The sequence below is a fragment of the Lissotriton vulgaris genome, chromosome 3_1 (assembly GCF_964263255.1).
Source record: "Lissotriton vulgaris chromosome 3_1, aLisVul1.2, whole genome shotgun sequence".
Lineage (NCBI taxonomy): Eukaryota > Metazoa > Chordata > Amphibia > Caudata > Salamandridae > Lissotriton > Lissotriton vulgaris.
This window is the reverse complement of record NC_141689.1, coordinates 1,376,398,309-1,376,470,397: the sequence shown is the minus strand read 5'-3', so window position 1 is coordinate 1,376,470,397 and position 72,089 is coordinate 1,376,398,309. Positions and strand designations below refer to the sequence as shown.

The window sequence follows — 72,089 nt, the reverse complement described above, 5'->3', positions numbered from 1 at the left end:
GTCTGACCCTGTGCCTCATGGGAACAGTCCAGCCCGAACTGCCAAGCCATGTCTTCCCTGGACCAGAAACAAGCTTCCGAGGACCGGTTTCTGGCATTCTAGCCGTCTTCAGCCTGGCTTGCTTGAATCCAGTGGCAAAGTGAGCAAGGGACTCACGTCTGAGCATCACCTGTCACACTTATGGCGGCCAAAAGCGGTATAAAAGGGGGTGGTGATGGACGGAGCATCTGAATCAATCAAACACTCACACCCAGTCAAAAGATCTGGGTTTAATCCATCACCGTTCTTTAGCCCACTCTGCCACCCCAGTTCAGACATGGCTATATGCAAATCAGTCTGACCCTGTGCCTCATGGGAACAGTCCAGCCCGAACTGCCAAGCCATGTCTTCCCTGGACCGGAAACAAGCTTCCGAGGACCGGTTTCTGGCATTCCAGCCGTCTTCAGCCCGGCTTGCTTGAATTGAGTGGCAAAATGAGCAAGGGACTCAAATCTGAGCATACCCTGCCACACTTATGGCGGCCAAAAGCGGTATAAAAGGGGGTGGTGAAGGACGGAGTATATGAATCAATCAAACACTCACACCCAGTCAAAAGATCTGGGTTTAATCCATCACCGTTCTTTAGCCCACTCTGCCACCCCAGTTCAGACAAGGCTATATGGAAATCAGTCTGACCCTGTGCCTCATGGGAACAGTCCAGCCCGAACTGCCAAGCCATGTCTTCCCTGGACTGGAAACAAGCTTCCGAGGACCGGTTTCTGGCCTTTCAGCTGTCTTCAGCCCGGCTTGCTTGAATCCAGTGGCAAAGTGAGCAAGGGACTCACGTCTGAGCATACCCTGCCACACTTATGGCGGCCAAAAGCGGTATAAAAGGGGGTGGTGATGGACGGAGCATCTGAATCAATAAAACACTCACACCCAGTCAAAAGATCTGGGTTTAATCCATCACCGTTCTTTAGCCCACTCTGCCATCCCAGTTCAGACATGGCTATATGCAAATCAGTCTGACCCTGTGCCTCATGGGAACAGTCCAGCCCGAACTGCCAAGCCATGTCTTTCCTGGACCGGAAACAAGCTTCAGAGGACCGGTTCTGGCATTCCAGTCATTCCAGTCGAGTGGAAGAACGGCAGTTTAACCCTGGGGTTTCCGTGTGGTGCCTAGATTACTTGGAGGTCTCTTGTGTGCTGTCTGGTAACCATGTCCCACATAGGCTTATCCAGATATTCCTGCCAGCAGTTGTGGGTACGTCAGCTGATTTCCACTGCTTACAGGCTCAGCCATCCTGCTCTACTCTTCTGCATCAGGAGGAAGGTTCATGGGTGTGCACTTCAGCGTTCTCCTGCCCACTTCGTTGTGCTGAAGGCACGTCTGTCCTGGTAAGATTTGCGGACGGTATTGTTGTCATGAGGATGATTAAGGGACGTGTACCTCAGCAGTAACCTGCCCTCTTTGTCCTGCTGACAGGCACAGCCATCCTGTCAGTATTTTTTAAGAGCCCGGATGGCAGTCCTTATGCACTTATATTTTTTCTTGGCTTGGTGTTGGCTGAAGGGTTTCTATTGCTTTTATTGCAATATATTAAGTATATTCTTCAGCCGTGCTGACAGGCACCGATGTTCCTGTCATCTCGTGGTAAGTGAAAGCGTGTTCTCTGTACGTCCTCTGTTGCATTTAATTGGACAATGAATTTCACTGACCAGCACAGCCCTAGTACTTGCCTGTCAGTTATGAATTACAAGAGAAACTCTATTACTTTGGACATCTCCTTTCTTAGCAGCCTGTCAAAATAAATGTTGCTGAAAGGCACAGCTACCTTTATCTGCCTACCAACTATAAACATATTTCCACTTTCATATTGCATGGCACAGCTGAAATCGGCCAAGTAATTACTGTTGTCTTAAATCTTCACACTGTCTTACACAGTGCATATATAAGAATTGCATTGTAGGATACCTATTTGCATTGTACTGTTAGGGGTGTTCCCTTTTCCATATTTGTGAAGAATATTCCTTCACATATGGGTTTGTGTTTTGCGTTCAGTTCCAGTAATCATAACATTTAGGAAGAATCTTACCATGGCTGTGGCTAATATACCACAACCACCTCCAATTTTAAATGATATGGGGGAACCTAACATCCCTTGGAAACAGTGGAAGGGTTTATTCAAATCATATCTTATACCTATTGGTGGAAAAATGTTCACCTACCTCCATAAACAGCATATTTTACTTCACAATCCTGGGATAGAAGGACGCAAAACATATGATTACATTACAGGGCCGCCCCAGGATGGTAGACATAAATTCTACACCAGAGTTCAAGGGAAAAGTGAAAAAGTCAAAATGTATATTGCTGTTTTGAAGGGTTTATCCAACACATGTGAATTTGAACAATAAATTGATTCGCTGATTAGGGATCAATTAGTAAGATGTACCAAAAATACTAAAATCTAAAAAACAGTATTGGCTCTTAATCCTGATCTGAAATAAGCTTGAAATTGTGGTGAATGTAAAACACACCACAGATTATATTAAAGAGATGAACTCAAGTGCTGACATTACATCAGAGGTAAATTTAATCAACTAACAAGGCACCACCAAAGAGACAAACAAACAAGATAAAGAAGGGAAACGCAAAAAACAGGCATCAAGCGGTAGTAAACGTAAGTGTTATAGATGTGAGTCCAGCGCATTTGCAAACAGTAGAATGCCACAAGTGTGGGAAGAAATTTGACTCGATTATGCTGAGACCTATGTACCAAACCAATGTAAGTTGTTGAACCGACCGCAACAGGCTGAATAACCTACGCATTTATGGTCCGGTTGAAGGTCTCGAAGGCTCTAAGCCAATATCCTTTTTTCAATTCTTTCTGCCAACTCTTCTTGGTCTTCCTGATACTCCACCATTGAATAGCCAACGTGCGCATCGCTTTGTGCAGTGCTCTTGTTCTTCATCTTCTTCAATGAAGCCTAGAGGAATTAGTTTGTATTTTGTGAAGTACATAGATTTGCTTTAGGTCCTCCACATGCCAAACAATGAGGAAAAATCTCTTGGAATGGATCTCACCTCTTTTTGCCCAAGACTATGATAAACTGACTGCTGACCGCCGGAAATAATTCTTGGATATGAGGCCCGCACTTCGCAGCCTGAATGCTCAATATAGCCTGTTTCCTCCTTGTCTCTTCAAGGTGGCTTATAATAACAAAACAACAAATTACGAAGATCCAGCGCTTCTCCAGCAATTTTTGAACGCCTGCAGAGAAGAAGCCATGGACATACCTAGGACATAAGCGACTTGATTATCTCAATATTGGTTGTTTGTTATTTGTTTGTTCTTATTTGTAATTCGCCTCATTCCTGTTGTATTTTGTTGGATTGTAATGTCCCTTATTAATATTCTCTTTTTCTTCCTTACCAGGTTGCGGTTTTGTGATCCCTTGCTTTTTGTTCCCTTAATTCTTGCTGGATGATGTTCCCCTTGCCGTTTTCATCCTGAGGTCTTCCGTTCGGCGTCCTACCGCCCCTATGTGGCTCCACCAATCCCTCTTTTATTGTCTTTTTGTGGTATGTCTTTTTGTTACCGTATTTTCTCCTCAAATGTTTTTATTTGTTTTGTTTTTCTGTGCTTTGTTGTGTTCATCCCTTTTTCCTTTGTCGCTCTAACTTCTTGTTTCACCTTAATCACTGGTCTTTCTTTTATCTTTTTTACTCATCTGATTTCTTTTCTAATTTTCACTCTTTTCCTACTCCACACTTTTCTGTTTCTATATTTACCATTTCTCTATGACAGTTCTTTAAACTTATAATTTGACATATGATGTCTTCATTTTCACATATATGTATAACTGTTCTTCTCAAATTTTCCGATTTAATATATATATATATTTCGATGTCATTAAATATCATACCTTCGAATGTTAAAGGTTTTGGTTCTCCCAATAAATGTCAGCAAGTTTTATCACATATTGCAAGTTTAAAAGGAGATATTGCTTTACTGCAAGGAATTCATGTAACAGATACTGAGATAACTAAATGACAACGTCACTAGGTAGGCCATATTTTTGCATCACCAGGTTCAGGGAAGCATAACGGTGTTGATATTCTCTGCCGTAAATATTTGGATGTCCAACTCATAAGTCAAGATAATGATTCTGAACGTAGATGGGTTGCAGTTTCTTTACTGATTAACTAGATTCTTTTAACCATTTTTAATATATACGCTCCCACTAACCAAGATAAATTGTTCTGGCCCCAAATCCTTTCCTCTTTGATGCAATATACTGATGAATATTTAATTTTGGGTGATGATTGTAACATGATGATGGATCCTTTTAAAGATAGAAGGTCTAACTCTAGATTCTCTCCATTCATACATACTCAATTTACCTCCACTATCTCTCAAAGGTCTTTTGTAGACTCCTGGAGACTTTGTCATCCTACGTTACAAGAATACACTTATTATTCACCTGCTCACTCCTCTCAAGTCCGGATAGATTATCTCTATATTTCCAAAGCCCTGACTCAACATATTTCCCATTCTGACATAGGTTCTATTTTAATCTCCGATCATGCCCCACTTTCTTTAAGTTTGAATTTGCTCCCTCCCATCAACGGCACTAGACGGTGCATATTCAATAATTCTCCTCTATTAGATTCTAAACTTACATCAGCCTTTCGTGATTTTGCAACCTTATTTTTTGCAGAAAATGAGTCTCCTCAGTTATCCCATCAACTTATCTGTGATTCCTTTAAAGCTGCCTCTAGAGACTTCATTATTTCATTTGTTGCCAAAAAACGATGAGCGGTATCTCAATCCATACAATTACTTAATACACAAATTAAAAAATTGGAACAGTCTTATTACTTAACTAAGAACCAATCTGACCTGAGTGAACTTATTAAAGCCAAACTCTCTTTTAATAAACTTTCTACAGAATCTGTTAATTTGTACTTAATTAAGTCTAGTGCTAAATATTACAGTGAGCAAAATAAATCTGGCTATCTTCTTGCCAATTATCTTAACATTAAAAAGGAACGAACTAAAATGTAATCTATTGTATCTGAATCTAATATTACAGTCCATAAAGATGAAGATATTCTATTAGAATTCACTAACTTCTATCAAAAACTTTATACACCTGAATTCCCCCTTCAACCAAATGACATTGCTCAATATCTATCCTCCATTCCTCCACCCTCCTCTCCGAAAGTAGATTTCTCCTCCTTAGAAGCTGATATACAAACTAAAGACATTCTTAAAGCCATTCAAGTACTTAAAAAAGGAAAAGCTCCTGGGCCCGATGGGTTTACCATAGAATTTTACACGCACTTTTCCAACCTACTCATTCCCAAATTACATCAGTTATTTTTATTCTTTATAGTATCCCAGGAAATCTGAAGGTTCATTTCAAGAAGCTTTGATCTGCTTTCTCCCCAAGGAAAATACAGATCACACATTGTGTAAGAATTATAGACCCATCTCATTAATTAACTTAGATTATAAGATATTTTCAAAAATTCTTGTGCTCCGTTTGGATAACATCTTACCAAAATTTATTGTCAAGGAACAATGCAGTTTCATTAAGGGCCATCACTTATCTGATAATACTCGTCTCTTTTTTAATGTTCTTAGTAAATCCCATTCTCATAGACAATCATGAGCAGCTGTTGCGCTAGATGCTGAAAGAGTAATTGACAGGGTTAATTGGCAGTTTATTTTTTCCAACACTTATTATTATTATTATTATTATATGAAATTTATAGCGCGCTCAGCTTACCCGGGGGCATCCCGGCGCGAACAGACCAAAAAGGAGAGGCACAATCAAATCACTACTGTGGGAACAAGTAGGTCTTGAGAAGTTTCCTAAACAGTAGGATCTTGGGCTCCGAGCGAATCTTAAGGGGCAAAGAGTTCCACAGAGACGCCACCTGCACAGAGAAACACCTGCCCCCAGAACGCGCTCTCCTTACTCTCGCTGACTGCAGAAGATGTTTTTGGTCCGAGCGCAGAAGACGTGGGGGCTTATAAGGACGGGCCATGTTAAAAAGGATGGGGGGGCCCTTGCCATGCAAAATTTTGTGGGCTGTGCATAGCGCTTTAAATTTCACCCGCTCCTTCACGGGGAGCCAGTGAAGCGTTTTGAGCGCCGGGGCGGCAGACTGCCTTCTGGGGACATCCATAAGGACTCTCACAGCTGCATTTTGCACCTGTTGGAGGGTTTTAAAGGTCACTTCGGGAGCACCAAAAAACAACGCGTTCCCGTAATCAAGCCTCGATAGGATTAAACCACGTATCAAAAGCTTCCTTGCTGAATCAGGAAGCAGTGGTAACACCTTACGGGCTGACCGCAGCAGACCAAAGCAAACCCCGCGGTCTTCCTGGCGTGGGTCCTGAAGGACAGATCTTCCTCCAACCACACTCCCAAGGACTTGATCTCCTTCTTGGGAGATGGTGGATCACCAAGAGACCGGGGCCAACAACTAGCAATAATGGAGGGGCTGGAATTACCCAAGAGCATCAGCTCGGTTTTTCCTCCATTAAGCTTTAAGGCAGAGTGAGACATCCAGCGAAAGACATTGGCAAGGCAGTCGTGTAAAACTTCAGGTTGTTCCGCCAACTGAGTGAGGCCCACCACCAGCTGAGTATCATCAGCGTAGCTGATGATCTTCACCCCTGAAGGGGCGACCACTCTTTCAAGTGGAGTCATGTATATGTTAAATAAGGTAGGGCTCAGCGATGAGCCCTGCGGGACTCCACATTGAAGAGGGAATAGGGTGGACTGCTCTGCCCCTTCCCAGACTTGGTAGGAACGGTTGGAGAGAAAAGATCCCAACCATTTCAGGGCCGTCCCTGAGACACCTACCTCTGACAGACGTTGGAGGAGCACCTGATGACTCACGGTGTCAAAGGCAGCACTCAAGTCCAGGAGGATCACTGCCACTGACCCTCCTGTATCAAGAGTGCTCCTTGCTTCCTCCACTACTGCCAATAGGGCTGTGTCCGTTCCCTGGCCGGGGCGGAAACCAGTCTGGGAGTCTCCCAGCAGGTGGTTGGACTCTAGATGATAAGAGAGCTGGCGGTTGACCAGCTTCTCTGCAACTTTTGAGAACCCAGGCAGAAGTGAAATTGGCCTGAGGTTGGTCAAGTTAGATGGATCCAATCCTGTTTTTTTCAATAAAGCTTTTACGACTGCCTTTTTCCATCTCTGGGGGACTGTGCCATGAGAAAGTGAAAGATTAATAAGGTCAGTCAGCGGGGTTGACAGAGTGTTTGCCACAAGCTTGAGGTATTTTATAGGCGCTGGATCACTCGGAGATCCACTCTTCATCTCTAACAGGACTTTTGTAACCTCCTCTTCCGAGAAAGGGCCAAAGGATGCTAGCTCAAACGGGCATCTTATTGGACTAACAGCCAACTCAGGGATTTGAGGAATAGATGGCAAGGAGGATAATATCTTCTCAATTTTAGAATGGAAGAAGCTAGCCAATTCTTCACATTTTTCTTTAGGATTATCGTGCACGACTGGCGGGACCGGGGCTTTTAAAAGTTCCTTAAAAATTTTGAACGATTCTCCTGGAGAGTTACTTGCCCTCTCAATACTATCGCTAAAGAAATTCCTTTTTGCATCCTTCAATGCACTTTTATATTTCCTCATCTCTCTTTTATAATTGGCCTGACTCTCTTCCGTCTGCTCTCTCCTCCAAGCACTTATCTGGTTTATTTATTTTTTTGAAAAATGTAATATAGCACTAGCTAGACCCAGCGGTATCAGAGCGCTTTACATGAGGATCAGCGAGTTACAGGTAACAAAATTAGATCAGTTACACTAGCCAAGTACTGACATAGGAGGAAAACATGAGATTACACAGAAATGTGAGTTAATAGCGCGTAGCATAGCCAAGACAAACATCTTGTGGGGAGTGACAGGTAGAGGGGGAATGTTAAACAGGGGTAAGAGATGCAGGTAGGAAACAAAATGGGGAGGCGGAGGAAAAGTAAAGGGGATTAGAAAGCATATCAGTTCTGGCAGACCTGCCATGGAGGAAAGTACTTCACGAGAAACCAAAAAGTCAAATAGGGGGATCAGGCTCATTGGTACAGGCCAGCTGTGTTGCAGCATTTTCATTCCTGCTTTTGTTGAGGGAAGAGGGGAGGTAGAGTGCATTCTTTCCACTTCAGCCGCTATCTTAGGGTCAGGCATTAGTGAACGACCACCGCAAGGTTTAAAGTAAACTGATCCTGTGAACAAAAGTTTTCTTGCCTTGTTGGGAGATAGGGCCAGTAAAAACCTTATAGGAAGGGCGCTCCAGCGTGGCAGTCCGGTTGATGACTCTGTACCTTCAGAGCAGGTTATAAAAGTTTCTCACCCTCCGCCATTTTGAGACTTCGCGTTTCTTTGTCCAGCGGGACATCTGCGGTGATTTTGCCCAAAATAGCGACATCCACCAAGCCACGAAAGACTACAATGGCAGTGCTCCATGCCCGGCGCCGCAGGGGATTTGGCCCCAGAGCTTCGGTGGCAGCTCGAGTGGCCCCACTAAGGGGGGACCCGGGCGTCACCACTTCAGAACCGCAAGGCGTATTCGCTGTGGAGGAGGGAGGCAGAGCGACCCTAAATTTCTTTCTTTTATCTCAGTACTCTAATCTTTTCCTAGGTCCTTTATTCTAGCTAATGGCCTTGTCTCTTCCTCGTTTCCTCTCTTCAGAGGTGTCCGACAAGGTTGTCCACTTTCTCCACTTGTATTTATTTTGACGTTAGAGCCCTTCCTAACAAAAAATCACTTGAATAAGGATATCACAGGTTTTCCATATGGCGATAAACATCTGAAACTTTCAGCATATGCAGATGACATTCTTTTATTTATTTCTAACCCTCAACCCTCTATACTGACTTTTCTATCAGAAGTCTCAGCTTTTGCTTTAGTTTCAGGATACAAACTCAATCTTGATCAATGTGAAATCCTCCCTTTAATAAAGCACTGTTTCCATGCAGATTTTTTGACTTCCTCTTTTCACTGGAGCCCAATGAAGATCAAATACTTAGGCTTATGGTTCACACCCTCTGTTAAAGATACTGTAACGCTAAATTTAAAAAATCTACAATTAAATGTAACTAATTGAACGACACGCTGGCACCCCTTATTTTTATTTTGGTGGGGTAGATTAGACTCTATAAAAATTATGTTAGTCCCAATAACTGTATTTTTCTTATCTAATCGCCCAATCAATATCCCTAAATCTTGTTACAAGAATATCTAATATTCTATAAAAAAAATTATGGCAAAACAAAAAAGCTAGGATGTCTTTTTCCATACTTAAACAACCTAAACATTTGGGTGGAGTCAATTCTCCTGATTTCTCTTGATATCATATTTCATTTTTTCTTAAACATTCTTCTTCTCTGTTATCTGAGAATATGACTGGTTCTATATCCCAACCTTTATGGGGAGAGATTGAAACCTCCTTCTTTTATCCCTTCACCTTTGAAGAATTTGTATCCATATCTCATACTCCCAAAATGTTTTATCTCCCCATTCTTAAAAATACCCGTAAAGTCTTCCATCCTCTCATATTGGATGGCCTAGATGACCGTACCTGATTTTTGAAATCCCCAATTTGGTATAATAAACATATCAAAATTAGAAAAAGGACTCTTTGTTGGAAAGATTGGATCGATCCCGGTCTTAAATGGACTCATCAACTTTTTCAAGATGAAACCTGTATCCCCTTCTCTGTAATTCAAGTCCGCTTTTCTCTACCTCCCTCCTATCACTCCAAATATATGTTATTGATCACAGCCGCTCAAAATTCTTATGATGTCTTCAAAACCTTCTCTATGCATACCAAATCTTCTCCTATCACACTCTCATTTTACGCTCTTCCTCTTCTGTATTTCAAATCTATAACAAATTAAGAGATACCGTTATTACTCGTGATGAATCTAAAGTAGAATGTAACTGGGAATCTGATTCAGATTAATCTTTACCTATTTCAACATGGGACAAAATGTGGACTAAAATAAGGAAGTCTTCTAGAGCGGCGAATACTACCCAAACTTTATTTTTCAAACATAATAGACTATTGATTACTCTGGCTAAATTGCATCATATTGATCCCACTACTGCCTCTACCTGTTGGTCTTGCCCAGCCCCTGTAGCAGACCTTAAGCATATGTTATTTACGTGTCTATCTATTAATGACTTTTGGATTAGAGTGTGGCAACAAATTAACAAAATTTTCCTTACCCATATTCCTTTTTCTTTTTCCCATATTTTTGAAGTTAGCATCTCAGAGGTATGGTCCTCCTCCTCTATTAACATCTCCATTGTTGATTAGCTTATAGCTGTTGCATTTCAACAAATCACTAAGCCATGGAAAAATGCTTCAAATGTTACTTTTCAAGCCTGGTGGTATGGAATTTCTTATAATCACAGATTAGATAGGGCTTATGTTCACCCAATTACACTTGTAATTAAACGAGATATATTGTGGTTACCTATTACTAATTTCCTGAACGAATCTGCTCAATCCTTACCTATACATACTCCTTGCAATGAAGAAGTATCTAAACCTCCTTGAAGTTAAGGGTAATTTTCTGTTATATAATCTGTTTTATATCTTGGTTATAACATAAGTTACTATTATAGGAATTCAACTGTCAGCTATATCATTGACATATACTTCTCCCCCACCTTCTACCCTCTCTCTCCTCTCTGTTTCTTTCTTCTATATGAAATATTTGCATTATATTTTAGTTATATATTGTATTTTATTACTGTTATGTCTTATATTCACATCCAATAAACTCTCTTTTAAAACTTAAAATAAGACACTCACTAGAGTAGATTTCAAAATCATTTGCACAATACAAACAAAAAGTGACACATGCTTATCTTGACCTCGCTGAATATGTAAACACAGAAAGGGCTCCTCCTTTAAAGTGGATGAGACGAAAGGTAATATACACTACTTATAAGCACTTTGAGATATCACAAAAAAATCCCTTTTAATTTCTTTCCCGTAACTCACCTTCCTAAGGGGGACTGTGGCAGGGTAAATCAGTGAAAGAAACAACCGGCCGAATGTCTTTCTTATGCAATAGTAAATCAATCTCCCTTCCTCACTTTGTCAAATTGTGTGGAATTAGTGTTGCTCTCTTGAACTATTGATTTGGAATACAGAGCAACGAATGTGGAACAATCTATACTACTATTATAAAGTAAGAACTGGGAACCTTTGAGGCGGGTAAACTCGGGAACCACAGCACCAATGCAAACACCCGATTCATCATTGTAATTATCAGGGTCAGCAGATGGACATAGGCTATATAAAATAAAATAAAATACGTTAATTAAAAAATGTAAGATAAAAAAAAGTAGTCCCTTGGAAGTAGCGCCGGCTGCGACCTGCGTGCTGACATCAGGAGCGCGGGGAGGAGCGACGTACATGAGGGCGAGGAGGAGCGGCGGACATCAGCGCAGGGAGGAGCGGCAGACAGGCGGGGAGGAGCGGTGAGGAGCAGCGGAGGACAGGCGGTGAGGAGCAGCGGACAGGCGGTGAGGAGCAGCGGACAGGTGGTGAGGAGTGGCGGACAGGCGGTGAGGAGCAGCGGACAGGCGGTGAGGAGCGGGGGACAGGAGCGGTGAACAGGAGCAGTGAGGAGCGGGGGACAGGAGCGGTGAGGAGCGGCCGACAGGAACGGTGAGGTGCGGCGGAGGACAGGCGGTGAGGAGCGGAGGACAGGCATTGAGGAGCAGCGGACAGGCGGGGAGGAGCGGTAAGAAGCAGCGGACAGGCAGGGAGGAACGGCGGCAGAGGTAGGTGAAGTAGCCGCAGTTGCGCTCCGGGGGGGGGCGGGGGCCCTGAAGCCTGATTTCTCCCGGACAAGGTCGGGACAGGCTGCTAGTTGGCTATAAAGGCAATGAATTAATGAATATAAGACTTAAAATGTCTGACAGCCACCCTAAGTAGGGAATCCCATGCATACAATGGGTAAAATGCATAATCAAATATCCAGAAGCTAGTCCTGTTGAAAAAAACATGTTTTCAATTTAAAAAAAAAAAAAAAACATTGAAGGAGCTAGATGCTGATCAATGGGAAGAAAGTTCAAATGTTTGGTAACATCGAAGGTGAAAGTGCACCAACCAATTCTGGCTCGGCAAACCCAGGGAAAAGTTAGCAGCCTAGTGCTGGTAAGCTGGTAATCATTAATGATCTGTAAGCTAAGACTATTGCTTTGAACAGCACCCTTTCAGGAATAGGGAGCAAATGCATGGCTTGCAAATGGAAGGAGATGGAATGTTGTCCAGGTACATTTAGTATGAGAAGAGCAGCTGTATTCAGTACAGTCAGCTGCAGCTGGATGGAATATTTGGGAAGGCCCAGGTACAGTGAATTGCCATAGTTACGTCTCGGCCTACTTGCATCATTAAACACAGTTTTCCAACTTGAAGAGAGTAGAAGTTCTAGATCTTTCTAGGTGACTTCAGCGAAGAAAAACAAGAGATCAAATTGAATCCCAAGATTTCTAGCTTTCATGGCGAGAGCAGGAATCTGACTCAATTCAGGTGGTCACCAAGTGGAAGACCAGATGATATTAGAGGAGCCATCAGCCAAAATCCTTGTTTTCTCTGAATTGATGTGAAGGCAGTTTTTTTGCATCCATTTGCCAACTACTGAGAGAGAGTCTTTAAGTAGCTCTTGAATGTAGGAGATTTGCTTAGAGATTGACTTGATCAGATATGTGCTGCCTGCGTAAGATACTATAGAGAATCCAAAAGGCTGCACTAGTCAGCCAGAAAAGCTAAATATGCATTGAAAAGCATAGGGTATAAAGACAATCACTGAGGTACTCCTTGTTTGAGCCAAGAGATAACCGATTTAAAGAGGCCCAACGCAAAATCCTCGGACCAATCTGATAGAAAGAAATGCATCCATTTGAATGGAGATGTGCATATTACCAAAAGAGAGAGGCATTCTTACAAGATGAAACGAAAAATGGTTTAACACTGAAGAGAGTTCCAATGGGATGAGTGATATAGGCCTATCATAGCGGGAATGGATTGACATGCAAACAGAAGACCCGGGTAGTAGAGCAGTAATTAGTTCCAATGAGGAAATATGAGTGAAGGTAGCCAAGAATTGGATAGATAAATCATGTTTAAAATCATGTGGTATAGGCAGACTGATCAATGTCATGTTGAAGGTCAAACCCTTTGCAAAAGCATCATTTTTTCCCAGAGAAATAGTCTGACAGATTATCACATAGTTCTAGAAAAGGCAAAACATCCTGCGGATAGCTGGAGGGATGAAGAAAGATGTTGACATGGAAAAAGTCCCTATAGAAGAGTTGGAGAATGACCCAGTTTGTGAGCATAGAAAGTGACATAAGTTTTTTTAAAGTTTATGGTATGCCTTGAGTGCCAATCTGTAAATGTCCTTACATGCATAATCGTACGTGGATCTCCACTTCCATTCCAGGACTTTGCATTTCATTATTTTCGCATGTAAAGCCTTAAAGAACCAGAACCATTTTCTACTACCGAGAGGCGCAATAGTTTCCATGCAGTAGAAATCCAGGAAATAAAGTTTAAAGTATCAATTCCCATATTTTCCAAGAGATATGGGAGGGCAGTAGCACGAGAGGCAACAAGATTTTCAGTCTTCAACTTAGACCATGTTCTGGAAGGTCCAGACAGGGTAACAGTAGGCAAGCAAGATTTAGAATGTTTCTTCTGATAGGGAATTGCAAAGTGAATAGATCAAGGAAGTAGAAAAAGAGAATTAATTTGAGAGATCACAACTATTCCTGAGGATAAGATACAATGTGTGTCCCACATTGTGTGAGTCATATCTAACTTTAAAGCGAGTAAAGTCTCCACATAGGAATTTGTAATATTGTCTGGTGTGTTTTGAAATCACCAAAAATAGGAAAGTTGGCGAATGTCAAAAATACTGGGAGCTACCCAAATGAATAGAGTAAATGAAAATTATTGTAAGGCTCAAGACTGAGGCCGATAACCAGGCCCCTAAAATCGAAAACATAGGACTAATATTTAATGAGAAAAAAAGGCCTTTGGTCTGCCCTAAATTATCGCCTTTAGTTATATTGCAGACATAATAGGAGTAAAAAATAAGTGTGAGCTCCTCCAACCCCCATTGTACTGGGGACGATACTGGTGTAAAAGGGAGTAGGAAATGGAATGTGAGACACAGAGGCATCTGAAATCTAAGTTTCAGTAAACAATTAAACATCTGGTTTAAACTTATCAATAAAATTATGTATCTGGAGGCTGCACCTAAGTAGAGAACACACCTAATTAGGGAGACTCATATATAACTGCATTCCACAGACTCCCCTAATGTTGGCAAACCATGTTGGTCATAGAAGGGCCACTCAGTGGTAACTTACAGGAGAAGCAGCTGGCAGACCCTTCAAGTAGGAGGACATGAGATATATCGTTGCAATTACCCCAAGAGTGCCAGGCTTTAATCTCTTGGGGGGAGTAGGAAATTCTGGCTCAGGTCTTGAATAATGAAGGGCCAGGGGACCTTGCGCTAGCCATAGGCCCAGCACAGATGGGTGCCAACTGACTTGCCTTTGGTGAGTCTTCATGGGCGCAGTGCTATTAAGTAAGTGCCGAAAAGAAAGCATGTCTTGAGTCAGAGATGAAAGCTCTATAGACAGCAGACCTCCTTACCCTTTCAAGATGGCACCTGCAATTGATATCAAAGAAATCTCTGCCTATAGTTACAGACTCAGGAAAAATATACCAGGCCGGTTGGTAGAAGACAAAGAAATATAATGTGGCGTGTAAAGGCAAATGAAGGTGTCAAATGTTAAAAGCACCGTTAATAAAGAGCAGCAAAACAAGTTTTAAAAATCCAAAAGCCCGCAGTTTAAATCAAAGTTGTTTTTAAAAACCTTTATTTATCATTTTAATCAGATCAAACATAGATCCACAACGCAAGAATTAGCAGGTACATTTTCCTGAGTCTCAGGAAAACAGACACAAATTTGCAATTCACATTTATATAAATGGGCACATTCTCACATCTGGCTTGAATTATGAAGATTTGGAATGTATTCCGTGGGGTCCCACCACCCCATTTCCTGCATCTTGCGTGTCTGATTAGTGCCAGCAATGACTCGCAGCCGCGATCACTCAATACATGGCTGCATCAGCCAGTGGCCTGTGCACCCTGGATGATTCCCTGTCCCGCTTGACTGGCTGGTGTATTCTGTGTAACTTGTGACTGAAAATCAAGAGACAACCAAGTTGCACAAGCACCCTCCACAAAGTCAATTCTCAAAGAAGCATTTCCGTAGGATAATGGTATTATTTCAAGGTTGTTACACCAACTTAAACCGTAGATTCAATAGGAGCTTCAAAATATGGATCCAAAAACAAATGTTGTACTTCAAGTTCTTTATTAGTCAAACATATTAAAAGTTTTCCAGCTTTACACTGCCGACACGTGTTTCGCCCTCACCAGGGCTTTTTCAAGGCTATCTTTGTAAGTCTATACTGGTCTGGCGTCGGAGAGGTCTATGTTTCAAAAGGATACAAGTATGAAGCGTCGATATTAAAAATCCTATTAGGTGTGGTGATCACAGCGAGCTAATCCAGATATAAGTTCCACCTTTGTGCCTTCAGAATATTAGGCCCCACGTAGAGTGTTATAAGACATGGGGACAGTTGTAGAGATATGCCCGGCAGTGGAGACTCGGCGCCGGTGAGAACGAACGTAAAGACTTATCAAGGTCTTCAAGGAACCTTTACCTCAGTAAGATAAGATTCATCTCCACGCAGCGAGTCGTACTACCCTACCAAGGCATATCTCTACAACTGTACCCATGTCTTATAACACTCTACGTGGGGCCTAATATTCTGAAGGCACAAAGGTGGAACTTATATCTGGATTAGCTCGCTGTGATCACCACACCTAATAGGATTTTTAATATCGACGCTTCATACTTGTATCCTTTTGAAACATAGACCTCTCCGACGCCAGACCAGTATAGACTTACAAAGATAGCCTTGAAAAAGCCCTGGTGAGGGCGAAACACGTGTCGGCAGTGTAAAGCTGGAAAACTTTTAATATGTTTGACTAATAAAGAACTTGAAGTACAACATTTGTTTTTGGATCCATATTTTGAAGCTCCTATTGAATCTACGGTTTAAGTTGGTGTAACAACCTTGAAATAATACCATTATCCTACGGAAATGCTTCTTTGAGAATTGACTTTGTGGAGGGTGCTTGTGCAACTTGGTTGTCTCTTGATTCGTGGTACTTGCATTAAGTTGCATTGTTCAAACACCCCTGGTGGTGGGTGTTTTATCAAGTTCGCAGTGCACCTCTTTCTAATATTTCATGCATAATATGTTCAGTGAGAATAATCTTTACAGAAGGTGCGGACGTTTTCTCTGAGTGAGGAACACTACCACCAAGTATTGTTGTATAACTTGTGACTAAAGGTAGTCTCTAAGAGCTTGCCATATGTCTTTGGGTCGGGATGAAGGTGGCTGCAGTTCTGCATATAGTTTGCTTGTGATGTCGCAGTATGTCATGCTTTTAAGCCAGCACTTGACAGTGGGTTTCCGTCTGGTACCCCAGTGAAGGACTATTTCTTGCTTTGCCAGTAGCATGGCAATTGCTATGAATCAGCACTTGCTCTTGGGCAAAAACTCTACATAGCTCATAAATGCAATTAAAGGGTTAGCTGGTATCTGTATCCCCATCATCTGTTGTGCTAGGTCATATATTTCCTGCCAGTAAGCCTTCAGTATGGCGCAGGACCAGGTCCTGTGATAGAAGGACGCAGCCTGTAGATTAAATTTGGGGCAGTGTGTAAAAGTGGTGCTATTCATCCAGGTCATCCTTTGGGGTGTGACATAAGCCCTTCTGAGCATCTTCAATTGTAAGAGTTTGTGTCTGTGGTTATATGATACTAGTTTGATTTGTTTGCAACACCCTTTGCAAATGGTGTCTGTGAGCGGTTGTTCTATGTCGGCTGCTCATGTGTCCCTGACCTTAACGTCCAGCTGTAGCATCAATGCGAGGTTAGCTATTTATAGTCTGGAGGTTATGTGTTCACCGCTGTTGTCTGTTATTACAAACGTGAGTGGGCTAAATTCTGCCGGTTCCAGTGGGTAGTTGGGGATCGTGCCTCTGATCGCGCTCTTCAGCCGGGTCAGCACTAACCCTGGGCGTAGGACTACGCAACGCTCGCCGAGCCTGCGTAGTTTATGCAACTACGCGCTACGCGAATTGCACGTAGAACAGTGCTAAAACGCGTAGCGTAGCAGGCATTTTTTGCTTGCTTGCGGTCCTCAATGTCAAGTTGGTGACTGCGAGCGAGCAAAATAACATCCTGGCGAGACTTTTTCCTCATTCTCGATCAGCAACATCCAGCTGTAGATCGCAAACATGGAAAATAAACCTCCGGGGAGATTCTCAACATGGGGAGGTCAAGTTTCTCATTGCGAGTGGTCGCGTATGCTCGCGACCGCTCGCGATGAGAAACTACCAGTCTGCGTTGAGAAAGTTGCTGCTTGAGTACAAATCTACTTGAGCGGCAGAAAATGACTGCTTGCACTGTGCAAGATGCGGTTTGCAATGATTGCACAGTGCGGACAAGCATCCGGCACTGTGCAATTAGTGTGAACAGCATTTTCCCTACCGCACTACGCAGGTCGCGTAGCTAAGCATAGCTTGAGTAGTGTGAAGTGCACTTCGCGTTGCTACGCGTAGCGCTACCTACTATGTGAACTATGCTCAGGGTTAGTCAGCACAAATTGATCCATGAATGTAGCTGTCGTGAAACACGGGTCCTTAGAGCGAATAAAGGCATGACCTCCCGGGAACAAATCCCCCATAGTTTTTAGCCCTAGTCGAGCTAGAGTGCGTAGGGTTCCAGCTTTTACTGTGGGGTTATTCAGGGGTTTGTGGAAAGTGGCAGTGCTGAAGAGTACAATGTTGATCCTCCTTTTCTCATGAGCAATATCTTCCATGCCCAACATCTCGTAGATAATGGTTGAATGTCATGAGGGTCCTGTGGGATCCCCACAGGCAGTATTGCATTCAGCTGAGTGGGGTCAGCTAAGTCTTTCTCCGGCTTGTTGTATTTCTATCTAGGACCCTAATTTGATATTCCAGATTCATGCCCTTATGTGGTTATAATTAATCATATCCTTATAAAGGCATAAGAATCATATCCATATTCAGTAATAGCCCATGCAGTCCAAAGCACAGCACACTACTCCCATCGACTCCTAGAAAGCACAACTCGTTCTTTAAACAAACCAAACCTCCAGCAGCCCGGGAAATCCCCTTGCTTTTGTTTTGATTTGAACAAGAACTCCTGGAGTCCAGAAAGAACTGTTAGTTCTTAGTGACGTCTTATGTCCAACCTTACGTCAAACCTGGCACCTTTCAGGTATAAATATACCAACAGTTGCCTTAAGCAAACACACAGTGGTTTGGAGCAGAGCGGCTATCTAGTTGCCCGAGAGCCCAGCTGATGCGAGAGCCCACGGAAGCCGCCCCTCCCCTTTGACGCGCTGGAGAAGCTGCTTTTTCTCACGCCGAGAAAATCCAGCTCCGGTGTTCCCGAGTCACCCTTGCGGGTTGCTGGGAGATCGAGTCCTGAAGAAAGAGATACCAGACCTCCCACATTCTATTCCCAAGGTACGGAGCTGACTAAACCCTTAAGAGAATTCTTGATTCAGATTCTCGGCAAAACCAACTTAACTTAAACTGCTACTTACATTTCTCCTTCCCTAGTATTAGGCTTAGGTCAGGTACACGGGGGTAGGCGTAGTTAGAAGCACCAGTTGAGTACGTTAGTCAATGTTTTTATGTATGTATATATTTTATCTATTTTAAAGTATCATATGGCTAAGAAACCATATCAATGCTTTTACAATATTATTTCATAATTCTACTTTTACTGTACCCACTTTACATTATGATAAGTATTGCAATTGTGGCAATTCATTTCTCTTGCATGAGAAAGAAGACTGCTCAATAAATACCACCTTTTATTGAAAACGCCCATCTCTCTATTTCTCTGCACTCTGGTGAAACTAAGTATGCACGGTTGAATTAGTGAAATAGCTGCCTATTGTTTTCACACTACTCTAGAGATACACTCTTTTCTGAGGGAGCAAAGTGGACATGTTTGTATGGTTGTCAGAAGCTAATCCCTTCTTGTCTAAATCCGGAGAGTTAACTCTTTCCTGAACATTCGAGAAAGTTTCTAGTGACTTCTGAGCTAGCTGGCAAAACTAATTAAGTCTAATATAGTCAGTAGAGACCTAGTCGACCTCAGTCCTACGTCTACACTGCTGTTTATATTATTCCAATGCACAGAGCCTATTGGGAATATAGGAACTACACTACATGGCGCCCAACGTTTGGTAAAGCGATAATCTAACGCAACAGAACCCTTTTTCCGTAAAAACTCCAAAAGACGTCTGGAGTGGGTGAAAGGTTAATATCCGCCGGAACTTAGTAGGAAGAGATTCCTATGTATTAGTTTTTAGTTTAGTCAACGTTGAAGGATACAGTGTTCCAAAATATTGTGCGCCTAATCTTTGTTTCTTTGAAACTTGATCTGCAAGAAAGAGCTTTCTGTCAGTAAAAATGGTGGAAAGTGACGATGAAGCAGAGAGAGCTAGAATAGCGGCTCAGCTCGTAGAGGATGACACAACCATCCAAGACAATGATCCGAATGCTATAATCATTCCGGTAAATGTAAGAAGAACTATAACTCTTAAACTTATAGAGAATGGACTATCACCAAGAGGTGGTACAGTCATATTCGTGGTAGAGGATCATGAATATCGGCAGACAGAGGTATTCTATTCATTGATACATTTTCCAGCAGCACACGCTATAACAAAAGAATTCCGCTTTTACAAAATAGAGGAACCTCCGGATATATACACTCCTTTCGAGGATGTTGAAATCCCACTAAATTACCAAGAGCACCTGCTCTGGTTTAATGGCGCCCTAAAACATCAAAATCACATCACCAGGCACGGTCTACTAGGTAGACCAGGAGCCACGGGGCCGGTTATAGCCAGCTACGCAACACACCCAGACATTGAAACAATGTAAAGCGAAGAACTCCTAGTTAAACTAAAAGAATAAACAAAGGCATATAGAGAATTAGTTTAATTGGCAAGGGACGATATAAAGTACCTCCAGAAATTGAAGGAGACAGATATAGCAAACCAACCATTTGAACTTGCCAGAATCATAGAAAAATCCTATGAAAAGCTAGGAAGAGATAGTTTGGGTGGGAAACTGGTAAAACCCCAACTAACTGAAAATCCTGAAAAAACCTTTATTAAAAATATTCTGAATACTCCAAAAAGGAGTTGGGATGGTAATAAACAGATATATATATATTTAAACAACAATAGAGAAAGGGTAAAGTAGAATACTCTCACACCCCTTGGGATAATCTTTCAAGGACAACTAAAGAGTATCTTAAACTATAATACAAATAAAGCACAAAAGGAGAAAGGGTGAGACAACCTGTCCTTACCACCACCACCCATAAGTGCCCTACGCAAAACATAGACTGTGTCAAATTTGAAAGTTGTGGATTCCCAGTGAGGAAAAAGGAGCCCTCAGGCACCCACACATGGTAGGTAGCCGTTTGTCTTCATCGGGTTCCAGTTATTAGTACGTGTAATAATACATCAAACAAGTGCAAGTTAAAATGAGTGTAGACCACTCCCTCAACCAACATTTTTAATAGAGGGATGATTCAAACTCAATTAAAAACAGAGTGAAAAGATCGGACACATAAGGGTTAAGTAAATTTGAACCCCCTGTCCTAAAAATCGGTTGACATGTTTCAGCTTGTGAGTCCTATTCCACTCAGAATTCCTCAGGACCAGTAATGTATTCTCACCCAAATGGGGGGGGGGGCACCCTAAAGAGCCTGCTCACATTGGGCGGAAAAATTATCATCTATTAATACGCGTTTACCAACTTGGAATCGCTGCACTGGCAAAACTCAGGTGCAAACCCTCTATTCTCTGAGGAATATAGAATCTGAAAAGAGACCAACAACATAAATAAATAATGAACAATTGTGCATATTCCTCACTTTCAAATTTTATACATAATTATCACTATACCTTTATACTACCCATCACATAGCCAGTGACACAGTCAAATCAATTTGTGTGAATCCATAACCTACCCCTATCCATTCTATAAAAGGGCAAGTCCAAATCTGAGCCACTAACTACCATCTTAATAGTAGTGACCTTTGTCTTACTGAACTAATGCTTTCACGCATTATTCGCAAGCACTCATAGGGCATAATGCACCTAAATCCTGGGTTAATATTCTTGCCCATGGTCATCATGTATCAATCAAGTTAAAAACAAAAGTTTTCCTTTGAGAAGTTACCTGAAGGCCATCTGTATTGAACATCCCTAAGCTATATTTACATCACGCCTTAATAACAGGAAGACTCTAGTGGATGTTTACAACACTCGTCATCCTCTAGACTTACTCGGTTTGTTTTCCAAACTTCTTCCTAAGCACATGGAAGGAGAAACCTTCACCTCAGGATCTGTATGGAAACACAAACTTCAAATCATTTTCTTTCCCAGAGTCGTCAAAGTGGAGTTATTCTAAAATTGCTTATAATGCCTATACTCAGTGGGGTTAACCTAACTAGTCGTACATTATCATAGCGACTTACTCAGTTAATCCTGTAACTCATCTTCCTGAGTCCATGGTGGGGAAAATTCTTCACGTCAGCATCTATTTCAAAATAACGTTAAGCGAGATTCATAATGTGACTCCTAAAATGCCAGATTTGACCTTCTTCCAGTTCAAGGGTTTTGGTTGCCGAAGTTAAATGGCACACACTGCACCCACCACACGGTGGGCCAATTTTGAAGTGGGCACCAAGTAGCGCTATTATAACAATGCGCAATTTGTTCGGGTACTTTTTATCGGGAGTAGAGATGCAGCAACGAATTTTGGCCACACTCATACAACGACAGATAAATATAATCTGAATAGCAGGTAATTGACTCTCGCTTAACGTTATTTTGAAATAGATGCTGACGTGAAGAAGAATAGAGGGTTTGCACCTGAGTTTTGCCAGTGCTGCGATTCCAAGTTGGTAAACGTGTATTAATAGATGATAATTTTTCCGCCTAATGTGAGTAGCTCTTAACCCCCCCCCTTTGGGTGAGAATACATTACTGGTCCTGAGGAATGCTGAGTCGAATAGGACTCACAAGCTGAAACATGTCGACCGATTTTTAGGACAGGGGGTTCAAATTTACTTAACCCTTATGTGTCCGATCTTTTCACTCTGTTTTTAATTGAGTTTGCATCACCCCTCCATTAGAAGTGTTGGTTGAGGGAGTGGTCTACACTCATTTTAACTTGCACTTGTTTGTTGTAAAATTACACGTACTAATAACTGGAACCCGATGAAGACAAATGGCTACCTACCATGTGTGGGTGCCTGAGGGTTCCTTTTTCCTCACTGGGAACCACAACTTTCAAATTTGACACAGGCTATGTTTTGCGTAGGGCACTTATGGGTGGTGGTGGTAAGGACAAGTTGTCTCACCCTTTCTCCTTTTGTGCTTTATTTGTATTATAGTTTAAGATACTCTTTAGTTGTTCTTAAAATGGTAATAAACAGTCCACTCCCAGGGAAAAACGATTCCAGTCCAGAGGAAGGTCTCCTCAACAGAGAGAAAAATCTCCAGACCGAGGAAACAAGTCTCCCCAAAGGGAGCCCTCTGAGAAAAGATACAACCTTAGAAATAGGGATAATTTGAAAAAACCTGATAGATAGCAAGATGTTGATACACGTCCCTCTTGATCTTTTCAGACTTCCTCAGAGAAATCGGAAAGAAGAGGACGGTCAGAACACAGAGAAGAGCACGTCAAGTCCAAAGACAAAGAACCTGCTCATCTAAGTAATAAATCACAATTTCCCAGAAAGAAGGTAGCAAGTATTAGGATTAAACATGCCGAGGATAATGAGGACACAACTGAAAAACTGAGAGTGGGCTCAGACAATGCTAGACAGCGCAGCAGAAGTGACCATAGCTCGCAAGATCGTGATGAATCTTCTGGAGACAGTGGACACGAATGTATACATTCAGGTGAAAACTGCAGATTCCAGGGTTAGCAAACCTCATAAAATATACGAAATAACATTGCGTATAGAGGGGGACAAGACGAGGAAAGTAAGGGGTCTCTTTTGGGATAACCTTTTCGAAAGGCTATGACATCCTGTTAGCTGAAAAAGACTGGCCACCAGAGTTTGTCAGGGAGTGCCCTCATGGCGAAGAAATGATTATGCCTGCCTTCTCTAATCATATACCAATTCATAGAAAATATACACTTGCAAGAAAATGGGCAGTAGCCCAAGCTCCTGCATTATATAAAAATCATGTAGGATGGGATGAGGATTCGCCTCACCACAAAATCCAGTTAAAAAATCAGCCCACTGCACAAAGGCAGTACCCAGTTAAACAAGAAACTAAAAAGCAAGTCAGGGAGATCTTAGATCAACTTGAATATCAAGGGGTGATTGAAACATGCACCTGACAAATGAACAATCCTTTGTTTCCTGTCTCCAAGCCAGACAATTCATATCGTCTCGTTTTGGACTACAGACACCTTAACTCCTGTTGTAAAACATTTGCAGTACAAAACTCACACAGTGCAGCACTAATGAATAACATTGTGCGCAAAAAATATAAAATGACATTAGATGTCTCTAATGGATTCTTCTGTCAAAACATTGCACCTGAAAGCAGGTATTTGACCGCTTTCTCAATAATGCAGTCACAAAAACAATTTTGCCGACTCCCACAGGGATTCAAGAATAGCCCAGGATTATTCTCAGCAAGGGTAACAGAGTTACTACAAATATATGATGATGAGGCATTATCCTATGTCGATGATATCTATCTCACAGATGATGACCTGGAGACTCACTTAAAAAGAGTGAACACCATAATACTTGGGTTCGCATCAGAGGGTTACAAATTCAACTTTAAAAAGTAACGAATTGTCCATCTAACTGTCCTGTTTCTAGGATATGAATTATCAAGTGAAGGCAAGAGCCTAGCTGACAATTTCTTAGAGAAATGTGCTGTTCTCCAAGCACCAAAAACGCTGAAGAATTTACAATCAATACTAGGTTTCCTGAATTTCGGAAGAACATACATTCTAAATTATGCAGAGAGGGTTAAACCTCTCTAGGAATTGATGAGACCAGATTTCAAACAAATAAATTGGACTCAGAAACACACAGAGATTTTGAGATCATTGCAAACAGGCATGTTAGCTAAAACAAAACTACAAACCCGCGAAAACACATGCAATCTTGTAATCCGAGTCATCCCAGGAAGATGCGGATTCACATACCTGACCTCTAATGAGGGAGAAACGGTACCTATAGCTTACAAATCACATTTGTACACTCAAGCTGAAAGGAAATTCAGTTCTACTGAAAAAATTCTGACTGCGGTTCAAACTGCTCTAGCAAAAGAAAGAGCCCTAGCACAAGGTAAACAAATAATAATCATTACACCGGTACCTGCCTTAGAAGCAGTTACAAAAGCAAGCATTCCAAATGCTAAAGCATTACATCCAGGATGGATACAATGGGTTAATTCTCTTGCTGCAACAGACGTAGTATACGAATTTGATCCTAATTTAAAAACACAAGAATTTCTCCAATATGAATATGAATGTCCTCTGCCGACTGAAATCCTGCCTCTGGAACATTACGGTTGTATAATATATACAGACGGATCAGCACAACCCGCAGTTGGGGGTAAACAAGCATATAGTGCTGTATGCGCGATCGTTAAAGGTCGTTGGCACGAAGGGAAATTTAGACCAGTGGTCACTAAAACTCAATCTCTAGGAGATTGTACAGCTCAGCGAGCTGAACTACTAGCATTTCAGTCCGTTGCTCCTGACCAGGCTGACCAGGTGACCAGAGGTCAGGTGACCAGAGGAGGTGAGGTGCGGAGCGGAGCTACGGGGCTGCGGGGATTGAAGCAAGCCGCGGAGTAAAAGACAAGAGACGGCGAGGAAAAGCCCCGGGGGTCGAGCGGAGGACGAGTGGAGGCAGCGGCGTTTTAGACAGGGTTGAGCAGGTTGGTACGGCTCCCCTTCCTTGCCCTCGCTCCCCCCCACTCCCCCCAAGCAAACCCCAGCGTGTACCTGCAAACCGCAACCCGCATCCAACTTCCCGCGACCCCGAGAGCCCCTGAGGTAGGAAAAGGCACAAGTCCGCTCCTGCCCGACCTCACTCGCTCGGCCTATCCCCCTGCCGCTGAGAAGTAGGGGAGGCAGGCAGTCTAAACGGCGGGAGCAAGCGCAGCAAGTGCGCAGCAACAGATAGTCTGTGCACAGAGAGAGCAAGAGTAGCACCACCTGAAGCAGAACAGGCACGACACGACTTGACTCTGCACGGTGGGGAACCACACGAGTCCCGGAGAAGCAGTCAGCAGGCAGGGAGAACTCGGGATTCGCTAACCCTGCAGAGCCCCAGGAAAACAAGGATTAAGAGCTGCTGAGCAGCAGGGGGCCAGTAGTGCCATCACACAGGGGACTTAGGGGGGCGCAAACATCAGAGGAGTAAGGGGCCATAGGGATCGAGAGGAAGCCCAAGGACCCCCCCCCCCACAAAGAACTCCCACAAGACCTTCATTTTCACAAGTGACGTTGATTGTATCACTTTCCTTTACACAGCACCCACTGCACAAGAGGGAGCAACAAGGGAGCAACAAGTGAAATCCAACTTATAAAGTGGGAACAAAGAGCACACACAGCTCACACACCCAGCAACCCATCAGCCAATTAGCCCACTGGTTCACAACAACTTCCTACCAAAAACTGCTTTCTCCAACTCTGATTAACAAACCGCAGCAAACGCAACGCGGCTAGCAGGCTAGCAGGGGGTGCCGAGGGGCTGAGGAGAATAAAAGAGAAGGGTGCAGGATCATTCAAAACATCAACACTCCCTTCTCAGGATGAGATCTGGGAAAATCTGCTATAGTTTTCCCTATTTTGAAAAAAGCTGGTCTTGACCCTTCTCCCCCATCTAATTTCAGGCCGATCTCCCTACTCCCCTATCTAGGGAAGATTCTCGAAAGCCACGTAACATCCTGCCTCTCCACCTACATCGAGGAGAATCATCTCTTGGCCTCCCACCAGGCGGGCTTTCGTCCCGGCCACTCCACTGAGGGCGTGGTCCTCGCGGTCCTGGATGAACTCAAGGGGAAAGCTGACAGCAACCTCCCCCAAGCCTTGGTCCTTTTGGATCTGTCCGCTGCGTTTGACACGGTCGATCATGCCATTCTTCTCGACCGTGTCAGCGCAGCGGGCATCCAAGGCACTGCCTTTTCCTGGATCGCGTCCTTCCTTCAAGGTAGATCACAGGCAGTTCACCTCTCTGGTTTTCCTGCTCCCCCTCGCCCTGTCACCTTTGGGGTCCCTCAAGGCTCTTCCCTTTCCCCACTTCTCTTTAACCTTTATATCCGCCCCCTTATCTCTTCTCTTCTCGAGCTGGGGGTCTCTGTGTACAACTACGCAGATGACCTCCAGCTCATCTTTGATCTTTCATCCCCAGCTGACTCTCTCCCCAAGTTTTGTTCCACCCTTGTTTTTATTTCCCAGTGGATGAGCTTCAATCATTTGAAGCTCAATCCGGACAAGACAGAGCTCATCCTTACTGGAGGTTCTTCTAACCCTTGGTCCCCAGCTCACTGGCCCCTTTCTTTCGGTCCTCCCCCCTCCCCAGTTTCCTCTGTTCGGACTTTGGGCATCAAGATCAGCAATGATCTGACCATGCATGCCCAAATCAGCTCCGTTGTGTCTTCTTGTTTTTCCTCCCTTCGTTTAATCCGCAAGATTTCCCGTTTTTTTTCTGTTGACGCTCTCAAGACCATCATTACGGCCCTCATTACCTCCCGCTTGGATTACGGAAATGGCTTCTACGTAGGCATCCCTGCCTACGAAACTCGCCGCCTCCAGGCTATCCAAAATCAGGCGGCCCGCCTTATCCTTCGCCTTCCCAAATCCTCTCACATCACCCCTGCCCTCAAGTCCCTCCACTGGCTCCCGGTCCATCTTAGATCTTACTTTAAACTAGCCTGCTTGGCCTTTCGGGCGCACGCTCGCTCTGCCCCGCACTTCATCAACTCTCTTATCACCTCTCACGCCCCAAGCCGCACCCTCCGCTCTTCATCACTTTCTCTCCTTCACGTCCCTCGCTTCCGTAAATCACGTACTGGGGGTACCCGATTTTCTGTGCTGGCCCCCCAGTTCTGGAACAGCCTCCCTCTCTCTATCCGCTCTATTCCTATTTTTTCCCACTTTCGCAAAGCCCTTAAAACTTTTCTTTTTCTTCAGGCATTCCCTGGCTAAATTTCTTGGGCCCCTCTGTAGATTCTGATGTGTTTCCCAGCGCCAGGAAGCCGCTTGGCCGCAGAGCGCTTTATCAAGTTTCTTTTTCATTTCATTTCATTTCAAAATCAGAACAGACCCCACAAACAACCGGAGAAAAAGAAACCAACAGCATAGCAGCAACACAAGTGAAAGGAAAAACGACACCCAAAACGCAGACTCAATAAACGAGCAAGACAGTATTGTCAGGGCCCCCACCGGTACGATGCCACAACCAACCCTAGGATTTAAAAACTACAAGGTTACTGACTTTCTCATTTCACCTGCATCACCGGTGACCTCAGTGCGGCAAGCACATCATTCACAGTCCGACATCGGCATCAAAAGAAAGACCCAGTCAGCAGGCTCGCTATCAAAATCTTTGCTGCCTCGGACCGACTTATCATGTGAGATCATTCAAAGTCCAGTGAAAACTCTAACCAAAATGGCCAATAAATTAATGGTGCAAGCACAAATAAACACAATGGAAGCAGTAAATAACGGCAAAGCCGAGACAGAGCCCCAGTGCGCGAAAACATCAAACGCGTCAGAAATGCGTCGATTCTTAAGCTTGGGCTCATACTTCGGCTTTGTGGCATCCGACCACGCGGGTGACAATGTGGCAGACAATCCACCAGCACCAAGTATGGTCGTCAAAGGCAAATCTAACAAGGACCATGTGGCTGACATTTTGCCAGCCTCAAGAATTGGCACCACGTACAAACTGGACAAGGACTCCACAGATAAGGAAACAACGAAGCTGCAACAAGGGGGACAGATAAATACCAACACCCATACAAATCCGAAAGGATCATCAAGCGCAGAGGCCTCATTAAAGGATGAAATGATTCCAAAAGAGTCCACAAAATGGCAACAAGGGGAACTGACGAAAACAAATGCTCACTATCACTTGAAAGGATCTTCAAGCGAAGAGGAGCTACTAAAGGATGAAATTACACCTAAATTCCCTTTTGGCACGGAAACACTCGACCGCTTAAGTGAAAATAGTCCATTACTTCTCCATGTGGCAATCAACCAACTATCGAATGGCCCATCGGGGCTATTTCCGCTTCATTATACCATTTCTTCACCAATCAAAACAACTTCCCCAAAGGGCCCCGTTCGTAGGAAAAAAACGGAATGTCAAACCCCTCCACCAGGAACCCACCATAGTGGAGACCCACGAGTCTCAGTTCGGACCGAACCAGGGGATAAGGCTGGGACAAGCCCCCAAACCAGCCGCTATGATACCACCAACTTTTCTCCAGCACAGGCCCGATGTGGCCGCCGTTCATAAATATCATGGAAACTATGTCCTCAGCTCTACTTCAACATTCCGACAAATTGGAATAACAAACAGAACTTCTACAAATCCTTGCATCTCACGTGGCGGTTATAGAATGAAAGATATTAGAGCTAAATTCCCTGATAGAACGGGTACAGAAAGACCCGCACACAATGTATCCCGAATGCCAGTGCCTCGAAACAATGAATCTACTGAAAGGGCTACCGACCATCCTAACTGACATCTTGGAGGAAGTACAAATCAACACAAAGGAGCGACAAAAAACCATTGAAACCCCTGGTATGGAAACACCTCATGAGCACTCGATAAGCTCAGTCAATGGCGACATATCAACAAGCGAGAATACAAAAGCGGACCCACCGGAAGGCAGCCCAACCAAGTAAACATCAACAGTTCAGATACAAACTCCTGAAAACACTACAGCCCACCACATAGGCTCGGACGAGTCAGTCATTTCCGGGCAGGCAACAAAAACAATTTAATCACTTAACAAAATGAGAACGCAAGAGAATGAGGAAAGCCAGACAAAAAAAACATCAAGCCAAAATAACAACAGCGCTGCCCATCAGGCACCTCGACCAAGATCCTTCAATTGCCAGAAATCTAAGGACAGATCTGACCCTAGTAACAACATCGCCAGCACCAAAGGATAAAAAGTCAAGCATGAAGGATCGCGAAGAGAAAGAGGTTTTACGACAGGGTCCTCCACTCATATCCCTGGCCCAGACAATTACACTAACGGATCACCCCAGTAGACAAACGGCTAATAACTCATTACACGGTCACATAATCAAGCGACCGGTTGTTTGCTCACAGGTGCAGAAGCCACAAGCGGAACAAAAAAGCATTGTGCACTATTTCCCAAAAATGGGCAAGGTGCAAAAAGAAAATTCCTTGGCAAACGAGCTGTCACTAGGTGCCCCCTTTCAAGGCACAGAGGGCCCAAGATTTCATCAGCTCGCAGGCAACACCGAGCCCGCACTCCATCTTCTAAAAATAGGGCCACCAAGACAAGATACCCAAAAAAACATTCAAACTAAGTTCCCGGACCACAAAACAGAGACAGACCATACTTACCATCCAGGCTCATTGAAACATGAAATCATCCCGCTCTATATCTCAAGGGGGAAGCACAACATTCTCAACCGGAGTGCTATCTTAAAATTAACCAACCTGATTGAAACATTGAGATACGTGAATTCAACCCACATAGAAAGCATTGCATTCAAGTCAATACCGAATGCAGCTGGGAGAGAAATTACAGAGATTACATGGAAGGAGCCCACGACAGCCAAAAAATTCTGGCTACAAAGAGAAGAATTCGCAAAATGGGGAATTGAAATCAGACTAGTAGCGGTAGAAAAATATCCTGCCCCGTTATCGCAGTTTGCAGGGGAAAGTCGTCAACGGGATGGTGGAATTCTTCAGGGTGCAGTAGGCCGCTCAGACAGCATTAAACAAATATGGACCAACTTACGCATCATCCATCAAGGGTCGTCAGGAGGAGTTAGCGAGAGCCGGAGAATCATCTCAACAACGCCAAGACCCCATGCTCATATGACAGAGGAAGCATGAACATCGATCTTGAAAATATGGTCATGGAACATAAACAGGCTGGATGGCAAAATTAACGACGCAGACTTACAAGAATTCTTTAAAATATTTCACATCATTTTACTCCAAGAAACCTGGTGGACCACATCTGATCATATAGACGGTTTCAAAGAAATCCAACAACACGCTACCAAAACAGGCTTTTCAGGCAGGGCCGCCGGAGGCCTATCGATTTATTTGAACACCAGCATCCCCTGGTCCTACTTTACCATAGACACGGGACAAACATGGATTCAGTGCATCAGAATCAAGCCGCCACCAGTCCCAAGTCCAGGTCCACAGGGTGCACAAGAGGCGCGGTCATTAATCATCTGCAACATCTACATACATCCGGATCGTAAGAACAAAATCAAATCCTGACCCTGAAAGCACTACTTAAATCCATACAACTCATGTACCCATTGGCAGGACTGATTGTGTCGGGTGATCTGAATATGTTTTTTCTCCAAAAGGACAACGCACAGAACATCAAACAAAACAAAGAGACGGGCAAATCCATTCCCCCATTAATAACTAACCGTCAAAAAAAGGACAAGTATGGCCTGATGTGCGCTCAAATGTTCACCGACATTGGAATAATCCCTCTGAACGGCCGATTTCCGCAAGATCAACCAGCATGCTCGACAAGAATCACCAAACAGGCACAAGCGGTACTAGATTACACCATAGTGGACCTAGAGGCACTAGAATCAATCGTTGCCTTCAGTATAATCCACAAATTGGAGAGCGACCATAGCCTGCAGTCAATCAAGCTCAGCTACCGACACTTAAGGGCCCCAACATGCAAAGCTTTGAGCGAACCTTCGAGCCTTTACAATATCAAACGACTGCAATGGAATGGAAAGATCGTCGATGAAATCATGAAACATGCGAAAAAGTGCACGAAGAAACCACGGGGAAAAGCCCCTCAGAATACCAGCGCAACTGGGAAAAGATGAACCTAAGCTTAACTGAAAGCTTTAGCCATCAAACTCTTAGTAATAAAAGGAACGCAACTCACCAGGCGCTCCTGGGCTCAATAGCGTGTAAAAAAAGGACACTAAATCGAGAAATCAGAAAGTTATTAGGAGAAGACAAGCTGACACCAAGCGTCTAATTCACAATTTAAGGCAAAAATACAAAAAAGACGTTTGGTCAGAAAAGTTAAAACACCACACACAAATTTGGCAAAAACTACTAGAATCCAGCAAGTCGAATAATAACAGGAAATTTTGGGCAGAAATTAACAAAGTGGCAAACGGAGCGGCCCAGGCCTTCAACGCAAACATTTTACAAGAAGACTGAACCCGGCACCTAGAGCAAACTCAAAAGAACAACTTCCAAGCATGGAAATCGGACCAACTGTCCAATAAACAGCATGAAAAGCAAGAAGCGGACCAACATTTTGACGAAAATTGGGTCACGACATTCCAGGTACAAATAGTCCTAAAAAAATTAAGGCCAAAAGGCGCACCAGGCCCAAACGGTTTGCCAAACGGGCTGTTCAAACAGGATCAATTATTCTGGGCAGAATATCTTGCCCCAATATTCAACAACGCCTTTCAAACAGGAAGCATTCCTCCGTCATGGAGAGGGAGCATTTTGCATCCAATCTTTAAAGCAGGAGCAAGAACTGACCCATCTAATTACAGGATGATAGCCCTCACTGATGTGGAAGCTAAAATATACGCATCAAATCTTCTGAGAGCACTGGAAGACTGGGTCACCTCGAATAGGATCCTTCCAATCACCCAGACAGGGTTTAGACCCGGAACCAACACATCATGTAATCTGCTTGCATTAAACCTCCTAGTCGACAGAGCAAAGGCAAAGTCAACAAAACTGTATACCTGTTTTGTCGACCTAAAAGCGGCGTTCGACACAGTCCCAAGGGAGATCTTATGGCAAAAGATGGCCAATTGGGGGATACCATCGAAGCTGCTAACGGCCATTATAAACTTATATACATCAACCTGGGTCAAAATAAAAATAGGCAATGGTGACAGAACAACAGCAAAAATCCCCACCCACGTGGGCCTCAAGCAGGGATGCATATTGGCCCGACCCTTTTTAATATCTTTACTGCCGACCTTGATAAGTATATCTCCGAGACAGAAACTGATCCCCCGTAGTTGGTGTAATACAAATTAAGGAGTATACAGTACGCAGATGACATTGTACTCTGCAGCCAGACCGCAGTGGGCCTACAACGTTCCATCGTAAGGCTGCACGAGTACATCAGCTCGCACGGACTGTTACTTAACTACAACAAAACGAAGATCGTCTGCTTCGGATCTCGGTCAGGGCAGCAATCATTTAAATGGCACATAGCAGGCAACACCATACAGCAAAGCCTCTCTTACAAGTACCTGGGAGTAGTCGTTAATTCAAGGTAGACACTAAAAGAACATCAACAGCACAGAAAAGCCCAGTCTATTAAACTTAGGTTCACTTTGAATTTATTAAAAACAAAACTGAAATGCCCATCCAACTCACACCTACTTAAGGTGATCGCGGCAAAGTTTTTGCCATCCCTTACATATGGTTCTGAACTATATAGAGGCAAAGACGCAAACTTTCTGAACTTACAACAGTCAGAGCTTTTTAAATTCATCTTTCAGATCCCGAGGTTTGCATCTCAAGCGCAAGTACGACTAGAATTTGGGTTATTAAATCAGCAACAAGTCAGACAAGCTGCTTTATTAAAATTGAGTTGGAAACTAAGAGCAGCACAAGAGAATACGCTGACGGCTTTATGCTGGTCAGAAATAAACCACCAAACAAACGCAAGAAAACCTTGGAAATTAGCATTTGAAGAAGCACTGACAGATCTCGATATGCAAGAGGCATGGAACACCAACCACACATTTGCGGTTTTCAAAAAAGTAGTCAACAGAGCAGCAAAATTAAAAGGCTGGACGATAGACAAAGCCGCCCTAGCAAAGAAAAAACATGGCTGGACGGTGCTCAGTTCGTATGAGAAATGTGCGCCTCAACCTTATTTAGTTACCCATATAACTGCAGCCGTCCAACAAACGCTCCTAAGAGTCCGGATGGGAACCTACATCTCAAAAGATCAAATCCCTGCATGGAAGCAAACATGGCTGACATCCCTCTGCAGACTATGTGGCCAATCAGATGAAACATTGACCCACATATTGTGCATTTGCCCATCTTTGGCCAACTTGAGACGTCATAACTTATTGAATATATTTTGTTTATTCCAAATCAGATCATGTCGGCCAGCAGTCATGCTAGCACTGAACAGTGATCAGTTGCAGACAGCTTGCAGGGCCACCAGATTCTTACAGAAGGTGACCCTTCTTATACAGAAAACCGAACAAATCGTGACCAACTGCACAAAATAGAAGGCATGAACTACAATTCATTCATTCATTAAATACTTTATTTCGGTTCATTTGCAAACCATAAAAGTGCATATACAATAACAAATACATTTTTCACAAAAGAACAGAAAGTACACACATTTCATATAGAAGAGCCCGTGCTATAAAAATATTATTTCCACCCAATAGGACAATGCTGTTAAAAACATCAAACGCAAAATTTCACAAAGTTACATTACTGGTCCAAACAGTTTCTCAGTCTAACAGTTAGTTTTAAAAATTCCTTAATTTGGAGAATACTGTCACTGTGCAAAAGCTGCGAATACAATAGTGCCGGTCTAATTTGTATAAAACCAAGTTTTTTTAAAAGAGTTACTAGATAGCATTTACGTGGGAATTCATAAAATTTACATAAAAAGATAAAATGCAGCATATCCTGCGGAGACTTTCCGTCGCAGCCGCAGGGTGCTGCCAATTTGTTAAAAATGTCAGTTTTAGGCCTGATCAGCAGATGGTGGAACAGGTTAAACCTAAATCTAGTCAACAGAAATTTTTCATGAGAGGTCAATGAACCAGCCAAATACGGTTCAAGGGTTTCACAGGTTTTAAGCATGGCAAATTTCCTCACACTGTGTCTCTGAAGCTCCACCTCTACTCTCAGGGTCCTCCTGTTCATCAGAAATGTCCGTTTAATGGACTCCAGGTCCCCTTTCACAATTTGGCTTGGGCTTTCAAAAAGTTCTGGTCGCCCAAGCCTTGAAAAGTTAGAGTTCAGATATTTTAGCCAAGGGGAATGCATTGCCATATCCTGACCCAAAAAGTCCTTCATAATGAGGTGCGTTAAGGGTATGTCCTCATTCAACCATAATTTCAACCAACAGGTCAGGGGACGCAGAGAAAACAAGTCACCCAAATAACGCGTCCTCAGCTCCTCATGGACAACAAAATTGGACGTGCCAGTAGGGACACACAGGAGACGCTTCAGAAATTGATTCCCAGCAATCTGTAGTTGCTCCCCACCAACATACCCCCAAATTTCACTGCCATAAATTGCAGTTGCCACAGACTTCACATTGTACAGTTTTAACATGGCACAAGTGGGTTTTTTCCCTAATTTAGCAGCAAAATTTAAAATGGAAGCATTAACCCTCACTAGTTCTCCTTTCATTTTTACAAGTTGAGGGATCCAGTTTAATTTAGTGTCAAATAGAACCCCTAAGTAAGAGGAGGTTGTTGTTGAGGGAATTACCGCTTCACCAATCTTAAATATGAAAGACCTTTTTGGTTGCTGACCTACTTGCATGACAAAAGACTTAGTATTATTGACCATAAGATCTCTCTCCGTCATAAACAAATTAAATGCATTCAAGAGGGTTTGGAGACCCTTCTCTGTTCTTGAAATTAAAACCGCATCATCTGCGTAAAGTAGTATAGGAATTCCCCTCCTACCTACTCTAGAACAATCAGCCTGCACATTCTGTAACACGCCATCTAGCTCATTAATATAAAAGTTAAAAAGGAAGGGGGCCAGGATGCAACCCTGCTGTACACCCTTACCAATACTAAAATTGTCTGTGACTCTCAGATCTTGTGAGTATCTCACGTTGGCCCTGGTGTTGTTATGCAAATCAACCAGGAAGTCAACCACCCCGCTGTCTACCCCCTTCACCCTCATGGACTGCCACAGCTTTCCCCTGTTTACACAGTTGAAAGCAGAGGACAAGTCCATGAAGGCGAGATGGATGGTAACCTTTTGCACTACAGCGTATTTACTTAGTATTAAAAAGAGGTTGAGGCACTGAGTTATTGTAGAACGGCCTCTGCAGAAACCATACTGAGAGATGGACAAAATATTGTTTTCCTCCGCCCAAACAGTAAGTCTCTGCAGTACAATTCTTCCTACAATTTTGACCATAGAGTCTATTAGAGAAATGGGTCTGTAACAGAGTGGGCTACCCCTGTCCCCCTTCTTAAAAACCGGGACAATTGTAGACACACCCCAAGATTGCGGACACCCTTCTTTCACAGCAGCATTAAAAACAGACTTTAGGATGGGTGCCCAAAAACTAGGGTCAGACTTATATAAGTCAGGGGGGATCCCATCGGGCCCTGGCGCTTTCCCAGCTGTTAGCCCCACAATACCCTCAGTCACCTCACCTCTATAAAAACATATTTTCTCTCCCCTATCTACGAGGGCAGGGTTAGAAGACTCATCCAACGTGCAACAGTACAACTTCTTAAAATGTGCTTCCCACTCCTCCTTAGTTACGTGACATTCTAGACCATCACCCGGCTTTTGCACTAAAAATGGTTTCTTCATCATTTCCCAAAATCTAGTACTACTCTGCAAGGTATCAGGGTCAAGGATCTCCCTCCATGCCTCTTCCCTGAGGAACTCCTTGTGTCTAGCAATAATATTTTTATATGTCTTCCGACACAACTGGACATTTGCCTTTATCCTTGGTTTCGCTGCCAGTGCTAATCTTAAATTTCTGGCAGCTTTTGAACAAGCATGATTGAACCATTTAGGTCTTTTAAAATCCAACTTCTTTGCTGGTGCCGATAATAACTGTGTGACCTTATCTGCTAAGTGTTGAAAAGCCTTAAGGACAATAGTTGGCTGTGAACCTTCTTGCATACATACCATAATCTCATCTGCACATGTGACTTTAATCTCCTTGTACAGCGCATCTGGGGTGATCATGGACCATTTCAAACGGCGTCTCCCATCTATGGTATCCACCCTTCCAATGGGGATGTTCACTCCTTCTTTAATTATCAACGGACCCCTCAAGTGAACAGTAAGTGGATTATGATCACTGTATTCACTGGCTTCAATGGTAAATGAACCCACAAAAGACTGCATTCCTGATGTTAAAAGAACAAAATCTATGAAGGTTCCCTTTCCATTACCCTTAAAGGTAGGTGTCTCAAAGCATGTGATAGGGTCCGTCAGGGCCATTGTCGTCGTTAGTTCTAGGTCACAGAGCATAGTATTTAAATGTTCCCCCTCAATTGTATGCTCAAAGTGAAAATCATCACAGCGTTGACAATTTAAGTCCGTAATACTTTTAAAGAGAGGGTCCCCACAGGGGTGCACATTAAAATCCCCCATCACCATGAGATTATGGGCGCAATCCTTCATAGAACTACTAATAAAAACATTTAATGCCACTATCTGACTGGAAGCAGTATGAGAATTAATAGCATTATAAAAATTAACTATGCCGGCCGTACAGTTTTACCCCGTTAGAACTAGTCCAATAAGACCAGTAAGACTTGATGAAATCCTCCGTATTTTGCAGGTAAGTGCAATGGAAATAAACACAACCAATCCCCCTTTGGGTCTGCCCCTATTCTGCGCTAAAGCAGGGACGTAATAAGCTTTAAACCCTTCAAGGAAGAAATTACAATCAGTTGACCATGTTTCCTGCAAACAAATGATTTGGAACCGCTTAATATACCTAATCCAGTTGCAGTTCTGCATCTTAGTACCCAAACCTGCAATATTCCAGGAGATAACATTGTTTAATTTTGTTTCCACTAGTACATTCTCTAAGCATCCCACTCCCTCTGATCTCCCATTTTTCCTACCCACAGGTTCCTCATGTCAGTCAGATGACTCTAGACCAGAAGTGCAAAAAACGATGGATTTAGGCCCAGATCCTTGTACTGGGGTGAATGTATGACATTGTTCTACATTCTGTCCATCAACTGTGTTTTTTGCAATTTTCACCCCGAGTGTGCTGGGTATACTCAGACGTGAGTCCCAGGCTCTCCACACCACTGGAGTCAATCTATCCAGGCTGAATGAAGGCTGATAGCCAGAAACCGGTCCTTGGATGCTTGATTCCGGTCTGGGAAAGACATGGCTTGGTAGTTCGGACTGGACTGTTCCCATGGGGCACAGGGTCAGAGCTGATTTGCATATAGCCAGTGTCTAACCCAGGGTGGTGTGGAGTGCAAAAAAACGATGGATTTAGGCCCAGATCCTTGTACTGGGGTGAATGTATGACATTGTTCTACATTCTGTCCATCAACTGTGTTTTTTGCAATCTAGACCAGAAAGAGCATCAAATCTGTTCTGAGTTCCAATATTTTATCCATTCCCACCCTGGTTACCAACATTATTCAAATAGGCTCCCTTGGGGATTGGTGGCTGAAGAGAGGTTCCCTGGTTACCAACAGATATGCTCCATTAGGGGTCAGGGGCTGAAAAAAGGTACATTGTTTTGGAAGCGCATGGTTCGGTGGGATTTTAATCAGATGGGAATAAGAGTACCCGAGAGGACATATACAGATACTGTAAGCATTATAAACCAAAGATGCTGCTCTTAATAAGACTGTGGCAACATGTTGAGGGTGCCTGAAATTAACGATGTTACAGTCACCATTGGTTGACTTTCTCGAAGTACCAATCCAGTTCACCCTCCTTGTTGAGATAATATGGTCAGCAAATTTAACTGGAAACCCACAGTTTTTATTCAGCCAAGAGACCGTTCTATTCTTTAATGAATCATGAGATTCTTCATATGCTAGGTCTGGTTGGGACTCGATAGGGGGGACATTTGTGAGAACTGCCACAAAAGGCGCACAGTCAGGAGGGAGGTTAGCATGGCGGGGTTTCCTTACATATCTAGGTGCTGACATTCCCTCATGATCTCCAGAGGTCTTTTTATTCTGCTCAATTAGTGGGGTAAGAACATGTGTGGTAGACACAGTACCCTAACTGGTTTGCTGTAAATTTACTGTGCCTACTCCCTGGCCCTCACCAGCTGGTCTCTTATTCACCACCTTAGAACTACTTGCTACTGAGGTCAGGTGTGTTGTTAGCAGCCCACCCAGTCTCTCAACTTCAAGTGCCACTGTATCTAGTTTGGCTATCAGAGGTTGCATCAGTTCTGTAATTTTTGCCTCTAACTTATCTTCCAACAATTGAAATAGGAGGGCAAATGGTTCCATATCAATATTCAAGTTTGTTCCACCCGTACTTATATCAGCCTGTGGGTCTGTTGGGACTACAACAGTACTCGGGGCTACGTTACTCTTCTCTGCCCTTCTATTACTGTTTTTCCCCCACGTTTGAATTGTACCTTCCTGCAAAATCTAACTGGTCTACGGTAGGGTGCTGGCTCATCTTCTGCTGAGTAAGTCATTACATCCGGAAAAACTTCATTTTGATCAACATGGACTTGTGCCTCGACTGTTATGTTGTCCTTAACACCCTCCCCCTGAGTGTCTTTTCCCACCAGATCCACTAGTGGTGAAGGCAACTCATCATGTAAGTCCAAATTATTCCCTCGCCCTAAAGAGGCTCTGCGATCACTATTAATTTGGGTCACCTTTTGAACCAGATAATTATCCATTGTTCCTGACCCAGGCACAGATTTAGTGGTCTTCACCTTAGCCATTTCAAAACTTGCTTGTATACCACAATGTACCACAAATTTACCAAAAGCAAAACACAGGCGCGTAACTTCTATAGAATAGTAAAATGAAACTCACTCCGTTTTTTAAGCCCGGATAGTCCCGCGCGCGTCCCGCGACGCGGAGGAGCGCCTGAATTTTTATAGCGCCTCCGGGCGCGATCGGGGCGAAAACCGGAAGTCCCTGCTAAGCTCTCTGGAAGCTGTAGTCTCTGGCCGCAAGATGGTGCTGGAAGCGGCGTGGAGACTACAGCGTGTGGCGCCCAGGAGCAACTCCAGCAGGACAGCGTCTTTGTGGGCAGCAGGTGAGTCCTTGGACCGCTTTGGGCCGCTTGCAGTCCGACAATTCCCCCCAAGAATACAGACTAAGCAATATTTGCTTCTTATTTTTCTATTTTTCTTTTCTAATTTTCTCTTTTGTTTTTCTTTTAAAGTTTAAGGACACTATAGAATGTAAAAGCACTTTCTATTTCAATCTTAGTCAAAAACCGTTTGAACTAATTTTTAATTCTTGTAATATTGTAAAGGTTTTGATTAACCATACACAATAAATTTGTTCACCTAGTGTTTACCTAGTGTTTACTAGCATTTAAGATGGCGCTTGAAAATACCAATCGCGAATTCCCCACACTAAAAGTGTGCAATTCATATTACTGCGTTCAGTCTTATAATGAATACTTGCAGAACTGGGTTCAAAATGGCTTCAAAGATGCAAAAGGTGGCACAATCAAGCATAAAACGCTTTGGGAACAAGTAGTTCTTAAGCATGGGCGGAAAATCCGTTCCGCTCGCGGATTTTTGGTAAATTCGCAATCCGCAAACTCTCGCGAATTTACCGAAAATCCGCAAATTCGCACGCAGCGGATTTTTTTTCTTGGTGATACAATATTGCGGCGTGCGGCGTTCACTTACCGTCATTCAGCGTTTGCTGAGTTGTTTTTCTCTATATTTTGCGAGTGCTGCGCCATTTTGGATCTTGCTGCGAGATCCCGCCGGAGTTTGGCGACGCATCGCGAGAGTTCGCAATTGCGAACTTGTAGGTGCGGCGGGCAGCAACAATCTCGCACTCGCGAAATTACAAAATTTGCAATTCTGCACAAGAAATCCACTAGCAAGCAGCATAGACCTTCTGAAAATGATGATTTTTATCAGAATAACTCCTCAGGTTGACATTTTCCTTCACTTTTTTGGATTTGAGGCCTTTTGACTTTCTTTGGATCACTTTTGGATTAGAAATCAACTTTCACAAGTAAGTTTGTTTGGGGCATTACAGTTGCTGTTCTGCAGAAAAACAAGTTTTGCAAAACTGAAAGCACTCAGCAGGTGCAAAAGTTCAAACTCATCATTAGTAACCATTTCCTGTAGTGCTTCCTGACTGGGGCCCCTCCAGAGTTCAGTTGCTAGTTGCAACAATTCTATGACCCTGCTCTTACCCTCACAGCAGGCTCATAGAATAGCTACAAGTAGGCCACAAAGGTCCTGGAAAAAAAATTGCACTGCAACAGAAAGCAAATTACAGATAAGGAAGCAGGTGCCAGACTGGAATTTTAAAACAGTGACACATTAATAAATAAACCACAAATTAATTCATGTCAGTTGAAGCAGGGCAGGTGTGCTTGCTTCCCCCCCCCATAATCTACAGTGATGAACCAGAGGGTGGCATTGATGTACCAGAGTGTGGCATGGGTGAAACAGGGTGGCAGTGGTGAAACAGAGGGTGCTGTGAACCTGTGATGATGACCCAGACGTAGAAACAACATAGTCGCGACCGTTGCGAGCCGACAAGTAAGTTCGCAATTGCGAACTGGTACAAAACCCTCGCAAACTGGCAGAAACCCTTGTGAACACAAATACGCAAATTCGCGAACGCCAGATTTGCAAAATTCGCCCATGCTTAGTAGTTCTTTTACAGAAAGAACTACAAAAACATCAAGTGATACATACACTGAGTCATCAACGTGATGGCGTTCACGTTGCGGGAATTCATTGGCTGATGAAGCCGCGAAGGCAGCTGTGCAAACGGCTTCCGTAGCTGCTATCAGCCGGTCATAAACAAAAATAGACAGCGATATACTGCAAGCTGTCAGTGCTTCAGTAAAAGATGACAGAAAAACACTCCCGAAAGGCTTTCCGGTGAAATACTCATACTTAACTGATGCGAACAATGTTCCATTTGCTCGAATCCCTGGAGTGGGGGAAAGAGCAATTCCAAACATGGAACACAGATTAGGACTTATTACAACGGCACACGAAGGGCTAGCTTCTGCACATGCTGGTATTTCCGCCACAACATCATTATAAAAACAGAGAAATTGGTGGCCGGGCATGAGAAAGCAAACTAAGAACTATGTTCTAGAATGCAAAATATGCCAAAGAATGAAAGTATCAACAGTAAAACGACCATCACAGACGCCCCTTCTAATCTCAGATAAACCATTAGCATCTGTTTACCTGGACCACTGTGGTCCCTTACAAAGAGATGGCAACTATAAATATATCATGGTCGCAGTGGATTCCTGTACGAGATTCATTTGGATGTGGCCCCAGCGGGCGGCTGACGCCAGAACTATTATAAAAGATTTGCGAGTCTTTATCGGCACATACGCAATTGGCATGCTACATTCTGATCAGGGTCCTGCGTTTAGCTCTCAAGCTTACAAAGAGGCCATGAACTGCATGGGTATTGCAGTGCGGTACTTTTTTCCCTTCCATCCTGAGGGAAATGTGGTAGTAGAAAGAAAAAAATGGGACATAAAGCAATCTATAACGGCGAGGGTATTAGGTTCGGGTGATGGGTGGGTCAAACATTTAACAAGTGTCCAACGTAGTCTTAATAATCTGCCAAGAAATTCTCTAAAAGGTCTCACTCCATACAAACTATTGTTCTGTACTAGAATGCACATTCAGGATCTTGATTGTCACACTTCAGTGGTAGAAGAAAAATCCTTTGATATCAAAGACCATTTGGCTGTTTTACAGGATTTAAATGAAACAAGAAAAAGCCTGAGTAACATAAAGTTGAAACAACAGCCGACAACCACTGAAGAAAAACCGTTTGTCCCAGCAAGACCTGTCTGGATTGCAAAGATTGGAGATCTGGTCAGAGAGAAGATCGCGGTGAAGAAGGAATTTGGGCTTTCTTACAGAAAAGCTGTACCCGTCTTAGCTGTCAGCAGAACGAGATCAGTTGTACTACCGCCCCTTGCTGGTAAAAAGGAGGACCGAGTTGTATCCATCGACCTGGTAAAACCACAATCATGTGGCCAATAATAAGTAGTAGGCCCAGTGGACTCCCAAGAAATAGTAGAATACCGACATTTGCTACAATCCAAGAGGCTCATACTGAGAAACTAATCACATTTGATAAACCTGCAGTGAATAAAAAAGGACTATGCAATAATGCCATGGAACTTGTGCCTCTTGAAACCCAAATTGCAACAGTTCGTCAAGAAACACCAGTCTACAATGATGTAGCCTCTGACTATGCTAATGAAACAAAGAAAAATGCAAAGCAAATGAAAATCCGGAAATAATTCCAACAATTGACAAAACTGCATCTGGCTACTTCATCAATTTCGACGACTTTTCTGAAGATCCGAGCAAGAATGAAGAAACGCCTGAAACAAAAACTTTCAAAGACAAAGTAATTGCACTTTCTCTCCAACTAAAAGAAACATATCTGATTTCACCATGGATTGAATTTTGGATTGTGTTAGGTGTACTTACTCTCCTGCTTTGGCTCATCATGGTTCTATGTTTGGGAAAATTCATTGATGGAAAATATAGTACAATGGACACAGCAAGTCAGAACATCAACTTGGTCCTAAAGCCTCACACATCCTCCCACATCGAGAAAAGAGAACTGTCATCAGTAAACATCTCAGCCAATCCAATACCCGGTGGGGTAGCATGGGACAGAAATGATTATGACATTTTTGGCACGGTTGAGCTCTTGAAATATCCACACCAGTTCAAGGTTTCATTAAGTGACTTTGTGATACCAAGTACCTTCTCTGATGATTGGGACTTTGAAAACATTAATAATATGATGTCAGATTTAGTAATGTCAGCCAAATTTACAGAACATGATTACTTACAGGGTTCATCGAATTATGAAGAGTTATACTGTTATAATCATTTTGGTGATCACTATTTGCATAAAACTGCACAGCCTAGAAATGTGTTATCCTATAACGAATGGGAACACTGTCCATCACCGCCAAAAGGCAGCTCGAAAACATTTTATGAGAAATTCCAGTACTTCTCAGGGTTTGACAACAGTGATCCAGAAACGTTTTATTTTAAAATGTTAACTAGGACAGGAATGAAAACAATGTTGACAAATACTAAATTGATTTATTCTGAAAAATTTTATGGCAAAATGTCTACAATTTGTTTCGAATTCTGGAAAAACAACATTGAAACAAAAACGATCTGGGGTACCAAAGATTGGCAAGTAGAAGGCCTAGAAGCATTATTTAGGGCCTGCATGATCCCAGAACAAATGATATTCTTGAAGGACACAATTCAACAAACTACATGTCTTGGCCTAGCTAAGATAAAAGAATTAAATACACCATCTATTCTGAAACCCATAACTGATAGTGATAGCACTGCAGATATGGAGATAGACGTATCCCATATTTTACACCAAAACAGAACACATCCTGATTGGAAAAAGTGGTTGATCTGGCCAACTGACACAAATAACTGTCAAGATAGATTCCTGAACAAAACACAGGGGTTCAAAATAACCAGGCCAGGCCCAAGATACTCCCAGAGACAACATCCAGGGATAGTTACAACATACATTGTAGGGAAACTATACCATGAGTGGCTACAGAAATCCACACTTGCTGAAATTAGGCAACACTTGACTTTACTTAAAGACGGTGCTGCCTTGCGTGATTTCATACTGGGACTACGCAAACAGCGTCAAAAACGTTTCATAGCGGCCGGTATATACGCTGCGTACAACGAAGCTTGGAAAGTAATGCAAATTGAAACAGTAGAAAAAATACGAGAAATTGATCGTATAAATTTGGAAAAATCACTTTCTGTGGTGGACAATGGGTTAACGACTCTGTCTTCCAGAATATATTCATTGGACAGCATTGTATCATCTGCTATTGATATAATAGAGCAGGACCTACTAATGTTACAACATGGTCAGTCTCAATTACGATCTATTGTACAGCTTGGTTGGACGCTGCAAAATCTGTGTTCAGGCTACGTAACATGGCGTTTAATCAACACAACGTCATTATTTGGTATCGATAACAACTTTCCAATTTAAATACTGCCAAGAGTATATACCTGCTGGCCAGTATGAAAGGTTGGGTAAAGAATACATCAAATCAACCTGGGGTTTACCTTATACACACAGATGTTATAGTGAAGGGAAAAAGGAGGTATTCCTTAGTAATAACAATTGTAAAAAATCACTAAGCGGTATACTTCTGTGTCAAGGTATTAACTTGCATGGAGCCTGCATGGCACGCCTGCAAAACAGATAGAGCCATTTTTTAGTCAACTTTGTAACAGGAGTTACGTTTTATTAAGTGACCACAGCTGTTGTGGAATGGTGCCAGGGAAAGCTTATCTCGTGACCGTAACTTCCAGGGTCGTTTGCTGTATGCAAGTATTGTATCCACACAGCAATCCAGATATGGGGGCTGCGTTATGGCCTTCCTTGAATATCTCTTCTATTCAAATTGATACTTTAAGCAGAATGAAGTCTATTCTTTTACAGACAACTGTGCCTTTAACGTCATCCGAAGAAACGTATGATCTGCAAGTGGCAAGGACATTGGCAGAGATACATTCTCTTTTATCGACAAATTGCCCCGTGCATTTCGTAGAAATGTTAAGCCAAATCTTAAACATGTCTGATACCAGTGGCATCGCACATGTATTTAAGACAGTTTTTTCTGGACTGTTAGCACCCTTTGAAACAGTTCTGGGCATCTTCCCGAATTTTGTCCATTCTGTCTTTGGCGGCCACCCTTAATCTTGGGACTCGTGGCAGGAATTTTATTTTTGTTCCTTCTGCTCCGATATGGCAAGCCAATCCACTGACCAGACTCCAGCAACGATGGAAGAAACGATCCTAGCAATACGATACCGAGACCGTATCACTAAGGTCCTCGGATTGGCCCGGCTAAGAGATCTGAGTACAACCTGGTTTCTTTTATTCAGACCAATCTGGCAGGATTGCATCTTACCTGTGCTTCGATGTCTGCTATGTGGAGAAGAATGCGTGTTGGACGCCTGTCTTACACTACCATCAGCAGTACCAATGGATATCGATACTTTGCTAGGTCCTGTAACGACTCATGCATCGTGTTGTCCCCAGCGGCTACCTATTCTGATGATGGCATTGGTTGAGACTTCACCACTACGAGTAGGTGGCGGTGAAGTACGAGAAGAAAGCAGCACCAAACAGGTACAACCTTCTGTGAGCATTGCTGATCCAAACATCGATGATAGCAATCACGCTCCAAACTGCACAGTTACAGCATTTTCGAACTTGGTCGAACTTTCACCTGATGTTGTAGACCAATTTTTTTCGAGTCTGTCTGATATGATGTTCTCTCCTAACAACGAGAATAACATTTAAAAACAAAGATCACACAGCGTTCCCTGAACTCTGAATTCGGCCTTCAGTTTTGATAAACAAAGCTACTGAAAACATTTGGAACTATTTTTTCCCCTGAAAGCGAAATTATTTTTTCAATTTTTCCAAAATATTTACCTTTTTTTGGCACATGGTACTCTGCTTAAAGTAGAACTATTCTTAGAGAACAGAGCTTCTATTTTTAGGATACTAGAGACAATATTTTACCTCAGCCTCTAGCACATATACAGCATTTTGTATACATATGTGATGGAATGGTCTCGACCTTCTTTTCTGAATTCAGAGCCATTTCATGTGTAATTTTCGCAATTCATTCAGCTGATATATATATATGCATTTAACTGAATGATGAACCTGCTTGAAAAATGTACAGTACCAACACTCATTTTCGTGTATTTACCATATACCATTTCAAATGCGAAATATGTATTTTGGGGTGGGTTGGAAAACACACATGCATCGTTATATGTTTACTATTGCTTAGTTTTTTAGTAATGATGGACATTAATCCGTGGAGTGGGTGTTGTATTTCTATCTTGGACCCTAATTCGATATTCCTGATTCATGCCCTTATGTGGTTATAATTAATAATATCCTTATAAAGGCATAAGAATCATATCCATATTCAGTAATAGCCCATGCAGTCCAAAGCACAGCACGGCTACTCCCATCGACTTCTAGAAAGCACAACGCGTTCTTTAAACAAACCAAGTCTCCAGCAGCCTGGGAAATCCCCCCTGCTTTTGTTTTGATTTGAACAAGAACTCCTGGAGTCCAGAAAAAACTGTTAGTTCTTAGTGACGTCTTATGTCCAACCTTACGTCAAACCCGGCACCTTTCAGGTATAAATATACCAACAGTTGCCTTAAGCAAACACAGGGTGGTTTGGAGCAGAGCAGCTATCTACTTGCCCGAGAGCCCAGCTGATGCGAGAGCCCACGGAAGCCACCCCTCCCCTTTGAACGCGCTGGAGAAGCTGCTTTTTCTCACGCCAAGAAAATCCAGCACCAGTGTTCCCGAGTCACCCTTGACTCGGGAACACTGGGAGATCGAGTCCTGAAGAAAGAGATACCAGACTTCCCACATTCTATTACCAAGGTACGGAGCTGACTAAACCCTTAAGAGAATTCTTGATTCAGATTCTTGGCAAAACCAACTTAACCAACTTAACTTAAACTGCTACTTACTTACTCCTTCCCAAGTATTAGGCTTAGGTCAGGTACACCAGGGTAGGCGTAGTTCGAAGCACCAGTTGAGTACGTTACTCAATGTTTTTATGTATGTATATATTTTATCCATTTTAAAGTATCATATGGCTAAGAAACCATATCAATGCTTTTACAGTATTATTTCATAATACTACTTTTACTGTACGCACTTTACTTCATAATAAGTATTGCAATTGTGGCAATTCATTTCTCTTGCATGAGAAAGAAGACTGCTCAATAAATACCACCTTTTATTGAAAACGCCTGTCTCTCTATTCCTCTGCACTCTGGTGAAACTAAGTATGCACGGTTGACTGAGTGAAATAGCTGCCTATTGTTTTCACACGACTCAAGAGATACACTCTTTGCTGAGGGAGCAAAGTTGTCATGTTTGTATGGTTGTCAGAAGCTAATCCCTTCTTGTCTAAATCCGGAGAGTTAACTCTTTCCTGAACATTCGAGAAAGTTTCTAGTGACCTCTGAGCTAGCTGGCAAAACCAATTAAGTCTAATATAGTCAGTGGAGACCTACTCAACCTCAGTCCTACATCTACACTGCTGTTTATATTATTCCAAAGCGCAGAGCCTATTGGGAATATAGGAACTACACTACAGGCTTTGCATACGGAATGCGTGCATCAGGGTGATACCAGTGATAGGCATATTAAATCTGGGCTACCAAGTACTAAAGATGCATATACAGGACTCTGAAACATCCCCTGTCGTGTGCGAGTGTCATGGTATCCCAAGGGACCCTTGGCTGTCTGCCTCTCCATACCAGCCATATGAGATGTGTATGTAGCTGCATAAAAAACTGATTTGTCAAGGGGATGGGGATATTTGTGAATAAATGAAGGAAGCGAGGCAACATCACCATCTCAATATTAGCTATGCGCCCTGCCATTGACAGCAGTAGTTTAATCCACTGTTCCAATTGAGTCTGTAAGCAGCTCAAAGCAGGGCCGTAGTTTAAGGGTAATACCTGCTACCGGTCTCTATGCAGGTGTATGCCCAAGTATTTGCTGTCCGCTTCGCACCAGTGTACCGAATAGCCCCCGCATTCTCTATTCTGAACTTGGGTCAGGGGGAACAATTCCGACTTGGCCCAATTTATCTTTAGGCCAGAAAAGGCACCACAACGTTCCATCTCTCTCAGTATTGGTTGCCGATTCTCTGCAGGTCTCCTAACGTACAAGGCAATATCATCAGCGTAGAGTGTCACTAGCACAGGACCGTGTTTGAATTGTAGCCCTCTATGCAGGTGATCCTTCTGAAAATAGCGTATAAGTGGGTCCATCACTATTATAAAGAGCAAAGGGGGATAGTGTGCATCCCTGACGGGTGCCTCTGGTTACTTTAAAGGGTGCCATGACCGTTCCATTGTAGCGGATATGTGTCGATGGGTAAGCATAGAGTAATTTCACCAAATCTGTAAAGATCTTTGGTATGCCCATCTTGGCAAGTACGGCATGTAAAAAGGGCCACTCCACGGAGTCAAATGCCTTTTCTGCATCTAAAAAGGCAGCAACCGCAGGTATGGTGGGGTCTATTCTATTGACCACTGAAAAGAATGTCCGATGGTTGAGCCACGTGGACCTATGTCACACAAAACCGGATTGCGCCGGAGCTATGATTTGCTCCATTAGGAGCGATAATCTGGTAGCCATCATTTTGGCCAGAATTTTATAGTCATAATCTAAGAGTGAAAGTGGGTGAAACGAGCCGCACTGCTCGGATTCTTTACCAGGCTTGGGAAGTAGTACTAACACCGCTTCCCTAAATGAGTGTGGAAGGGTGCCCAATTACAATGCTACGGCATAGACTTCTAGAAGGTGTGGGGCTAGGAGTGTTTTGTAGGTTTTAACAAATACTCCAAGGAACCCGTCTAGTCCAGGAGCTTTAGATCCATTAAGTGCTTTGATGGCTTGTTCTATTTCCTCTACTGAATATAGTTTGCTCAAAAACTCTCTGTGGGCGTCCGGTAGCCAGACCATGGCCAGCTCATATAGGAGTTCTTGATATCAAACATGTCTGCTACAGACTTCATAGTATATGTCTGTGTAGTATGTTAGGAATGTGTGTCCTATATCGGTGTTCCCAGCTATGATACAACCGTCCTCGTTGCGTACCTTGGTAATGTAATTTTGGGTATAGTGGGGTCTGAGCAACCTCGCTACAGTGCGACCAGGTTGCTCTCCTCCGCATCTACGAGCTGCAGAATATTTTCCTATATATAACGCTTCTCTACTAGCATCCTCAGTGTATTCAGCCAATAATGTCACTCTGCGTTGTATTGTTCATTCCCTGCAATATTTCCTTTGTCAAGTAACTGTAGTTCATCTTCTAGCCTAGTCAGTCATCTGCGCAAGTCCCTCAACACTCCTGTGTGTGTAGATTCATACCCCTCTCATGCATGCCTCGAATGCCTCCTGTAGAACCGCCTGTGTCGTGACGGATCCCGTATTGTTGGCAAAATAATCCAATATTGCTGTACCTAACTCATCCTTAAAGACTTGGTCTTTTAACGCCATGGAAGGAAACCCCCATTGCCTCTCAAAGCCACACTCGGTCGGGAGGTGTAGCGATAGGGATTCTAGGGAGTGGTCTGATAATGTGCGAGGTAAGTGTTGTACACCATGAACCCTTGTTTTTGTTGGTCTCGTGAGCAGACAATAATCCAGCCTAGTCCACGTGTTATATTGTGGGTGTATTCCGTATCAGTTGGGTTTCAAGTTTATTTATTTATGATTTTGGAACTCAAATGAGATCCACATTACAGACTAACAAAAGCGAGTACATTTTCATACAATCACAAATAAAAATACAAAAGAGGATGAACATTTAAAACCCACAAATATATTTTTAGAAAACTTTTTAAAAAGTTAAAAATGTTATGATAGAACATTTCATTGGGGGGATTATATACAGTGTCTAAGAATGCAGTGGCAGAGAGAATACTTAATTGAAGGCAAATTGGTCTCAGCCACTTACGCCTATGCAAGAGTAAAGCCGGACATACAAAGAGCACATGGGTGATATCCTGAATTGAATCATTACAAAAATTACACCTAGCTGGGGAGCCATACCATCTGGACAATAGATTATTCAAGGGAAGTAGATCCTGCCTTAATAAAAACATAAACCGGCGTACACCATGTGGAAGATTCCAGGTAACATATGATTGCGCTTTTCTTATTAGGCAGGTATCGATGACCAGAGAGACACCTTTTTTCAAGATACGGGCTTCCCTATCCATCTTAAAGCTTAATTTCCAAGAAGCCAGCTTCAAAATAGACTTCAACTGATATACAGATAAAGTAAACAGAACTGATTCGTCAAGTTGTAAAAGATCAACTGCAGTTCTAAAATTTTTTACAATTAGAGAGTGCTCATTGAAAGTTCCTAACAGTTCTTTTTGAATAAGGTGTCTTAAAGTACCAGGTTCTCCCCTTGCAAGGTTAAAGACCCAACGCACAATCCCTGCTAGGCCCTGGACCCAGCTACTACGCAGGCCGAATTCCAACCTAAAGGCGGCAATAGAACACGATGTCTTACCTGTGGTTAAATACCGCAGAATTTTGCCTTCCGTAGTATTCAAGAAACCCCAATTTCTTATATCAAGTAATTCAATACCGTAGAGTAACGATGCTGGGATTTTAGCAAGATAAACCTCTAGCAGGATAGCGAAGTGTCTTCTACCTGTAGATTTATAAAGGGAGAATAAGCTTTTACCTTGAACAATTGCTTTCCGGGTGTTATTTGCTATGTGAGCCTTTTCACTTAGATTACCAACAATAGTTTTTCCGAGGAAGACATTAGATTTTACCACTTCTATTCTTTGTCCACCTACAGACCACGGAAAGCTCACATATTTCAACTTTTTCCTTCCCGTCATGCACATTACTTTTAGACACATTTATCTTCAGATAATGTGCCTCTGCATATTCATGAAGTGTCTGTTATGTTATGTTATGTTATTTATTTGTTAAAGCGCAAACAGCTGCCCCAGCAACGGAGCGTCCCGGCGCTGACTTAACCAGTACCTGAGGAGAGGGGGGGGGAACCAACAGAGGAATTAGATGACAGAGAAGAGATGGGTTTTGAGTTCCTTTCGGAAAGCGATCAGATTGGTTTGGGTACGGATGTGTGGAGGTAGGGAGTCTGCAGACGATTGTTTAATTCTTTTGGTGTTAAATCCAGAATTAAAATATCGTTCGCATACAGCAGACAGACGATCGGTGTACCCCCCAGGGTAGGTGCAATTCCTTCACTTATGGACAGAACATGAGGGAGATCGGATATATAAAGAGAAAATAATAAAGGGGCCAATAAGCAGCCTTGTTTTAACCCATTGGCTGAAGAGATTACTTGAGAAAGTCCCCTTTCCCCGAGGAACCGGAATTGATTTCCGGTTATGTGAGGCATATAATCGATGTATTAGAATTAGCATGATGTATCTAAATTACTTACCACAAGTACGCAAACACTAGCATAGACCCCAATTGCAGTAATTTAGAGTTCTATCATACACTGCTTTGCACGTTTTACACTTGCTTGACTTGACCGACGCCATTTTGTGGCCTCGCTCGAAGCCCTACATTAGCAGACTCCATTCGTTTCTTGCACTGAAGTCGTTCTCCTGAGAAATAGCCAAACTGTTGCAAAAACTGCTGCCTCTGCTCGTTAGGCCTGTCAAGGTTATAGGTAGATGGAGGAGGCCCGATAGGCACATTCCGGGAGGGGTGCAGGGAGGACTGTCTCAGAGTTAGCAGAAGGGAGTCACCCGTACGACCTTGCTAATCTAGGATGAGCTAAACCAAGAGCGCTTTGTCTCCCATATATGGTCTTTCCCTCTGCACCAACCTGTACCAACTTGTATTTTTCCATCTTAAGTAACGGTTTCGAGAATGTAACTGTATATATGTGAAGTTCTGATAATGTGCCAGCAGTCTTCTTGGCTGACCTCGTGGGGTTAGGTCGCAAGGAGCTCCTCTGGCAGAGTTTGTTTGTTATAATAAACGATTGGACCTTCTGCACTGCCAACCGACTGATTATTGGTAATGGGAATGGGATTGGTTGTGAATATAACTCTTATTGGGAGGTGGTAAATATTTTTCGGTACTTCAGTTGGCGACTCCGCCGGGACTCCGCGTTGGGGTCGTCCCTCTGTAATCAGAAGAGAAACCGGACATTAAAAGGGGTGATCTTGATTGGGGGGTTGAAGAATAGACCAAGAAGAATTTGGGGTCTGCTCCGCTCTCGCGATCGCGAGAACCCCAGCTGCTAGTGGCCCCACGCCGGAGTCCTTCGGGTGTAACCCGAGAACGAGGCACGTTGGCCTTAGCAGGAGTTGGCAGTGAAGAACGTACAATCTGACCTGCGTGCACCAGGTGAGTGTCTTGTCCCATTTTGTGTTGGATTAAGTTTTTGCAATTTTGGACTTGGAACTTGGCATTTGGTGACCTGTGGTCATGGAGAAACATTGGAAATAGGGGGTCTGACGGGGCAACATTGAAATTGCATGTGCAGATGCTTCTGGTTTGGCCTGTGAACTAGAGATAGAGACTAGACGCCTTTGTGGGAATTGCGCTTTTCACTCGGCCGGACTGCTCTCGGAACGCCGGCAGTTGAGATTGGGTAGCACCCGGACAGATCTGGAGCGGCGCTTGAAAAAGCGGGCTTAGCCAGAATAGTTCGGGAGGTGAACCATGAATGCTGTCGGATGGCAGGTCGGTCTGTGGTTAAGAAACCTGTGTAGCTATCTCTAGGCAGTCTAAGGACAAGACTGTTATAAGAAGACGTTTTGCAGCTTTGAAGATTTGAAAAAGTGTTCTCCACAGGTGGGAGTCGACGGGCTCTACCTCTTGTTTGCAAATATCTGTGTTTCTGTTTGTTGATGTCAAATTGAAGATTTGTTTTTCGATGAAAGAGTGACTTTGAATGAAAACATCGCCATGTGTATGAGAGTGATATGATTAATGATCATTGATGAACAATAATCTTTGATTCCTTTTCCGCTCAAATTAGGTAGAAAAGGGCAATGCCGTGCTTTAGTAAATTATGCTTTGGATGCGTTCACCGAGGGAGTACGAGGTTGGACGGAAGCCAGCCAACCCCTCCGGAGGGAACACCCAGCCATGATATGTATTGCAAGCACGGGATAGGTCCCCTTCTTTTTAATACCTTATGGCATAAGTACACCAAAGATAATGTGGAACTACAGTGGCGGAAAACTGGGACTTTTGAGGAGAAAAAGATTCATGTCTTTGCTAAGCGCAGTAGACAGGCTATGTTTGACACCCTTAACAAATTGCAGAAAGAGCCAAACTGTTGCAAAAACTGCTGCCTCTGCTCGTTAGGCCTGTCAAGGTTATAGGTAGATGGAGGAGGCCCGATAGGCACATTCCGGGAGGGGTGCAGGGAGGACTGTCTCAGAGTTAGTAGAAGGGAGTCACCCGTACGACCTTGCTAATCTAGGATGAGCTAAACCAAGAGCGCTTTGTCTCCCATATATGGTCTTTCCCTCTGCACCAACCTGTACCAACTTGTATTTTTCCATCTTAGGTAACGGTTTCGAGAATGTAACTGTATATATGTGAAGTTCTGATAATGTGCCAGCAGTCTTCTTGGCGGACCTCGTGGGGTTAGGTCGCAAGGAGCTCCTCTGGCAGAGTTTGTTTGTTATAATAAACGATTGGACCTTCTGCACTGCCAACCGACTGATTATTGGTAATGGGAATGGGATTGGTTGTGAATATAACTCTAATTGGGAGGTGGTAAATATTTTTCGGTACTTCAGTTGGCGACTCCGCCGGGACTCCGCGTTGGGGTCGTCCCTCTGTAATCAGAAGAGAAACCGGACATTAAAAGGGGTGATCTTGATTGGGGGGTTGAAGAATAGACCAAGAAGAATTTGGGGTCTGCTCCGCTCTCGCGATCGCGAGAACCCCAGCTGCTAGTGGCCCCACGCCGGAGTCCTTCGGGTGTAACCCAAGAACGAGGCACGTTGGCCTTAGCAGGAGTTGGCAGTGAAGAACGTACAATCTGACCTGCGTGCACCAGGTGAGTGTCTTGTCCCATTTTGTGTTGGATTAAGTTTTTGCAATTTTGGACTTGGAACTTGGCATTTGGTGACCTGTGGTCATGGAGAAACTTTGGAAATAGGGGGTCTGACGGGGCAACATTGAAATTGCACGTGCAGATGCCTCTGGTTTGGCCTGTGAACTAGAGATAGAGACTAGACGCCTTTGTGGGAATTGCGCTTTTCACTCGGCCGGACTGCTCTCGGAACGCCGGCAGTTGAGATTGGGTAGCACCCGGACAGATCTGGAGCGGCGCTTGAAAAAGCGGGCTTAGCCAGAATAGTTCGGGAGGTGAACCATGAATGCTGTCGGATGGCAGGTCGGTCTGTGGTTAAGAAACCTGTGTAGCTATCTCTAGGCAGTCTAAGGACAAGACTGTTATAAGAAGACGTTTTGCAGCTTTGAAGATTTGAAAAAGTGTTCTCCACAGGTGGGAGTCGACGGGCTCTACCTCTTGTTTGCAAATATCTGTGTTTCTGTTTGTTGATGTCAAATTGAAGATTTGTTTTTCGATGAAAGAGTGACTTTGAATGAAAACATCGCCATGTGTATGAGAGTGATATGATTAATGATCATTGATGAACAATAATCTTTGATTCCTTTTCCGCTCAAATTAGGTAGAAAAGGGCAATGCCGTGCTTTAGTAAATTATGCTTTGGATGCGTTCACCGAGGGAGTACGAGGTTGGACGAAAGCCAGCCAGCCCCTCCGGAGGGAACACCCAGCCATGATATGTATTGCAAGCACGGGATAGGTCCCCTTCTTTTTAATACCTTATGGCATAAGTACACCAAAGATAATGTGGAACTACAGTGGCGGAAAACTGGGTCTTTTGAGGAGAAAAAGATTCATGTCTTTGCTAAGCGCAGTAGACAGGCTATGTTTGACACCCTTAACAAATTGCAGAAAGAGGCAAAGAGGAGACGCATTCGGTCCGAGAAACTTCTAAAAATACAGCAAGGGCAAACTGTAACTCAGAAAGCCATTGCACATGACAAGAATAAGACAGAGTACGCAGATAGACAGTTCAGGTTGCAGGTGGATAAGAGTTATGTAACACGAAATGAGGCCGAAGATGAGATAGAGGATCTGTTAGATAAAAGACCTCCCCCACCGTATGCTCCACAGCGCATATACCCTGCGGTACCCTTTCAAGTGGTGGCTGCGCCCCAAGCCTCCGCACCGGAGGAACGCGGGTCTCTCACCCTTCAGGGGAATGTCAGTGCCCCATCTACCTCAGTGACAGACCTGGCCACCCTCGTCCTTGACCCCAGGCATACCCTGGAATCACCCCATGCACTGTTAAGTGTCCCGAGCCCTGTATGGACCTCCCAATCAGCCAGCACAACGCCCGGAGAATCGGGACAGACACCAAAAGGGGGACCGGGAGGTTTGGACGGTAAAAGACTATTCACTAGATCATCTGTGGAGTATGGCGAAAAGGAAGCATTAGCAGATCATCCGCCAAATGGATGCGGAACAATATATATACTGTAGCCGACATATGGAGTACGCTAAAGGATCTAGAACCGGTGATGCAGCAACATGCATTTTTTCAAATGTCCAATTGCCTCATAGGAGCTTGGGAAGTCAGCTTCCGAGATGGAAGTGCCCCTCAGATACTATATAACATCCGAGATTGGACCCATTAATTCAACATGGATCTACAGGAGGTATATAAGAACGTAGACACATTGGTTAAATATCGAGGCAGGATGTTTTTAAAGAGTCCCATTTGGTCTTCTCAACATCCCATGCGGGAGGTACACCCTATTTACCATCCCTAAATTCCCGAAGCACGCAATAATGCCCAGCAAGTAATACGGGCTCGAGTGGAAGCCCGGATCCAGGAGCAATGGGTATACACCCCGTGGAAAAGAAGCAAAGTTCTTGCTCTGAAATCCCAACTACCTGACCCCCGTAAGAATCCCACCGCCTATTATAAGGAACTGACCGAGGCTGCGGCCTCTGCTGTGATGACCCTGGCAGATGTCAAGTTATTCTTTGGGTTACTAGTTCCCGTTGATATATGGCGACAGGTACACGACACTGATCATGCTGAACTAGGGGGGACCTGGAATGATTTGAGAGGTTGGGACCGAGACCGTAAACCAGGGGATAAGCCTAGGAATGAAATAACTTCTCTGCCGGCAAAAATAATAGCATATATGCACACCTTAATACCTCCCCGAAAAGTTGACTGGGATAAACTGAGAGCTTGTAGGCAAAAAAAGGATGAAAGTGTATCCGACTTCTTCACTAGATTCGAAGGAGTCTTCATTGACTTTAGTGGGCAAGATTTGGCCACGGAGGGTGGCATTAGATTGTTTGTAAACAGGTTTGTATCGAACTTGGCCCCGGAAATTTCTGCGCGGTTACAGGCTGCAGAAAGTACCTGGACTACCTCCACCCCTTCCGTGATTTTGAGTATGGCTCAGTACTACGAACATAGAGAAAACGAAAGTAAGGATAAAGTAGAGAAAAAGGCCAAAGACCTCAAAACTCGTGTCCTGCTTCAGCAAGTTGTCCGAGGACAAGGAGGGGGGGAGGGGCCAGAGGGCCCATGTCCAGAGGGGCGGGCGCAGGCCGAGGCACGGGCGGGGCTCCGATGGTAGGGATAAACCAATGTTCATATTGTAGAGAGGAAGGACATTGGAAAGCGCAGTGTCCGTTGTTGCTTGCCCCGAACGGTGCAGAACGAGGGCGGGGACGAGGACGAGGCGGCTCCGATCGGAGTGATATGCGCAGAGAGGAAGGATCAGGCAAGTCTGAACGAAATCATTTTGATGGTCACCAAGGCAGGCAATATTATCATGAGGATTACGCATATGAGGATCAGGATGCGTATACCCACGCATCGGACAGCCAGGGACAGAGTAGGGGCCAAGTGTCGATCCCGGTCAATCAACAGGGACCTTATGTAAAAGGGGAATTGATGGGGACTTCTGAGAATTTCCTAATTGACACTGGAGCAATGAATAGTTCAGTTGCTTGATCATTGGTTCACGGAGCGGCTCTGTCCGGGCAAAATAATGTTTCCGTGGGATTCTCGGGAGTCCCGGTTGTCAGTCCCATCTCAAAACCCCTCCCCTTTACGATCGGTCCCGCCACTGTTGAAACACCTTTTCTGCTAACTTCGCATTGTGGGGAGAATTTGCTTGGCTTGGATATGTTGAAAAAGCTTAATGCCAAAATACATTCCTCCGCTGATGGGGTTTATTTAACGATACAACCCTACACTGACTGCATGAAACAACGTTTTGCTAAAAACGAACCTCTTCCCCCTGAGTTTGATGGCATTCCCGCGGCCTTATGGGCAACCGGGGATGCGGACGTGGGTAAGTTTGATATTCCCCCGGTCCATATTACGTTGAAAACTAACGCAAAATTACCACGCATCCCGCAGTATAAAATTGCACCAGCTGGTGAACGGGCTCTGCTGGCCATTATTCAAGATCTCATTGACAAAGGGGTGGTGGAAGAAACTGCTGCTAATATTTGTAATAGCCCGATTCTACCGATTTTGAAAAAGAATACGGATTCCGGTACACAGGGACATGGTGATGCTTACCGTTTTGTGATTGATCTTAGAGCCGTTAATAAGATTGTTGTGCCACAGTATCCTGTGGTGACGGACATCACCACTATCCTCACGATGATTCCACCAACTGCCCAGTATTTTTCGGTCATAGACCTGAAGAATGCTTTCTTCAGTATCCCTATTCATCCCGATAGCAGACAGATCTTCGGATTCTCGTTATCTGGCCGAAGCTTCCGCTTCTGTCGCGCACCTCAAGGCTATACTGAAAGTCCGAGCATATATAGCCTAGCCCTTAAGGCTCTGTTAGACGACCTGACCTTGCCAGAAGGCAACGTACTGTTGCAATATGTGGATGACCTGTTAATTGCTTCGGACACAGAAGAAGGCTGCAAAGCTGCCACTGTTAAATTATTACACCATTTGGCCGCAAAAGGTAATAAGGTGTCCTTGTCTAAGTTCCAATACTGTCGACAGGAGGTAACCTACCTAGGTCATCTACTGTTGAAGGAGGGTAGGCGACTAACCCCTGAACGTATTACTACCATCTCTAATATGTCTGTTCCTTGCACGCAGCGCGAAGTTCGAGCTTTTCTTGGCATCACCTCTTACTGTCGCCAATGGATACCTAAATTTTCACTACTCGCTAAACCTTTGTTGCATCTGACTACTAAGGACGTGCATGAACCCCCCCCCCCCCTGGATGGATGAATGTCAGCACTCTTTTGACTCTTTAAAAACTGCTTTATGTTCTGCTCCTGTCTTGGGCACCCCTGACTACCGTAAACCTTTTGTACTATACCTGCATGAGGTCGACGGTTGCTCACTCTCAGTGTTAACGCAGGAATTTGGTGGTAAGCAAAGACCTTGCGCTTATTTGTCAGCCACATGGGATAATGTCGCCAGAGCTCTTCCTAGCTGTCTGAGGGCCACAGCAGCTGTTGTGGTGGCCATCCGGCAGTCGGAAGGACTCGTTCTAAATTCCAATCTGACAGTGATGGTGCCACATGCTGTGGACACATTGCTAAATAAAACAAAAACACAGCATCTCACAAGTGCACGCCTCACTGGGTATGAATTGACATTGTTTGCACCACACATCACGATTACACGATGTGCAACACTAAATCCAGCTACACTGCTACCACTCCCTCCGAGTGAAACTACCAATGATATACATGATTGCATTTACCGTACCAAAGAAGAAACAAAAGGAAGAATTGACCTTGCCGACATTCCTCTATCTGACCCTCAGGGGGAGATATATGTGGATGGGTCCTGTTTTAAATTAGCAGATGGAACAACAACAGCTGCATATGCAATTACAACTTTGAAGACAGTAGTCGAAACATTTTGAGTACCCCACCGATCAGCCCAAGCTGCTGAACCAATGGCTTTACTACGAGCCTGTGAATTCAGTGAAGGACTCGAAGTTAACATCTATACAGACAGCCAATACACCTTCGGCGTGGCCCATAGTTTTGGGCGGCTGTGGAGGGAGCGGGGTTTCCTTACTTCCCATGGCCAGAAAATACAGAACGGCCCCCTGGTATTACGGTTGTTAGATGCCCTCACTCTGCCCAAGAAATTAGCCATCATCAAATGCAGTGCACACAAGGCAATAGTGGACGAAGTAGGGGAAGGGAATGCTTTCGCAGATCAGGCGGCCAAACAGACAGCTCAATCCCCAATGTCAGCTATGTTTGTGACGTCCTCCGCAAGATGGGTGGAGGAATCTGAATTGTTTGGTAATACTATGGAGAGTGTTAGAGAATTACAGAAGGAAGCCACCCCTGCAGAATTGGAGAAATGGGAAAAGGAAGTAGGGAGACTGGACGAGAACAATTGTTGGGTTGATCTGACAGAAAAACAGAGGTGGTTACTACCCAATGCATTAGTACAGGCCGTTGTAACTATGGCTCACTGCCCTGCCCACGTAGGAGCCAACGGTATTTGTGGACTCCTGGATCCAGTATGGAATAACCCTAATATACAAAGGACAGCTGTCCAGTTAGTCCAATACTGCATGGTCTGTTTGCAACACAATCCGGGGAAGGGAGAAAATGTCCTGAGTGGGAACTTTGCACCTCCAACGTTACCTTTTGAAGTACTCCAGATGGATTACATCCACATGGAGCGTGTTAATAATTTGAAATACGTTTTGGTAGTAGTTTGTGCTTTTAACAAATGGGTTGAGGACTACCCTACCAAGGAGAATACAGCTCTGGCCACAGCAAAGGCCCTTCTCAAGGAATTTGTGCCACGATTCGGTTTGCCCCGTTTGATCTGGTCAGACAATGGGGGACACTTCCATGGGGCCCTTGTTAAGCATATTTGTGATGGTTTACAAATAAAGCAAAAATTCCACGCAGCCCGACATCCACAATCAGCAGGGCTCGTGGAAAAATACAACGGGATTTTAAAGCTCAAGATGGCTAAGATTCAGGAAAGCACAGGGTTGAAATGGCCTGACACCTTGCCCTTGGCCCTCATGTCACTACGGGTTACCCCACATTCTCGCTCCGGCCTTTCTCCTTACGGGATAACATTCGGCCGGCCCGCTAATGGATGGTGGGTGCCCAGACCACAATCCTTTTCTGTTATAGAGCATCCTATGCTGATTGATTATCTGTATGCCCTGACTAAAGATCTCCGTTCTATTCATCAGCAGGTAGCATCTGTACTGCAGCCTCTGCCAGAGGGCCCCGTACATCAACTACAACCCGGCCAGTGGGTTTTGGTGAAGAAGTTTGAACGAGACACCAGCTTGGCTCCGAGGTGGTCTGAGCCACGCCAAATCCTGCTTGCGACCCGGCCGGCTGTCAAAGTGGATGGGAGAAAGCATTGGATACATGTCTCCCATCTGAAAAAGCTGCCGCTTCCACTTCCATATGATCAGCGACGCCCAGGGGGAATTCTGAAACAGGAAACTGAGAGAGCTACTGCATTCATACCCTTCTGCGACGCCTGCAAGACCGAACAAAGGCAAGAGGAGGGAGTGGCGAGATCGGGTGAACCGGTCTCTGCTGAATCTGCAATTGCTTTAAACCCTGTTTTGAGTACCCCGGCAAGCAAAAGTTCTAATGAGAAAGAGATACCTACAGTGCTATTTTCTGATCAGGAAGTTCCAGGTCATGTGCGATACAACCTGCGGCCGAGAAAACATCACGGTGCCTCAGACCCCACCACTAGGAGATAAGGAAAGACTCGATTGAATAGATAGGGTTTGCTAGTTTGCAGGTCTGAGGTACTGAGCGAGACACTGGACTGAACCCGTTGAGAGCTGGAACTTAGATCACTGTGCTCTGTTCAGAAAGAAAGACTAATTCCTGTGAACTGCCAGGTTGTACAACGGGATCATTCAGACCACAATTCTTTGTTTTCTTGAGATGAACGATAGGAGTCTGCCTGTGAGACTCTGACGGACAGAGGGAGAAGAACCCTCTGGCAGAACGGACTGCTAGGCCCAAGTTTATTTTTGGACTTTTAGCTACGATTGTACCCTTTTGGTCGTATTGTACTTGAAGAAGAATTTCCCATTGCACCTCGACACGTGCCGTTCTATGAACCAATGTTTTCAACCTGGACCACGAGGGTCAAGGTAGCCTTTGTGTTATTTATAACTGTTATAATAGCTATTTTCATGGGCTTATTCGTATATCTAGAGCATAAATACCCTTTGCAAACCATTTTACCCTCTACTGTTGCACCCCCTGAGCATTTGATGTACACCTTAGCACCCCACAAAGAACGACATCGCCAGACCTATGCGAAAAATGTATTTGTAGAAATGCTTCATCATACGCACAGTACTACCAACACTACTGACTGCTGGGTTTGTGGGCTTCTGCCTTCTGTTGTGCACAATCATGATCTGTTCCTCTCACTACCCCTGTCCTATTTAGGGAGTTGTGAAGCATGGTTCAAAATGTTTTCCGCCATGTACAATCATTATATAGAAAATAACAGACAGTACACCGAGAAAGATTATAATATGATTTTGGCATATATCGAAGCGCATCAGGGATTTGACCCCAAAGGTAATGGGGGACGGGGATCGTTAGATCCTCAGGCTTGTATGAACCTGTATATGAAGGTTAAGAATAGTACCTGGTTGCAGGATGAACTCTATGATTTTAACCATTTTAATGCTTCCCAATATTTTCAGCTTTTTGTTGATCGAAATGTTACAAGCGAACGCATTGTACCCATGCCTATTTTAAATACTTCCTCTGATTTCTGTGTGCAGGGGATGGGGCATGTACCGGTTGGTGACAGTGTTTGTAATTATACCTATCGTATGAAGATACTTAGCAGTCCACCATTGCTGACGCCACCTAATGTGTATTTCGTATGCGGGGAAAATGCTTACACTTGGTTACCCCGTGGTTGGGCTGGGCACTGATATCTGTCCTTCCTGTACCCGCCTGTGTACATAGCACCGTCCGACTACCATAGAACACACCAGCTACACTCAGCGAGAGCAGTACCCAATAGACAACGTAGACAGCTCATAGCAACAGAAGTCGATCAGACCGACACCTCCTTGCAGCAGTTCACGGATTTTCGCAAAGGTTTGGTCCCGTTCTGAGGACCTATCTTTAATAGCAGAGAAATAAGAAGGCTGTCCAGAATAGTAGAAAACGTCATTAACATCACTACTGATATCTTGGCCAATATTACGGTTGAGCTTCAGGCGACCAGGCTCGTTGCGCTCCAAAACCGTATGGTTTTGGACGTTATCTTGGCTGATCGAGGTGGAGCATGCCGAGTGATTGGCAGCTCCTGCTGTGTATATATTCCAGACTCCGTCCCCACTGTCCATTTGGCCATTCAAAAGCTGCATCGCATAGCGGCCGAAATGCATACCGATAATGGATCCTGGTCAATGTCCGGCTGGTTCTGGGGGCTCCTGACAACCTGGGGATGGAAACTGTTGTTAATATTGGGTGGAGCGGCCGGTGTCATTTTTACCTGTTGCGTCCTGATACAATGTGGTCCGGCTTGTTGCCCCTATTGTGCTTCCAGAGTGACGACGCTGTGCATCCCTGCCCCAGTTCCCGCCAAGATTCAGATGCTTCAACAGGAGATTCATGAATTAATGGCTATTGATGAGGAGGTTTTCCAAGATTAGCACCCACCTTTGTCTTTAGCTACATCACGCTAAAAGGAGGGTTTGAGGAACCGGAATTGAATTCCGGTTATGTGAAGCATATAATCGATGTTTTAGAATTAGCATGATGTATCTAAATTACTTACCACAAGTACACAAACACTAGCATAGACCCGAATTGCAGTAATTTAGAGTTCTAACATACAATGCTTTGCACGTTTTACACTTGCTTGACTTGACCAACGCCATTTTGTGGCCTCGCTCGAAGCCCTACATTAGCAGACTCCATTTGTTTCTTGAACTGAAGTCATAGAAATAGCCCAACTGTTGCAAAAACTGCTGTCTCTGTTTGTTAGGCCTGTCAAGGTTATAGGTAGACGGAGGAGGCCCGATAGGCACATTCCGGGAGGGGTGCAGGGCGGACTGTCTCGGAGTTAGCAGAAGGGAGTCACCCGTACGACCTTGCTAATCTAGGATGAGCTAAACCAAGAGCGCTTTGTCTCCCATATATGGTCTTTCCCTCTGCACCAACCTGTACCAACTTGTATTTTTCCATCTTAGGTAACGGTTTCGAGAATGTAACTGTATATATGTGAAGTTCTGATAATGTGCCAGCAGTCTTCTTGGCGGACCTCGTGGGGTTAGGTCGCAAGGAGCTCCTCTGGCAGAGTTTGTTTGTTATAATAAACGATTGGACCTTCTGCACTGCCAACCGACTGATTATTGGTAATGGGAATGGGATTGGTTGTGAATATAACTCTAATTGGGAGGTGGTAAATATTTTTCGGTACTTCAGTTGGCGACTCCGCCGGGACTCCGCGTTGGGGTCGTCCCTCTGTAATCAGAAGAGAAACCGGACATTAAAAGGGGTGATCTTGATTGGGGGGTTGAAGAATAGACCAAGAAGAATTTGGGGTCTGCTCCGCTCTCGCGATCGCGAGAACCCCAGCTGCTAGTGGCCCCACGCCGGAGTCCTTCGGGTGTAACCCAAGAACGAGGCACGTTGGCCTTAGCAGGAGTTGGCAGTGAAGAACGTACAATCTGACCTGCGTGCACCAGGTGAGTGTCTTGTCCCATTTTGTGTTGGATTAAGTTTTTGCAATTTTGGACTTGGAACTTGGCATTTGGTGACCTGTGGTCATGGAGAAACTTTGGAAATAGGGGGTCTGACGGGGCAACATTGAAATTGCACGTGCAGATGCCTCTGGTTTGGCCTGTGAACTAGAGATAGAGACTAGACGCCTTTGTGGGAATTGCGCTTTTCACTCGGCCGGACTGCTCTCGGAACGCCGGCAGTTGAGATTGGGTAGCACCCGGACAGATCTGGAGCGGCGCTTGAAAAAGCGGGCTTAGCCAGAATAGTTCGGGAGGTGAACCATGAATGCTGTCGGATGGCAGGTCGGTCTGTGGTTAAGAAACCTGTGTAGCTATCTCTAGGCAGTCTAAGGACAAGACTGTTATAAGAAGACGTTTTGCAGCTTTGAAGATTTGAAAAAGTGTTCTCCACAGGTGGGAGTCGACGGGCTCTACCTCTTGTTTGCAAATATCTGTGTTTCTGTTTGTTGATGTCAAATTGAAGATTTGTTTTTCGATGAAAGAGTGACTTTGAATGAAAACATCGCCATGTGTATGAGAGTGATATGATTAATGATCATTGATGAACAATAATCTTTGATTCCTTTTCCGCTCAAATTAGGTAGAAAAGGGCAATGCCGTGCTTTAGTAAATTATGCTTTGGATGCGTTCACCGAGGGAGTACGAGGTTGGACGAAAGCCAGCCAGCCCCTCCGGAGGGAACACCCAGCCATGATATGTATTGCAAGCACGGGATAGGTCCCCTTCTTTTTAATACCTTATGGCATAAGTACACCAAAGATAATGTGGAACTACAGTGGCGGAAAACTGGGTCTTTTGAGGAGAAAAAGATTCATGTCTTTGCTAAGCGCAGTAGACAGGCTATGTTTGACACCCTTAACAAATGGCAGAAAGAGGCAAAGAGGAGACGCATTCGGTCCGAGAAACTTCTAAAAATACAGCAAGGGCAAACTGTAACTCAGAAAGCCATTGCACATGACAAGAATAAGACAGAGTACGCAGATAGACAGTTCAGGTTGCAGGTGGATAAGAGTTATGTAACACGAAATGAGGCCGAAGATGAGATAGAGGATCTGTTAGATAAAAGACCTCCCCCACCGTATGCTCCACAGCGCATATACCCTGCGGTACCCTTTCAAGTGGTGGCTGCGCCCCAAGCCTCCGCACCGGAGGAACGCGGGTCTCTCACCCTTCAGGGGAATGTCAGTGCCCCATCTACCTCAGTGACAGACCTGGCCACCCTCGTCCTTGACCCCAGGCATACCCTGGAATCACCCCATGCACTGTTAAGTGTCCCGAGCCCTGTATGGACCTCCCAATCAGCCAGCACAACGCCCGGAGAATCGGGACAGACACCAAAAGGGGGACCGGGAGGTTTGGACGGTAAAAGACTATTCACTAGATCATCTGTGGAGTATGGCGAAAAGGAAGCATTAGCAGATCATCCGCCAAATGGATGCGGAACAATATATATACTGTAGCCGACATATGGAGTACGCTAAAGGATCTAGAACCGGTGATGCAGCAACATGCATTTTTTCAAATGTCCAATTGCCTCATAGGAGCTTGGGAAGTCAGCTTCCGAGATGGAAGTGCCCCTCAGATACTATATAACATCCGAGATTGGACCCATTAATTCAACATGGATCTACAGGAGGTATATAAGAACGTAGACACATTGGTTAAATATCGAGGCAGGATGTTTTTAAAGAGTCCCATTTGGTCTTCTCAACATCCCATGCGGGAGGTACACCCTATTTACCATCCCTAAATTCCCGAAGCACGCGATAATGCCCAGCAAGTAATACGGGCTCGAGTGGAAGCCCGGATCCAGGAGCAATGGGTATACACCCCGTGGAAAAGAAGCAAAGTTCTTGCTCTGAAATCCCAACTACCTGACCCCCGTAAGAATCCCACCGCCTATTATAAGGAACTGACCGAGGCTGCGGCCTCTGCTGTGATGACCCTGGCAGATGTCAAGTTATTCTTTGGGTTACTAGTTCCCGTTGATATATGGCGACAGGTACACGACACTGATCATGCTGAACTAGGGGGGACCTGGAATGATTTGAGAGGTTGGGACCGAGACCGTAAACCAGGGGATAAGCCTAGGAATGAAATAACTTCTCTGCCGGCAAAAATAATAGCATATATGCACACCTTAATACCTCCCCGAAAAGTTGACTGGGATAAACTGAGAGCTTGTAGGCAAAAAAAGGATGAAAGTGTATCCGACTTCTTCACTAGATTCGAAGGAGTCTTCATTGACTTTAGTGGGCAAGATTTGGCCGCGGAGGGTGGCATTAGATTGTTTGTAAACAGGTTTGTATCGAACTTGGCCCTGGAAATTTCTGCGCGGTTACAGGCTGCAGAAAGTACCTGGACTACCTCCACCCCTTCCGTGATTTTGAGTATGGCTCAGTACTACGAACATAGAGAAAACGAAAGTAAGGATAAAGTAGAGAAAAAGGCCAAAGACCTCAAAACTCGTGTTCTGCTTCAGCAAGTTGTCCGAGGACAAGGAGGGGGGGAGGGGCCAGAGGGCCCATGTCCAGAGGGGCGGGCGCAGGCCGAGGCACGGGCGGGGCTCCGATGGTAGGGATAAACCAATGTTCATATTGTAGAGAGGAAGGACATTGGAAAGCGCAGTGTCCGTTGTTGCTTGCCCCGAACGGTGCAGAACGAGGGCGGGGACGAGGACGAGGCGGCTCCGATCGGAGTGATATGCGCAGAGAGGAAGGATCAGGCAAGTCTGAACGAAATCATTTTGATGGTCACCAAGGCAGGCAATATTATCATGAGGATTACGCATATGAGGATCAGGATGCGTATACCCACGCATCGGACAGCCAGGGACAGAGTAGGGGCCAAGTGTCGATCCCGGTCAATCAACAGGGACCTTATGTAAAAGGGGAATTGATGGGGACTTCTGAGAATTTCCTAATTGACACTGGAGCAATGAATAGTTCAGTTGCTTGATCATTGGTTCACGGAGCGGCTCTGTCCGGGCAAAATAATGTTTCCGTGGGATTCTCGGGAGTCCCGGTTGTCAGTCCCATCTCAAAACCCCTCCCCTTTACGATCGGTCCCGCCACTGTTGAAACACCTTTTCTGCTAACTTCGCATTGTGGGGAGAATTTGCTGGGCTTGGATATGTTGAAAAAGCTTAATGCCAAAATACATTCCTCCGCTGATGGGGTTTATTTAACGATACAACCCTACACTGACTGCATGAAACAACGTTTTGCTAAAAACGAACCTCTTCCCCCTGAGTTTGATGGCATTCCCGCGGCCTTATGGGCAACCGGGGATGCGGACGTGGGTAAGTTTGATATTCCCCCGGTCCATATTACGTTGAAAACTAACGCAAAATTACCACGCATCCCGCAGTATAAAATTGCACCAGCTGGTGAACGGGCTCTGCTGGCCATTATTCAAGATCTCATTGACAAAGGGGTGGTGGAAGAAACTGCTGCTAATATTTGTAATAGCCCGATTCTACCGATTTTGAAAAAGAATACGGATTCCGGTACACAGGGACATGGTGATGCTTACCGTTTTGTGATTGATCTTAGAGCCGTTAATAAGATTGTTGTGCCACAGTATCCTGTGGTGACGGACATCACCACTATCCTCACGATGATTCCACCAACTGCCCAGTATTTTTCGGTCATAGACCTGAAGAATGCTTTCTTCAGTATCCCTATTCATCCCGATAGCAGACAGATCTTCGGATTCTCGTTATCTGGCCGAAGCTTCCGCTTCTGTCGCGCACCTCAAGGCTATACTGAAAGTCCGAGCATATATAGCCTAGCCCTTAAGGCTCTGTTAGACGACCTGACCTTGCCAGAAGGCAACGTACTGTTGCAATATGTGGATGACCTGTTAATTGCTTCGGACACAGAAGAAGGCTGCAAAGCTGCCACTGTTAAATTATTACACCATTTGGCCGCAAAAGGTAATAAGGTGTCCTTGTCTAAGTTCCAATACTGTCGACAGGAGGTAACCTACCTAGGTCATCTACTGTTGAAGGAGGGTAGGCGACTAACCCCTGAACGTATTACTACCATCTCTAATATGTCTGTTCCTTGCACGCAGCGCGAAGTTCGAGCTTTTCTTGGCATCACCTCTTACTGTCGCCAATGGATACCTAAATTTTCACTACTCGCTAAACCTTTGTTGCATCTGACTACTAAGGACGTGCATGAACCCCCCCCCCCCCCTGGATGGATGAATGTCAGCACTCTTTTGACTCTTTAAAAACTGCTTTATGTTCTGCTCCTGTCTTGGGCACCCCTGACTACCGTAAACCTTTTGTACTATACCTGCATGAGGTCGACGGTTGCTCACTCTCAGTGTTAACGCAGGAATTTGGTGGTAAGCAAAGACCTTGCGCTTATTTGTCAGCCACATGGGATAATGTCGCCAGAGCTCTTCCTAGCTGTCTGAGGGCCACAGCAGCTGTTGTGGTGGCCATCCGGCAGTCGGAAGGACTCGTTCTAAATTCCAATCTGACAGTGATGGTGCCACATGCTGTGGACACATTGCTAAATAAAACAAAAACACAGCATCTCACAAGTGCACGCCTCACTGGGTATGAATTGACATTGTTTGCACCACACATCACGATTACACGATGTGCAACACTAAATCCAGCTACACTGCTACCACTCCCTCCGAGTGAAATTACCAATGATATACATGATTGCATTTACCGTACCAAAGAAGAAACAAAAGGAAGAATTGACCTTGCCGACATTCCTCTATCTGACCCTCAGGGGGAGATATATGTGGATGGGTCCTGTTTTAAATTAGCAGATGGAACAACAACAGCTGCATATGCAATTACAACTTTGAAGACAGTAGTCGAAACATTTCGAGTACCCCACCGATCAGCCCAAGCTGCTGAACCAATGGCTTTACTACGAGCCTGTGAATTCAGTGAAGGACTCGAAGTTAACATCTATACAGACAGCCAATACACCTTCGGCGTGGCCCATAGTTTTGGGCGGCTGTGGAGGGAGCGGGGTTTCCTTACTTCCCATGGCCAGAAAATACAGAACGGCCCCCTGGTATTACGGTTGTTAGATGCCCTCACTCTGCCCAAGAAATTAGCCATCATCAAATGCAGTGCACACAAGGCAATAGTGGACGAAGTAGGGGAAGGGAATGCTTTCGCAGATCAGGCGGCCAAACAGACAGCTCAATCCCCAATGTCAGCTATGTTTGTGACGTCCTCCGCAAGATGGGTGGAGGAATCTGAATTGTTTGGTAATACTATGGAGAGTGTTAGAGAATTACAGAAGGAAGCCACCCCTGCAGAATTGGAGAAATGGGAAAAGGAAGTAGGGAGACTGGACGAGAACAATTGTTGGGTTGATCTGACAGAAAAACAGAGGTGGTTACTACCCAATGCATTAGTACAGGCCGTTGTAACTATGGCTCACTGCCCTGCCCACGTAGGAGCCAACGGTATTTGTGGACTCCTGGATCCAGTATGGAATAACCCTAATATACAAAGGACAGCTGTCCAGTTAGTCCAATACTGCATGGTCTGTTTGCAACACAATCCGGGGAAGGGAGAAAATGTCCTGAGTGGGAACTTTGCACCTCCAACGTTACCTTTTGAAGTACTCCATATGGATTACATCCACATGGAGCGTGTTAATAATTTGAAATACGTTTTGGTAGTAGTTTGTGCTTTTAACAAATGGGTTGAGGACTACCCTACCAAGGAGAATACAGCTCTGGCCACAGCAAAGGCCCTTCTCAAGGAATTTGTGCCACGATTCGGTTTGCCCCGTTTGATCTGGTCAGACAATGGGGGACACTTCCATGGGGCCCTTGTTAAGCATATTTGTGATGGTTTACAAATAAAGCAAAAATTCCACGCAGCCCGACATCCACAATCAGCAGGGCTCGTGGAAAAATACAACGGGATTTTAAAGCTCAAGATGGCTAAGATTCAGGAAAGCACAGGGTTGAAATGGCCTGACACCTTGCCCTTGGCCCTCATGTCACTACGGGTTACCCCACATTCTCGCTCCGGCCTTTCTCCTTACGGGATAACATTCGGCCGGCCCGCTAATGGATGGTGGGTGCCCAGACCACAATCCTTTTCTGTTATAGAGCATCCTATGCTGATTGATTATCTGTATGCCCTGACTAAAGATCTCCGTTCTATTCATCAGCAGGTAGCATCTGTACTGCAGCCTCTGCCAGAGGGCCCCGTACATCGACTACAACCCGGCCAGTGGGTTTTGGTGAAGAAGTTTGAACGAGACACCAGCTTGGCTCCGAGGTGGTCTGAGCCACGCCAAATCCTGCTTGCGACCCGGCCGGCTGTCAAAGTGGATGGGAGAAAGCATTGGATACATGTCTCCCATCTGAAAAAGCTGCCGCTTCCACTTCCATATGATCAGCGACGCCCAGGGGGAATTCTGAAACAGGAAACTGAGAGAGCTACTGCATTCATACCCTTCTGCGACGCCTGCAAGACCGAACAAAGGCAAGAGAAGGGAGTGGCGAGATCGGGTGAACCGGTCTCTGCTGAATCTGCAATTGCTTTAAACCCTGTTTTGAGTACCCCGGCAAGCGAAAGTTCTAATGAGAAAGAGATACCTACAGTGCTATTTTCTGATCAGGAAGTTCCAGGTCATGTGCGATACAACCTGCGGCCGAGAAAACATCACGGTGCCTCAGACCCCACCACTAGGAGATAAGGAAAGACTCGATTGAATAGATAGGGTTTGCTAGTTTGCAGGTCTGAGGTACTGAGCGAGACACTGGACTGAACCCGTTGAGAGCTGGAACTTAGATCACTGTGCTCTGTTCAGAAAGAAAGACTAATTCCTGTGAACTGCCAGGTTGTACAACGGGATCATTCAGACCACAATTCTTTGTTTTCTTGAGATGAACGATAGGAGTCTGCCTGTGAGACTCTGACGGACAGAGGGAGAAGAACCCTCTGGCAGAACGGACTGCTAGGCCCAAGTTTATTTTTGGACTTTTAGCTACGATTGTACCCTTTTGGTCGTATTGTACTTGAAGAAGAATTTCCCATTGCACCTCGACACGTGCCGTTCTATGAACCAATGTTTTCAACCTGGACCACGAGGGTCAAGGTAGCCTTTGTGTTATTTATAACTGTTATAATAGCTATTTTCATGGGCTTATTCGTATATCTAGAGCATAAATACCCTTTGCAAACCATTTTACCCTCTACTGTTGCACCCCCTGAGCATTTGATGTACACCTTAGCACCCCACAAAGAACGACATCGCCAGACCTATGCGAAAAATGTATTTGTAGAAATGCTTCATCATACGCACAGTACTACCAACACTACTGACTGCTGGGTTTGTGGGCTTCTGCCTTCTGTTGTGCACAATCATGATCTGTTCCTCTCACTACCCCTGTCCTATTTAGGGAGTTGTGAAGCATGGTTCAAAATGTTTTCCGCCATGTACAATCATTATATAGAAAATAACAGACAGTACACCGAGAAAGATTATAATATGATTTTGGCATATATCGAAGCGCATCAGGGATTTGACCCCAAAGGTAATGGGGGACGGGGATCGTTAGATCCTCAGGCTTGTATGAACCTGTATATGAAGGTTAAGAATAGTACCTGGTTGCAGGATGAACTCTATGATTTTAACCATTTTAATGCTTCCCAATATTTTCAGCTTTTTGTTGATCGAAATGTTACAAGCGAACGCATTGTACCCATGCCTATTTTAAATACTTCCTCTGATTTCTGTGTGCAGGGGATGGGGCATGTACCGGTTGGTGACAGTGTTTGTAATTATACCTATCGTATGAAGATACTTAGCAGTCCACCATTGCTGACGCCACCTAATGTGTATTTCGTATGCGGGGAAAATGCTTACACTTGGTTACCCCGTGGTTGGGCTGGGCACTGATATCTGTCCTTCCTGTACCCGCCTGTGTACATAGCACCGTCCGACTACCATAGAACACACCAGCTACACTCAGCGAGAGCAGTACCCAATAGACAACGTAGACAGCTCATAGCAACAGAAGTCGATCAGACCGACACCTCCTTGCAGCAGTTCACAGATTTTCGCAAAGGTTTGGTCCCGTTCTGAGGACCTATCTTTAATAGCAGAGAAATAAGAAGGCTGTCCAGAATAGTAGAAAACGTCATTAACATCACTACTGATATCTTGGCCAATATTACGGTTGAGCTTCAGGCGACCAGGCTCGTTGCGCTCCAAAACCGTATGGTTTTGGACGTTATCTTGG

General features: G+C 44.2%; 1 pseudogene; it reads right to left on the bottom strand.

Annotated features, from left to right (window-relative positions):
- Window positions 1-32,135: 32,135 nt before the first annotated feature.
- On the bottom strand, window positions 32,136-37,207 carry LOC147727932 (uncharacterized; annotated as a pseudogene).
- Window positions 37,208-72,089: the final 34,882 nt, after the last annotated feature.